The sequence below is a fragment of the Rhinichthys klamathensis genome, unplaced genomic scaffold, assembly GCF_029890125.1.
Source record: "Rhinichthys klamathensis goyatoka isolate OS25496 unplaced genomic scaffold, OSU_Roscu_1.1 h1tg000368l_1, whole genome shotgun sequence".
NCBI classification, from domain to species: domain Eukaryota; kingdom Metazoa; phylum Chordata; class Actinopteri; order Cypriniformes; family Leuciscidae; genus Rhinichthys; species Rhinichthys klamathensis.
In genome coordinates, this window is record NW_026606876.1 from 91,886 (window position 1) to 148,458 (window position 56,573).

At 40.4% G+C, this 56,573-nt stretch overlaps 3 protein-coding genes across 3 annotated transcripts; all 3 read right to left on the reverse strand.

Annotated features, from left to right (window-relative positions):
- Positions 1 to 1,760: 1,760 nt before the first annotated feature.
- On the reverse strand, positions 1,761 to 4,111 carry LOC130069456 (zona pellucida sperm-binding protein 3-like). The gene is made up of 8 exons (XM_056233331.1): positions 3,545 to 4,111; positions 2,923 to 3,041; positions 2,752 to 2,855; positions 2,489 to 2,666; positions 2,240 to 2,357; positions 2,079 to 2,161; positions 1,917 to 2,008; positions 1,761 to 1,845 (listed from the first exon to the last, which is right to left on the reverse strand). Exons 1-8 carry the CDS (start codon positions 4,088 to 4,090, stop codon positions 1,775 to 1,777), a joined length of 1,311 nt encoding a protein of 436 aa, XP_056089306.1. The 5' UTR covers positions 4,091 to 4,111; the 3' UTR covers positions 1,761 to 1,774.
- Positions 4,112 to 17,419: 13,308 nt separating this feature from the next.
- Positions 17,420 to 31,313, reverse strand: srsf6a (serine and arginine rich splicing factor 6a). Its single transcript, XM_056233323.1, has 6 exons — positions 31,115 to 31,313; positions 27,998 to 28,248; positions 23,667 to 23,782; positions 21,159 to 21,361; positions 18,360 to 18,437; positions 17,420 to 18,279 (listed from the first exon to the last, which is right to left on the reverse strand). Exons 1-6 carry the CDS (start codon positions 31,219 to 31,221, stop codon positions 17,838 to 17,840), a joined length of 1,197 nt encoding a protein of 398 aa, XP_056089298.1. The 5' UTR covers positions 31,222 to 31,313; the 3' UTR covers positions 17,420 to 17,837.
- A 6,908-nt stretch (positions 31,314 to 38,221) lies between these two features.
- On the reverse strand, positions 38,222 to 52,292 carry arl6ip5b (ADP-ribosylation factor-like 6 interacting protein 5b). Its single transcript, XM_056233332.1, has 3 exons — positions 52,086 to 52,292; positions 41,238 to 41,455; positions 38,222 to 38,459 (listed from the first exon to the last, which is right to left on the reverse strand). Exons 1-3 carry the CDS (start codon positions 52,262 to 52,264, stop codon positions 38,284 to 38,286), a joined length of 573 nt encoding a protein of 190 aa, XP_056089307.1. The 5' UTR covers positions 52,265 to 52,292; the 3' UTR covers positions 38,222 to 38,283.
- Between the last annotated feature and the right edge of the window lie 4,281 nt (positions 52,293 to 56,573).

Sequence of the window (56,573 nt, forward strand, 5' to 3'; positions counted from 1 at the left end):
CGTCTCACCCGAAGGAGGGTGCTCTTAATTTGGCTAAAAAATCATTCCAAAAGAGCTCTGCAGGGAACACCTTGTCCCATGAAGCACTGTGGGTGATGTTATTGAGTCAGTCTTATAATATTCCTGTTCTCTTGTCTGTGCATATTTTGATACTTGTTTACATAATCAACTTCCACTGGAGTTTGATCACGTTGACTCGTACAAGACTAATTTGCTGGTTCATTTGCCATTTTCCTATGGGGTTTTTCAATTTGACATTTTGTTCTACACACCTATTAGCACAAATTGACGCAGCATGTTTATTTTAGAAAATGTATGTTTTTAATAAGAGAAAACAGTTTGTGGTGTGTGCAGTGTACGTTGTAGAACAGAACGGCAAAGTATTATGGGAAAATCCTGAAGGAAACAGCGGCGACTTGGTCTTCTGGGTTCTGGTGTCATACCTGCAACACTCTATAGACTGAACATATAATATATGCGTCATTTTTCACAAATTCACATTTTTGTTGTGTACAATAATGGTTTACTTTTCAAAAACTTGCACTTTGAAATTCATTTTCAAAAGTTTGCTTTTTTAGGCCCCAAAACACTTTTGTCATATAAAAGAACAATGCATAAGTTTTTAGTTGAAAATTGTTTAATGTAAATGCCCCCTCAATGTGTCAAAAGAGAGACAAAGTGCCTGTGCAAAAATCCACACTTGATGTCTTAACCACACATGCATGTGACAGGAAGTGCGCAAGACTGTCCCATGTCTTAAAAATGCCGAAGCTCAGTGCCCTTAACATACACTAAACCCACACCATCTTGAATACCGCTTCTGAGTGGTATTTGAGGCTAACCGTATCTCATCATGCATCGTGTTTGGGAACTCGCATGACTATAGACCCTTTGCACGTGACGTCACGCTCTACTCGCGCGAATTCTGAACGCAATGACACACAGCAGAAGAGTTATTCTGTAGACAGACGGCAAGCCAAACAAGCACGTGTTTGTTCTTGTAATAAAATGGTTATTTTGTGTTGTGCCATTGGCTGTGCTAATAGACAGGGTAAAGCCAATATATCTTTTTATTGAATACCATTTGATGGTGAGAGAAGGCAGCGATGGGTTGCTGCTATCAGCCGAAGTACTCCAGGATTTGTAGCAAGCATTTTTCACAAGGTAAGATTTATGGATGTCCTAGTTAGGTGTACTTCATTTGTGTAATACCATCATGCATATCCAGATGGAGACCCAGTCAAATATTAATTTGTAACCTAACCATGTAATGAGCAAGTATCAGCAAGCATGATAGGGCTCTGCAGTCTACCCATACAGATTTTGGTGCCACTTAAATGTCTATGCTTCTCTGATGGTCAAACTTACATTAGATGCAACGTAAACATTGCTGCACGTGAGGCTATTTAACACTACACTTGACAGCAGGTAACATTAGCTAGAAGCTGGATAAAAATGGTTATATTGTGCTTTAGTATTAAACACCGGGAAAAGTAGAGCATTTATCAAGGTCTCCCATTTAGTCAGTATTGTGTCTACATCACACGGTTTCACCAAAATTAAAGGTTCATCATTTAAAACTCCCTATGGAGAAAGAGAAGTTATTAACTTCTGGAAGCCAATGGTTGCATGCTATATGGGACTTGAAAGTACAGTAGGACTATCAGTTTCACCACATTGGCAGAATGAGGCACTTTTTCCGAGTCAAAAGCAGTTAAACCAGACATGGAGCAAAATGACAAGTCAGATACAATCGAGGATTGATTTGGCAGTTTTATTGAGAAGCTCTCTTTTGCCCTTGAACCATTACAGGACCAAGTGAGGCCTTGCCTTCCCACTGAATGCCTAGAGAGAAGAAAAGCCAAGTTAGAGCACTTGAATCAAAAGCAACCTTAGAAAGAGCAAAAGCTACCAACCTCCATAGGGAGAGGCAGCAAATTCACCATCAGGACCACATGTTGAGTCACAGCAACCACAAACTTGGTCATTACCATCAGCAGCAAACCACCTGCAATAAAACAAAGACATGGAACCTTCAACATGAGAAAAGTCAACTTAAAAATAAAATGCCCACGTACCCATTGGCAAAGGAACAGGATTTGTGCTGAGCGTCACTGGGTGCAGAAGCAATAGTTGCCTTCAGAATACAAGTTATGTAGATCTGCAAGGGGTGACAGACAAGTCACAAAACCAGGGCAGATGGGAAGAAAAGTCAACTCATGATATTCACAGTACATACAGAAGGACTGTTGCCCTCCTGGAACATAAATGCCTCCAGCTGGAACTGGATCTCGTCAACCTGGGACCGAGGCATGAAGCGGGAGCTGGAAGCTGTAGTTTTGGCATCCATAAAGCACCTGACGACGACACAATCACAAAGAGCAACTCATGAACGTCAACTGTAGAGCATCAAGCAACTAGACCTTACCCATGACGAGTTACAAAAAGCAACTAAACAGTCCTACCGCAACGGGGGCCATGACCTTACCCATGATTCTCAATGAAGGAATAACTTGGAAGAGAGTTCACATCAGGTACTTGAGTGGCCACACAGCTGTCCACAAACACACGCAGAGGCACATGATTGTACTGCTTCACAGATGCCTCGATGTTAATAACGCCACCCAGGAAATAGGAGTATGAAGGCCTCTGATAGGACCAATCATCTACACAAAATAAGAAACATTTTAGGCACAGCCACAATAGCAAGGGTAAAGGTTCATTTTATTGAAAGAAAAAACCTGTACCAACCCATCATGATCTTCAGGGAGAAAAGCAAGACTTCTTGTCCTGCCTCTGTGGAGGTATAAGGGACCCACGTTGGTCTCAAGGCATCACTGCTTACATTTTGGAGCCTGCGGTTCATGAAAGTACCATTAATTGGTCTCCTAGTTGCACGAGAAAGTGACCAAGATCACTTACCTTTGATAATGGCATTGAACACCAACAATTGCCCCATCAGCCCGGGTAATCGGAGTACCAGCAAGCGCCTCAGGGGTGTAGGTAAGAGAGAAGGTGTAGACAAGCTCATCCTCATTCAGCTGTAAAAAGATTGTGGTTACCAAGAGGGTCATCCCAAAGACATTACATACACCAAGACCATGCACTTATATTGCTATGAATGGGAGAAGGTGCACTGCAATGGTGTAATTCCTAAAGAGCAAGTCACCAATTAGTAAATTCTTCACATCACCACAGCTGCCCTCAGAAACTCTGGTGTTGCCAGAGATAGTCAATGTTTTGGAGACATGCATTTAGTATTGAACATGCACATTGGTAAAAACTAGCTTTAACACTATTAAGGCACAATATATATTGTTCTTGTTTCTTAAGCTCCCTTCATACCATTTATGGGATGGTTTACATCAGATGTTGGTTTGAAGGGTTACTAAAGGCAAGTAGCTTGAAAATTCAGGATTTAACCATTCAGACAGATAGAAAACTTGGTCTTAGCTGCCCTGGCATTGTAAAACCAAGTAAACTGATTTTCCTTGAAAGTTCCTCTGCCACAACAAATAACCCATTAAGATTTGTGAGTTCTTACCATCAGCACGCTGTTGCAGTCCTGTAATTCATACTCAAAGATGAGCACTCTTGACTCAGGATCCTGACCAACAACAGGACATCCACCTAAAGACAGTCCAGTTGGCTGGATCAACTGACCATTGCTGAAAAAGTCCTGCTGGACCTCTACGAGAACCCGGTTCTCACCACATTGAACCGCTACGCTGCTGGGAGTCACGGGTTGCCTCAATTGGAAGTCCACCGCCAACTCGCTCTGCACCTCGGGAACGATGGGATACCTCCAATCCAAAGGCTTCACTGGACCCTGCAACAGCTGCTTCTCCTGAAGGCCAAAAGGCTCTTGCGCAAGGCTTTTGGAGACGGGACCCAAAGGACTCTGAAACTGAGAAGCCACTTGCAAAGGGTTCCAGAGCCCTAGAGGAGAAAGGGCAGGACTTCTGGAAGCTGGATCTGATTTTGGCCCCATGCTTCTTGGACTATGACTGGACCTCAAACTTCCCAAGACATCAGGCAGATCAAATGCAACAATCACAACCACCACTAAGACAACTTTCAGGAACCCCATCCTAACAAACTTTGACACAAGCACCACAACACACACAAGTGCTTGGCTTTGCCATTTTGTACAGCTTTGAGTTAAGGTGGCTCCACCCCTTTTACCTTAATTGATTATCCTTGATTCCCCTCTGGACCTGTAGAGTGTATGCATCTTGGGGACGCACCACTCTGCACATTTTTTATGGGCCTGTCCAAATAACCACATTTGACGTCTTTGTACTTGACGACTTGTCTACTTACATGACCTACAGTATTTCCGGTCTTTAATCCAAGTGTTCAAGTGGGCTTGAACACTTAAAAAATGCAAGTTTACATAGCTTTATTTACACATTTTGCTTTCAAGTATTTTGCATTTTAAAATAAACTTATAAATGTCTGTAACAGAAGACACAATTAAAAAATGGTGATGCTTGTATTAAGTGATGAAATGCAGTTGCAAATGTTGTACAAAATATACTCTCACATCTTTGCACCAATAACATGTACAACACTTAGTTTTTACTACCAAATAATGTGTAATTTCTTATTCATTCAACTTAGAGTGGAATGTTTTCAGTTTCACTTTTAGTTTTATGGTCCCTTTAACATATTCTGTTGACTATATGTAACGTTGCATCTACATGTCTACTAACTATCATTAGAGTGTACCGTAAAACTTCAAATAATAGCTCAGGCTTTTATTTTCACAAATCGCCGAACTGCACCGGCTTGTATTTGAGACACGCGTCTATATGAGAAAGGCCTTTAATTTAGTGTTGAGATGTTGTTCATTGAGTGTAGGCCTATGATAACGATCCAAATAACATAGGCTGATAGACGGAAAGTCAAGTCATCTTCATTTATATAGCGCTTTTAACAATGTAGATTGTTTCAAAGCAGCTTTACAGAGATAAACATACAATTTACGGTAACAGAGATTGTTTTGGCTTTATAGCGATTTTTGAATAATGTTCCAGCTAAAGTTAGTTTTGATTGATTCTCTTCCAGCAAAATTATCATTTGGTATCAAATTAGGGGCCACTAATACGACGGCGTTCTCTCTAAACAGACTTTAAACGCGAACCTGTGACCTGATGGCGTTCACATGCGCATTAAGAATTGATTCTATAGCCCAGTTATATTCGTTTGAATATATATGCGCAGGTTTGTAATTTCCCTACAAACCATGCCTAAACAAACTACTTGTCTTGCCTATACATTAGATAAAGAATTTTATTTTATTTTATCAGTTCGGGGTTCGCGAACTGGATTTTCAACAACGCTTTATCTGTAGAGTGGGAAAGAGATCCTCCATAGGGAGAGGATAGTTGACACTTCAGCACTGCATTGTCATCGGGTCCAGGCGAAGCTCCTTCGTCAGATCTGGATACCACCTGGATCCGGCAGGCTGCGGGAAAACCTCGGGATAAACAAAGACACTAATATTAGCGTAGATGCCATTCTTCTTATGATGTAACGAGTACATCAAGATTTAAGGGAAGTGTTCCCAGTTCCGGCTGACCAAATCTATGCAGCCTAACATTGAATTATATAAGTCTATAATGTATTATGTGTATGCTAGGTCAAAGAGATGTGTTTTTAGTCTAGCTTTGAACTGACAGAGTGTGTCTGCTTCCCGGACAATGGTAGGAAGACTGTTCCAAAGTTTTGGTGCTAAATAGGAAAAGGATCTACCGCCTGCAGTCGATTTTGATATTCTAGGTATTATCAACTGGCCGGAATTTTGAGATCGCAATAGACATGAAGGACTATAATGCGTTAAGAGCTTGCTCAAGTACTGGGGAGCTAAACCATTTAGTGCTTTGTAAGTAATTAGCAATATTAAAAATGTATACAATGTTTAATAGGGAGCCAATGCAGTGTTGACAGAACTGGGCTAATATGGTCATACTTCCTGGTTCTGGTAAGAACTCGAGCTGCTGCGTTTTGGACCAGCTGTAATTTCTTTAAGCGTGCAGGGCAACCACCCAGTAGAGCATTACAATAATCTAGCCTTGATGTCATGAACGCACATATGACAGAATTTGGATATATTTTTAAGATGGAAAAATGCGGTTTTACAGATACTAGACACGTGATTTTCAAATGAAAGGTTGGTATCAAAGGGCACACCCAGGTTCCTAACCGACGACGAAGACTTGACAGAGCAGCCATCAAGTGTTAGACAGTATTCTAGGTTATTACGTGAGGATGTTTTTTGTCCAATAATTAGAATCTATTTTTTCAGAATTAAGTAGTAGGAAATTACTAGTCATCCAGTTTTTTATATCAGCTATGCATTCCGTTAATTTTGTGAATTGGTAAGTTTCGTCAGGGCGTGAAGAAATATAGAGCTGAGTATCATCGGCATAACAGTGAAAACTAATGCCATGCTTCCTAATGATATCTCCTAAGGGTAGCATGTACAGAGTGAACAGCAACGGTACTGAGCTTTGTGGTACGCCATACTGAACTTGTGATTGATAAGACATCTCTTCATTTACTGCTACAAACTGATAGCACGGTTTAAATCATACTCATGCAAGTCCACTAATACCATGCAATTCCACTAATGCAATTAATGCAATTCCACTAATACCAACATAATTTTTGAGTCTATTTAAAAGAATGTTGTGGTCGATAGTATCAAATGCAGCACTAAGATCGAGTAACACTAATAGCGAGATACAACCACGATCTGATGATAAGAGCAAATCATTTGTGACTCTGATGAGAGCTGTCTCAGTACTATGGTACGATCTGAATCCTGACTGAAAATCCTCGCAGATATCATTTCTTTCTAAAAAGGAACATACACTCACCTAAAGGATTATTAGGAACACCAAACTAATACTCTTTCGCCTTCAGAACTGCCTTAATTCTACGTGGCATTGATTCAACAAGGTGCTGAAAGCATTCTTTGGAAATGTTGGCCCATATTGATAGGATAGCATCTTGCAGTTGATGGAGATTTGTGGGATGCACATCTAGGACACGAAGCTCCCGTTCCACCTCATCCCAAAGATGCTCTATTGGGTTGAGATCTGGTGACTGTGGGGGCCATTTTAGTACAGTGAACTGATTGTCATGTTCAAGAAACCAATTTGAAATGGTTCAAGCTTTGTGACATGGTGCATTATCCTGCTGGAAGTAGCCATCAGAGGATGGGTACATGGTGGCCATAAAGGGATGGATATGGTCAGAAACAATACTCAGGTAGGCCGTGGCATTTAAACGATGCCCAATTGGCACTAAGGGGCCCAAAGTGTTCCAAGAAAACATCCCCCACACCATTACACCACCACCACCAGCCTGCACAGTGGTAACAAGGCATGATGGATCCATGTTCTCATTCTGTTTACGCCAAATTCTGACTCTACCATCTGAATGTCTCAACAGAAATCGAGACTCATCAGACCAGGCAACATTTTTCCAGTCTTCAAATGTCCAATTTTGGTGAGCTCTTGCAAATTGTAGCCTCTTTTTCCTATTTGTATTGGAGATGAGTGGTACCCGGTGGGGTCTTCTGCTGTTGTTGCCCATCCGCCTCAAGGTTGTGCGTGTTGTGGCTTCACAAATGCTTTGCTGCATACCTCGGTTGTAACGAGTGGTTATTTCAGTCAAAGTTGCTCTTCTATCAGCTTGAATCAGTCGGCCCATTCTCCTCTGACCTCTAGCATCAACAAGGCATTTTCGCCCACAGGACTGCCGCATACTGGATGTTTTTCCCTTTTCACATCATCCTTTGTAAAACCTAGAAATGGTTGTGCGTGAAAATCCCAGTAACTGAGCAGATTGTGAAATACTCAGACTAGCCCGTCTGGCACCAACAACCATGCCACGCTCAAAATTGCTTAAATCACCTTTCTTTCCCATTCTGACATTCAGTTTGGAGTTCAGGAGATTGTCTTGACCAGGACCACACCCCTAAATGCATTGAAGCAACTGCCATGTGATTGGTTGATTAGATAATTGCATTAATGAGAAATTGAACATGTGTTCCTAATAATCCTTTAGGTGAGTGTAATTGTGGAGATAGTGCCTTTTCTAGTATCTTTGACAGAAAAGGTAGATTCGAGATCGGCCTGTAATTGACCAATTCTGTACGATCAAGTTGCGATTTTTTAACAAGTGGTTTAATCATAGCCAGCTTAAAAGTTTTTGGTTCGTATCCTACTGACAAAGATGAATTAATGATATTGAGGAGAGGATCTATGACCTCTGGAAGCATCCCTTTCAATAGCTTAGTCGCAATAAGGTCTAACATACATGTTGTCGATTTAGATGATTTAAAGGGGTCATATAATGCCATTTTTGTACAAGCTAATATAATTCTTTAGAGTCTAAATTAAAACTTTGTAATATACCTTAATTAAAAATTCTCATTAGTATTGTAAGAAAACACTTATTTTACCTGGTCAAAAACAGCTCTGTTTTCAGCACGCCGTTTCAGTGCATATGACTTTAAATGATAATGAGCTTTGCTCACCCCGCCTCTCTGTTCTGTGCTACACCGTTTGTAACACAATAACCATAACGCGTTGTTCATTATAGAAGTGGGATTATGAATTATATTGAGAACGTCGTACATAGAAAACATGCCGTAATGTACCCTGAGTGTAAACCTTAGACGCATTCATTGTGAAGCGTGCAGCTAGCGATTTGCAAAGATTAATATAAATATTAAAGGTTAATAAAACGTTACACTCACTTCAGTTATTTTGGAGGTTTAGCAGGAACACGAATAGTTGTTACCGGTCCAGGAGCAGCTTCTTAGCAAAACCAGCTTTTTTTATTTTTTATTTTTATTAACAAAAATATCAACATACAAACTCTTGCAGGGAAAAGAGAATATACATGGGTATATACAAATGTTGTCAATATACAAAAGTATTAACCAAGCAGAAACAAAACCAGCTTTATACTGACCCTCCTCGTTTATAAGCAGTCTGGTGTGTGAAATAATTCGCGCAAATATGAAAGCATTGACGTTGCTCGTGGGGAATATTCCCTTCGAAAACAAACTCAGCCACTGCGTCTTCAGCGGTTCGGATTTAGGAACATTAAAATGACTGCTGTGTTCGTTATTACACCCAAGAACAGAACACCACAATCGCTTAGACCATTCTGCTCATAGACAGTGCTCCAGCATATCAACAATGACCGCGCCGATCCGCGCGGACTATGATTGACAGCTGGCTCATGAGCGAGGGCGGGTCTGTGTTGAAACGCGGCTGTCATTCAACAATCGTGGGAGGGGCGTGCGAGCTTGTGACGTCACAGGCTCGAACGGCTCGATTTGAGGCAGGGGAAAACATATAAGGAGATTAAAACAAAAACACTGGATGGATTTTTATCATTTTATGATGTTTGTGTACAGGCACTGCCAACACACATTTCAGTACAATCAACTTGTAAAAGTGCATGTACCATTTGGGACCCCTTTAACGAGTTTAGAAAATTCTTCTTCTTCTATAGCAATGAATTAATCAAATTTTTCCTTGGGGAGACTACAATGCACTCCCTGAGGCGATGCTATAGTAGATGGTTGCATAGTTATAATTTTGTCCCTGATATTATCAATCTTATAAGTGAAGAAGGTCATAAAGTCATTACTGTTGTGCTGCTTGGAAACTTCTGGGCTTGAAGCTTTATTTTTCATTAGTTTAGCAACTGTTTCAAATAAATACCTAGGGTTTTGTTTATTTTCTTCTAATAGGGTTGAAAAATAAGCAGATCTAGCAGCTTTTAAGGCCTCTCTGTAAGCAATCGAGCTCTCCTTCCATGAAATGCGAAATCCCTCTAGTTTAGTTTTCTTCCAGTTTTGCTCCATTTTTCCGGCTGCTCTCTTTAGGGCCTGAGTGTGTTCGTTGTACCACGGCGTTGGGACTGTTTTCTTTAATCTTCTTTAAGCGCAACGGAGCAACTGTGTCTAAAGTGCTGGAAAAAAGAGATAAGTTTCTGTCGCAATATCAAGTTCTTCTAAGCTATCTAGGATGCTGAGATGATGAAACTGATCAGGAAGATTATTGATAAAGCAATCTTTAGTGGCAGAAGTGATAGGTCTAACATATTTGTAACACGGAGTCGGCTTTGAAGCCTTGGCTAAATGAAGTTTACACGAAACTAGATAATGATCTGAGATGTCATCGCTCTGCTGAAGAATTTCAATAGCATCAACATTGATTCCATGTGATAATATTAGATCTAGAGTATGATTACAACAACGAGTATGTCCTGACACATGTTGTCTAACTCCAATAGAGTTAAAAATATCTTTAAATGCCAATCCCAATGCATCTTTTTCATTATCTACATGTATATTAAAATATTTGTATATTTATGACTTTATCTGCAGCGAGTACTAACTCTGATAGAAAGTCAGCAAATTCTTTGATAAAGTCTGTATGGTGCCCTGGTGGCCTGTATACAGTAGCCAGCACAAATCTCAAACGTGATTCATCATTTACACTATATATTGTTACATTAAGCACCAACACTTCAAAAGAATTATATTTGAAACTAGACTTCTTAGTAATTTTGAAAATATGACTATAAATTACAGCAACACCTCCCCCTTTGCCTTTCAGACAAGGCTCATGTTTATAACAGTAATCTTGGGGGGTGGACTCATTTAAAGTAATGTAATCGTTTGGTTTTAGCCAGGTTTCTGTCAAACACAGCACATCTAGGTTATAGTCTGTAATCATATTATTAACAATAAGTTATTTTGAAATAAGGGATTGAATATTCAGCAACCCAAGCTTTATCATTTGTTCATTTGTATTAAATCTTTTTTTTATTTGTTGAACATCAATTAAATTTTTAACCTTAGATCTAACCACTGATGGAGGAAAAAATAGAGGGTGGAAAGGATCGGGAGATTAAAAAATATGTAGGAATTTGGCAAAATCCTGTGCTTTCCATTCTGTGACAGTTGAGCTAAAAAATAAAGATGGCGTCTGAAGTTGCATTAGATGGTCAGTTTGTGTGTAAATGTGCACTTTTGACCAAAAACATAAAGCTCTCTCTATTTTGCTGTAGATCATTAAACCGTTACGCTGCCTCAGAAGCGTGTCTGAAATCAGTTTCGACCTGTAAAGTCATTGCCTATAGTGCAGCGAGGGGACGGGTCAATGCGCAGCCAACGTGCTGTTCTAGAGATCCTACAAGACAGGTTTCCATCCATCACTATTTGGCCCTTGTCACTCAGATCTTTTCGCTTGCCCATTTTTCCTGCTTCTAACACATAAAATTCAAGAACTGATTGTTCACTTGCTGCCTAATACAGGTCCTTCTCAAAAAATTAGCATATTGTGATAAAGTTCATTATTTTCCATAATGTAATGATAAAAATTAAACTTTCATATATTTTAGATTCATTGCACACCAACTGAAATATTTCAGGTCTTTTATTGTTTTAATACTGATGATTTTGGGATACAGCTCATGAAAACCCAAAATTCCTGTCTCAAAAAATTAGCATATCATGAAAAGGGTCTCTAAACGAGCTATTAACCTAATCATCTGAATCAACTAATTAACTCTAAACACCTGCAAAAGATTCCTGAGGCTTTTAAAAACTCCCAGCCGGTTTCATTACTCAAAACCGCAATCATGGGTAAGACTGCCGACCTGACTGCTGTCCAGAAGGCCATCATTGACACCCTCAAGCAAGAGGGTAAGACAGAAAGAAATTTCTGAACAAATAGGCTGTTCCCAGAGCGCTGTATCAAGGCACCTCAGTGGGAAGTCTGTGGGAAGGAAAAAGTGTGGCAAAAAACGCTGCACAACGAGAAGAGGTGACCGGACCCTGAGGAAGATTGTGGAGAAGGACCGATTCCAGACCTTGGGGGACCTGCGGAAGCAGTGGACTGAGTCTGGAGTAGAAACATCCAGAGCCACCGTGCACAGGCGTGAGCAGGAAATGGGCTACAGGTGCCGCATTCCCCTGGTCAAGCCACTTTTGAACCAGAAACAGCAGCAGAAGCGCCTGACCTGGGCTACAGAGAAGCAGCACTGGACTGTTGCTCAGTTTTGCATGTCATTCGGAAATCAAGGTGCCAGAGTCTGGAGGAAGACTGGGGAGAAGGAAATGCCAAAATGCCTGAAGTCCAGTGTCAAGTACCCACAGTCAGTGATGGTCTGGGGTGCCATGTCAGATGCTGGTGTTGGTGCACTGTGTTTTATCAAGGGCAGGGTCAATGCAGCTAGCTATCAGGAGATTTTGGAGCACTTCATGCTTCCATCTGCTGAAAAGCTTTATGGAGATGAATATTTAATTTTTCAGCACGACCTGGAACCTGCTCACAGTGCCAAAACCACTGGTAAATGGTTTACTGACCATGGTATTACTGTGCTCAATTGGCCTGCCAGCTCTCCTGACCTGAACCCCATAGAGAATCTGTGGGATATTGTGAAGAGAAAGTTGAGAGACGCAAGACCCAACACTCTGGATGAGCTTAAGGCCGCTATCGAAGCATCCTGGGCCTCCATAACACCTCAGCAGTGCCACAGGCTGATTGCCTCCATGCCACGCCGCATTGAAGCAGTCATTTCTGCAAAAGGATTCCTGACCAAGTATTGACTATTGAGTGCATAACTGAACATAATTATTTGAAGGTTGACTTTTTTTTATTGTATTAAAAACACTTCTTTTATTGGTCGGATGAAATATGCTAATTTTTTGATACAGGAATTTTGGGTTTTCATGAGCTGTATGCCAAAATCATCAGTATTAAAACAATAAAAGACCTGAAATATTTCAGTTGGTGTACAATGAATCTAAAATATATGAAAGTTTAATTTTTATCATTACATTATGGAAAATAATGAACTTTATCACAATATGCTAATTTTTTTAGAAGGACCTGTATATATCCAACCCCTTGACAGGTGCCATTGTACCGATATATAATCAATGTTATTCGCTTCATCTGTCAGTGGTTTTAATGTTGTGGCTTAGCAGTGTTTATTAAATATTTTCATATATATATATATATATATATATATATATATATATATATATATATAATATCCAGCTAATTTCCTCTTTTCAGGGAAATGCAAGGTCTCCTAAAGCTAAATGTTTGTAAATTCTTCATATTATTCATAATGGTCTGTTTTATTTTTATCAAACGGTCTCAAATCATTCTCAAATCAGGCCTAAACGGTCAAATACACACAAAAAATGCCTGGCTGGGTGAGTGTTCACTTAAATTATGTCTTTACCCTCATGTTGTGTTCGAGCCATTTTGACCCGGAGGGGATTTTCTTTTCCCCGAAAATGCTAGTTAACATTATCCCATTGGACTAAAACACCCGACTTTACTCACCCAGGGTATAACTACTTCCCCAAAATTGGAGAATGTTTAAAATTTTCCCCCCAACTTGTGGTGTTACTCGTCACAAATGACAAGCCTACAAAAAACTGCGAATAAATCTCTCATTACTCTATATTATCACCAAATATTGGATACAATATTTTTGCCAACTTGTTTTCTTTCAATTAGCACAGGTTTTGTATTTCTATTTGGATCTGATTGATCATAGGCCTCACTGATCTGAGCTAATTCATCTCAGTTTTTGAGTGAAAAAAGCATTATTTGTGGATAAATCTGTCAATATACAACAAAAAGTGCACTGTTTATCACACTAGTGTGCTTTAATGTTTAACCAGGAAGGTTGTTTTGAAATGCTTTGATCTTTTACAAAATGGAACAGTCACACTTTTGGTTCCCAGTCAAAAATGACCGGCCTACAAAAACAAGCCTATAAATCTCTCGTTACGGTATTACCACCAAATATCGCATGTAATCTTTTTGCCAACTTGTTCTTTTTCAATTAGGTTGTGTATTTATTTTTTAAACTGACTGATTGATCTGAGCTTACATTGCTCAAAAATGACCATCCATTGAAAATGAATCGGGGAGATCGAAAACAAGAGAAACATTTAATGTTCAGGAGCATGTTCATCATGTTCACATACAGTATGTACACATGTGCTTGCAAAGATAAAGGCCTCGGACGTGTGCATGTGTGGACACACATTCATGTACACAAACTATTTTGAGTATTACAGGCTTTCTTTTTCACAGAGATGAACTTTATACTTTGATCATATTGATCGTAGGCCTCATTGATTTGATCCGAGTTTTTGAACATGTTAAGGGTCCTAAAAGCCCCTGAAACCTTGAACAAAAAAACTAATCCTTAGAAAAACATCAGGCCTTCTCACCTTCCAGGGCTTGGGCCCTAAATATGAGAAACAAGTTTGCAATAACACGCAGCATTACGGACTGTTGTACAGCTAAAATAAGCGGATGAGACCAGAAGTCTCGACACAAGGTACTAATGGCCTCTTACATTAAAAATAAGGTGAAAAGACTTGAAAATCTTAAAGCACTTTTTATTTTATTGTTTCAGCTTTTTTTTTTTATTGTATTAACTTATCTTAGTGCTGGATTTGACACCATTGACCACAACATTCTTTTAAATAGACTCGAAAATGAGGTTGTCATTAATGGAATTGCATTAGCATGGTTTAAATCATACTTATCTGACCGTTATCAGTTTGTAGCAGTAAACGAAGAGATGTCTTATCGATCACAAGTTCAGTATGGCGTACCACAAGGCTCAGTACTAGGACCACTGCTGTTCACTCTGTACATGCTACCCTTAGGAGATATCATTAGGAAACATGGAGTTAGCTTTCACTGTTATGCTGATGATACTCAGCTCTATATTTCTTCACGCCCTGACGAAACTTACCAATTCAAAAACTTAAAAATACCAATCTTTCATTTGAAAGTCACGTGTCTAGTATCTGTAAAACCGCATTTTTCCATCTTAAAAAAATATATCTAAATTATGTCATATGCTCTCATTAACAAATGCGGAACAGCTAGTTCATGCGTTCATGACCTCAAGGCTAGATTATTGTAATGCTCTACTGGGTGGTTGCCCTGCACGCTTAATAAACAAACTACAGCTAGTTCAAAACGCAGCAGCTCGAGTTCTTACCAGAACCAGGAAGTATGACCAAATTAGCCCGGTTCTGTCAGCACTGCATTGGCTCCCTATTAAACATCATATACATTTTTAAATATTGCTGACTACTTACAAAGCACTAAATAGTTTAGCTTCGCAGTACTTGAGCGAGCTCTTAACGCAATATAGTCCTTCACGTCTATTGCGATCTCAAAACTCTTGCCAGTTGATAATACCTAGAATATCAAAATCGACTGCTGGCGGTAGATCCTTTTCCTATTTATCACCAAAACTCAGGAACAGTCTTCCTAACATTGTCCGGGAAGCAGACACACTCTGTCAGTTCAAAGATAGACTATAAACACATCTCTTTGACCTAGCATACACAACACATTATAGACTTCTATAATTCAATGTTAGGCTGCATAGATTAGGTTAGCCAGAACCGGGAATACTTCCCATAAATCCTGATGTACTCGTTACATCATAAGAAGAATGGCATCTACGCTAATATAAGTTTCTCTGTTTATCCCGAGGTTTACCGCAGTCCGCCGGATCCAGGCCGTATCCAGATCTGATGAAGGACCTGCCTCTGGATGCGACGACAACGCAGTCCTGAAGTGTCACTAGTCCCTCCCTGTGAAGGCCTCCTTCCCGTTACCTCTGTACAGATAATCGTTGTCGGGATAGATCCGGTTCGCGTGGAGACGCCAAAGCGATAAAATTCTGCATTATAAATTTTAAGGCCAGACAAGTAGTTTGTTGAGGGTTGGTTTTTTTAGAGAAGGACTACACGCCTGTGCACATATATTCAAACGCGTATACCTATAGAATGAACTGTTAATAACACATTTGCACACTATCAGCGTTTTCACAGGTTCGCATTTTTAAAGTTTGCGTAAAGAGAACTTAAAGCTGCCGTCGGCAACATTTTTTGGATCATATTCAGTGAAATCAACACTATAATCCGACAGAACAACAAAGTGGTTTTAGAAAAAAAACCAAGCTTCTAACTCCACCTGGAGCGTGTTATTTGTTTTGCAAAAATCCACAGCTCCCGGTTCATCGGGTCCAATCAGCGAAGGGGGGGTGTGAGATCTGACTGTCAATCACAGATCGGGCACACGCCACCCCTCGCGCACGTTACAATCACATACAGACGCCTGAAGTTTGCTCAGGAACGAAGAGTGATGGCAGATCTATCTCGCTTTCAAAACACTAACAAATCAAGTAAGCTCATTTAGAGTATAAATGACATTAGCAATTGCAATCTATCGGTAGATTAGCCAGGGCAGCATACCTCCAAATACTCCATGGTGTTGATGGATGCTGATGAGACGGGCGCGTCACAGATAACCTGGTGCACACACACTCGAGCACGAACTCGGTGGGAGGGTATCCGTTGATAGTGGAGGAGGGCCATGAGTTTTGTAAACATTCAAAATTTTGCCTAAGTCCACTCAATCTGCCAGACTTGCCGACTGCAGCTTTAAGAGTTTTCTGTTAGAACGGTGTCGTGTTAGCGGCCCCTAAGTTAATAACTAATGATCGTTGCGACGGAAGTGAATCAATTAAAACTAACTTTAGCTGGACAATAACTTTATTCTAGAGCTGTCATAAAGCCAAAACAATCTGTTACTTTAATTTCCTATTTATCACTGTAAAGCAGCTTTGGAACAATCTACATTGTTAAAAGCACTATATAAATGAAAGAAATTGACTTGTCTTCAATAAATAAACGACTTTTTTTTTTTTTTTTTACTTAATTTAGTCAGCCATTCTGTTGTGGTATCGAAGTTGGTATTGAGAATTGTGAAATTTTGCTGATATATAATATTTTGATAGCAACCGTTTTTGTTCTCATGCACTGGTTCTTGAGGCTGAACAGCCAATCAGATCGACTGGGTTCTATGATTAGGGACCGACTAGTGCCAACAGTGCAACACAAACTAGGCAGACAGATCCGGTTCAGCAGTGAAGAGGGTCACCAGCTGCCATGATCTACTCTAAACCTGAGCTAACGGTGATCAAGTCTTCACGGAGGAGGCACTTTATTGCAGACGATAGAACTGTAAACACCCGAGGGCCGTTCACAACAAGAATTATAACTATAACTACATTAGATTCCACACCAATGCAAACCTTCGGTCTCTTATTAGTGACAGTTGTGTCATCTTTTGCTTAAAAGACTTCAGTTCTGGATGCTGGATTCTGATTGGTTGTTAATGTTTTTATCACTCATTAGCTGAATTCTTTTTGCATTATCTTTGAAGTGCTGCTTTTATCTGCTAATGAAAAAATAAAAATATAGCCCTTCACAATGAGTTTTGGTAAAAACGGCATACAAAAAAAAACACCAACAGTGAAATAGATTGTAAATTTTAATAAAACAAAATCAGACAGTTTTCAATTAATTAAATGAAGAAAAGGAAACCTTGATTACTCAGATAACAGTTAGCATTTCCTAAGCCACAGGACGCAGTGGCCAGTCGTTTCACTGCCGAGAGAGAGGCCTTTCCCAGCCACAGCACAGAGGATCATAGTTTATAAAAAGATTGACATGTAGCACACTAAATTAAATCAATTAATTATTCTCATGCCATTGGTACGTATATAAAATATCGAAGCTATGATTCACTCTGTTGAAGATGGGCAAGTTAAAACTAATGCAATAACTTGGACCTGGATCCCATCATTACCATTAGAAAACTATCCTGGACAACTGGACTCCTAAAGAGGTGGGAGGGGAAGAAAAAAACAAAAACAATTTCAGACGGCACTTAAAACTAGTCTTGGGACTTGGATCTGGAGCGGGATCGGGACTTGGAGCGCGAGCCAGACTTTGAGCGGGAGCGTGAATGCCTGTCTGGAGACTTCCCAGCCTGAGGTGTTGGAGAGCGGGAAGCAGACTTGGACTTGGGACGCCCCCCATCGCCATTCTCCACAGGAGAAGCAGATCTGCTCCGGGACTTCTTGCTGACGGACCTCTCCTGGGACCGCCCGCGATCAGACTTCACTTTAGAAGTGCTCTTAGACCGGGACTTGCGCTCGTCTGAGCGGGAGCGAGACTTGCGACTGGTTGACCGACTGCGGGATTTGTGTGTGCGGGACCGAGAACGAGATTTACGGTTGCGCGAGCGAGGCTTGCTCGACGGAGACTTGGAGCGAGACTTGTGTCCTGACTTGGAGCGTGACCTGGAGCGGGAGCGGCGTCGGCGAGAGCGAGACCTACAAAAGACAATCAGAAGCTGAAGGGAAAGGAAAAACAAGCATTCAAATTCAAATCAATTTTCATTATTTATTCCTACCTTGAGCGAGATCTTGAGTTGCTCCGAGAATGGCTGCTACGCCGACTCCTACTACGAGAACGACGCCGGCTACGAGACCTGGGGGAAAAAGAAAAGTATAGTTTGTTAACATACTCCCATCCCAGCATTATATGCAGAGTCAACTGTAAGTGTAAATACTGGGGCTCTTATCTTAGCAGCATTCAGTATGAGCCAGGACTGTTTGTCCAGTGAAGATAAGATGGGAGAGAAAAAAGCCATTAAAAAAGAAAGTCGTCGTATGTGTATATTAGACCTGTGTATTAAAGTGAGAGCGGCCTAATATACATTATGTTGTTAATGTGAATTAAACAAAAGATAAACAGATGATCACTCACTGCTCTTGACCATAAATGTACTTGAATGCTCTGGCGAGGAGTTAAACACGGCGGACTGTGTGCAGCTCATTCAGGGGTGGAGCTATGCTAATATGGTCAATGTGGGCGGGGCCTGTTCAACTGTGACATCACAATGCTTGCATTCCTGAATGTCTCATTTAGAGACACTTTCTGATTTATGGGGAACATTACAAACGGAGTGAATGGATTTTGATCATTATAGGGTGGTTGTGTACACAATGCGGATACAATTATGTCCAACATTACATTTGTAAAAAGTGAACTTTGCATAATAGGTCAACTTTAAAGTAATAACCAGCAATAAATTATGGCCCAAGCTAGAACCTTGTGGTACACCTGAGGTGAAAAGTGCCCAGTAGGGGTGTAACAATATATCGTGTCACAATATATGGCAATACAAAAATGCAACAATATGTATCATGGATAGTGACAATATGTATTGTGTATAGTTCACCCAAAATAAAAATTACTGTGAGAGAAAAAAAAAAATTCACGTTTTCAGAGTTTTAGTGTCAGTACTAGGGGGTGTCACGGTACATGTATTCGTATTGAACTTTTTCGGTACGAGGCTTCCGCTTCGGTACACATACAAACCGAACGATTCCTTGGACCATTTTTCCGGCCAACAAAATCCGCGCTGGCGCGATCACCACACCGTTGCGCAACATCAAATGGCAAACGTAATGAAAGCGGAACGAAACTGCGCTACTCATTATATTGTGCTTCACGGATCGTTTATCAGTTCGGACCAGCAACATCTGTGCAGCGCGAGCCGATCTTGGTCATGCGACACTGTTACAACACAGCGCTAAGATCCAGTAAAGACATTTGAATTTGCCACTGAAGTAATACCATCGCTGCGAGATCTAGTGAGAAACATTCACATTTCTCCGTTATTAACCGTAGATCTCTATTAGATCAAACAGCGCTGACGTGGAAACCAGGAGAAACATTGTGCCGTGAATGATCTAGTTATAGACTTTAAGTCCACAGATCAGTAACATTCACCATGGATTTAATATACCGTAATTCCTCAAATAAAGACCGGTATTCAAATAAACGCCGGGCCTCTGATAGTGGCCGGGGGCGTGGTCAACGCGGACAAATAAAGGCCGGTCTCAAATTAAGGCCGGGGAAAAAATAGTGTGAATAGGTACACTTTAAATGAATGTACACTCAAAGACGGACGCGCTCAGCGCTTGTCATATATCACAACTATTAAGTGTTTTTAACCACATGTTTATTTTAGGTTTCAGACATTTAAATAGATATGATTTATAGAAAACAATAAATTTATAGTTTGTAAAATACACAATGGTGTCTATGGAAGCAGCAATAACAATCCATTCAAATATATTTGGCGACGTGTTTTATTCATATCAGATACACAGTGTAAGTAACTATAAAGTTTACTCTATTCTTCTCCCAGTTCACCGGCCACTTACTTTCATGTATTTCGGGAGAAACTGAAGAATTCACGCGCTGTAACTTAACAAATACAACAGGAATCTCGGAACTGCGGTGCCCATCTCACGTTACAGATCAAGATCATTTATAAAGGGTTTTAAACGACAAAACAAACTCACTTACACGGATTTGAGAGTCAGAATAGAAGATAGTTGATGACATGGTAAGCAAGTTTGTTAATATTCAGAAATAAAAGCGCTACATCTGTCATATAGCGCTATTTTGGCTGTGGTGAACACGTGCCAAGCATGACGCGTCACCATGGAAACTTGGCTGGCGGGCGGGCGGGGATCGCGAATTAGAAATAAAGGCCTGCCTCTAATAAAAGCCTGCTTCAAATAAAAGCCGGCTACCATCTGCAGTTCAGGTAAATAAAGGCCCCGGTCTTTATTTGAGGAATTACGGTAGTAGCCTAACACCAACTGTAACCATGGAAGTTTGGCTGAAATAGTGAAATGCTTTCAAGTACTTCACACATCTTTTTCCAGCACTTCAAAACTCAAATATTAGATATATAAATATAGGCCTATATTTAAATGTTATTTTTAATGTGATGACCAAAACATTATTTGTTCATCCTTCAAAGATTACCCCCATTTATAAACCTGAACGTTTCAAGATTTATTTAAAAATATTTTTTCTTTTAATAAATAGGAAATTTCTCTGCTGGCATTTCTTTATTTTTGCTGTATCGAAAAAGTACCGAACCGTGACACCACTGTATCGTATCGAACCGTGAATTTTGTGAACCGTTACACTCCTAGTCAGTACTACATTAAACTGACCGCAATGATCGCAATATGGTATTGTGAGTTCAGTATCGTATCGTGAGATGAGGGGATCGTTACACCCCTAGTGCCCAGCAAGATGATTTCCCAATCCTAGCAAAGCTTTAAAGTGTCTTGATTATTAAAATCAAATAATTGGTGGTTAAACTTGATAAGTAAGCGCTCACCGAGAGCGGCTGCCAGAGTATGAGCGCCGACGCCGCGGCTTGTCTTCGACCAGACGAATCTTCCTGCCGTTGATGTCGGTTCCATCCAGTTTGTCCAGCGCTCTCTGCATGTCGGAGATGGAGCGAAACTCGATGACTCCCTCGTTGGCGCGCTCCTTGTGTGCGTCTGCATAGGTCACCTCACCCGCCTGGCGCATGAAGTCCTGCAAAGGCAACACAACCTTCACCTCTGTGCACAACATAGTCGAGTATGTGCTTTGCAGTCACAAGCTATGTATATCATTAGAGAGGAATATTTTGTTGTATTTTTCCCATAAACAGTAAAAAAAATTATGGACGTAGTGTCTGTGACGTAGGGTTTCTGAAGAGCATTTTTGAAGCCCAAAGTGGGCGGAGCCGGCCGTCGCCATCTTGGCAGCGTCACTTCCGGATAAACGAAAATGTGCAGCGAGGCGGATTAGCTGAGGTGACGCTAACAGACAGCAGACAAACGGCTAATAGTGACATCAGCGGCAATCCACCTGTCAATCGAGTGGCCACGCCCTTAATTATGCAGAACTTTAAGGCTTAATATAATTTAAACGGATGAGTTATAAATAAAAAGTCACCCAGTTGTCAAAGGGCAAAATTAGGTATATAGACCAAAACCACGTTTTGTACCAGGCTGTACATTTTTTTTTAACATGGGGGTCTATGGGATTAACTCTTGAAGCCTGTCTCGAGAGGCCAGTCGATGAATTGCAGTTTAAGTCACTTCTGTGTTGGCTTCAAAAGAGAGACTGGAAGGTTGCCGCTTTATTTTTACCCAAAATAGGGCGATGTCAGCATTTGAGCGTTAACTCTCACATGTAACTCCTGTTTCATTCATACTCGACACCGGAGGGCACCCTTGCGCAGAAGCGTCACAGGAATAATAAAACTTGACATTCCAGGGAAATCCCTAATATGGACAAAGACGGAATAAAACGCAGATAGAGACATTTTAACGTATTAAAAATGAAGATAATTAAACACCATTGCGACAGAACACGGTTTATCTGCTTTCTTCAATCGATGCCGGGTATTGTCATAAGGATAATGTATATTTATAATGCAATGCCAATCGACATAGCCATTACCACAGTATAGAATACATTTGTTTCTGCCTCATTCTGTAATATGATGCCACATCAGTTCACAGAAGGAGGTTATTTCAAACTGGTTGCCATTAAAGGGATACTCCACCAGTTTTTCTTATTAAACTATGTTATTCCCTTAACTAAGACGAGTTGATACATACCTCTCTCGTCTCAGTGCTTGCACTATATCGCTCTGTATTGCCGCAAAACTATGTTAGCACTTAGCTTAGCCCAGTGCATTAAATATGGGCCAAGCAGAGAAGCGACCAAACACTTCCTCGTTTTCCCTATGTAAACACAGTTACTCGAGTAGTGTAACTTGACCTGGGCTGGTGACACAAAATAAACCGTTGCGCTTTTCTAAGCGTTTAAAATTGATGACTATATTGTATGGCGGAATACCATAACAAGTGCTTTTGAGCAGTTCGACTTGGCGCAATAATATCTTCACTAGTGAAAAGTCCTCTTACCGGCTCCCGCTTCCTCTCCCCCTCCCTCTGACATTTCCGTCAATACAACCAACGTGGCTTTTACTACCTGTGCTATTAGCAAACTGCAGATCATTTGCAATGGCGGACTTTGTAGATGATTATGACTTCTTTGTAGAAGACCCAGAGCCTATCTGTTTGAACCCGAGTACACGGAGGAGGAATTAGCTCTTATGGACCGTGAGAGGAAAGAAAGATATGATCCAGAACAGACCGGAGCTGGCGAAAGACCACGGGCAAACAGCAATTGGTGGTGCAAGTGTGACTGTTGCGAACAGATGCCGACCGAAATTGAGAGCCTGTGCTGTTTAGAATGCTAACTAGCTTCCAACAACCTGTTACTTCGTCAACTCCGCTCGAACTACTACTACCGGCGCATGTCACGTTGGTTGTATTGACGGAAATGTCAGAGGGAGGGGGAGAGGAAGCGGGAGCCGGTAAGAGGACTTTTCACTAGTGAAGATATTATTGCGCCAAGTCGAACTGCTCAAAAGCACTTGTTATGGTATTCCGCCATACAATATAGTCATCAATTTTAAACGCTTAGAAAAGCGCAACGGTTTATTTTGTGTCACCAGCCTAGGTCGAGTTACACTACTCGAGTAACTGTGTTTACATAGGGAAAACGTGGAAGTGTTTGGTCGCTTCTCTGCTTGGCCCATATTTAATGCATGGGCTAAGCTAAGTGCTAACATAGTTTTGCGGCAATACAGAGCGATATAGTGCAAGCACTGAGACGAGAGAGGTATGTATCAACTCGTCTTAGTTAAGGGAATAACATAGTTTAATAAGAAAAACTGGTGGAGTATCCCTTTAAGTGTAATTGATCCCTTTGTATGTAATGGTGTGAGAATTGAAAATATGCAAACAGGAACGCGTGTACATCACATCACCAGCGTTACCTTAAGGTCCTGCCAACTGCAGCGGCTGGAGAGATTCTCCACAATGAGCCGGTGCTCGGTGCGAACAGGAGGACCATACTTGTCCCTACCGGTGCGGCTTCTGCTGCTGTAACCACCTTCAGAAGAACAGGGAAGAGGACAAAGAAATCCTGTTATGACAGAAATCAAGGAAAGATGGACGCCACTGAATTAACATTAGAACCTACGAGAGGATACAAGTCATATTTGCCCTCTGTTGCTTATTGCCAACCTGTTCAGACTCGAGAGCAGTTTGTTGCCTCCCAGAAAAGGCTTTACTATGTGGATAAGAGAGAAGCTGATAAGACTGACAACAAGACAATCGTTCCCAGGTCGTCAGGGCAAAAATTATATTTTGATAGGCAGCATTACATTCAAATGTCTAATATTTAGGCTCACAAATCCTCGCAAGAACATCTTGCCCGTACAATGTCTCCATTTCAGGTATTTCTATTACATTTTGGCTAGAGGCTTTCCATATGGACAACATAGCAATAACTAATGGCATTCCTCACCATCACCCCTGGTCTATTGGCAAAAGGCTGCTGTCATCTTGGCTTCCGGTTAGGTCAGCCAAAGCATCAAGGGGCAAAGGTCACACACACATTGTAAGGTGAAGAGGCCAAGGCCAAACCGGTCAGGTAGTCATCTTAGCCACAACGACACTTGGACTCAGCCTCAGCCCCCACTGGACTCTTTCAAATTGAAACATCAAGGACTTTGTTATTGTGGAAATCAAATTGGAAATCAAATTAAACTTTAACATGGACGTTGATGGTTACTTTCCACTGGGCTAGAACACAAGCTTAAAAGGCAAGAAGAAAGAATAAATGGTATATGGGGGAAAAAAACACCATTGTATGAAGCAGTGCTTCTCAAGCCTGTCCCACAGCATATTTAGGATGCGTCCCTGACCGAACACACCCGACTCCAGTCCCCAGCTCATCAGTAGAGGCCGCCAGGCTTGACCCGGGTGCGTACGGGGAGGGAGGCGTGCGAAACGTGCCGTGGAGACGAGGCTTGAGAAGCACTGCTGTAAAACACCCTCTAACAAAATAAAAAGTGTAACATGTTTCATATAACAAGTCTGAACTAGGGGTGTAACGATACCGCCATGTCACGATACGATATTATTGCAATACTACATTTGGTTTTTGGGTGTGTAAACTAATAGGCTTGGACTTGGTGGCTATTTGAGATGAATATGCTCGCACTCTTTCACTGGCTAGACATTTAAAATAATGTAGTACTAACAGAAGATATTTGGCATTATCAGGACCCACAGATATTCCCCCATTGCATTATTATACATTATATTCAACATTATATACAGTAGTTTAATGTAGTACTGACACTAAAACTCTGAAAGCTTTAATTTCTCACACAGATTTTTATTTTGGGTGAACTATTCACAATACATATTGTCACTATCCACGATACATGTTGCATTTTCGTATTGCGATATATTGTGAGACGGTATATTGTTACACCCCTAATTTGAATAATTCAATCAAAGTACAGTCTTTGAGAAAGTACTGGCAATGACTTGCCCAGATGTGAAAGGGCTAAAGGCTTAATGTTCACAGATGACATTTCATTAACATTACATCAACATCATAATAAGAACATAAGGAATCCAGAAAGCTGTGTGAAGCTGGTTTGGGTTTCTTTACTAAACATTAGGGCTGGGTGGTATATCGAGTTTGTACCATATTTCAATATATTTTTTTATAAACGATATAGGATGAGGTTTATATTGATATACAGTAGAAAAAAGGACACAGAGTGAGCAGCTGCTGCGGGGAAAGGGAATCATCAGATTTGTCCGAGACATGTTTTATATCAAAGGTTTCAAAATATCTTGTAATATATAGTTAAAGGAGAACTCCGGCGCAAAATGAACCTTTGGTCTAATTACACATTGTTACCTAGTCAACCGTTATCTGAGATTTGTTTTCATGATTATCGAATGTAAATAGTTTTATCTCTAAAAACAGTTTAGCCTATAAAGCTAGTATAACGCTAGTATATTGGGCATAGTGTACTGACAAATAAAAATCGCTTGTTAATACCACTAACAAGGCTCAAAATAGCCCCACACTAACACGGTAGCATAATGAGGGTCCCTACCTTCAAACCGAAGCATTGAGAACTTTGTCAGTGTCCAGACAGTTTAATAAGAAGATATTTTAAACATACAGTCAACTTCGCGTATACAGGCAGAAGCCATCTTTGAAAAACAGACTCTCCCAGTCGATCTACGAACTCCGATCCAAGCCTGCTGTTCGCGCTCACTTTATCACAACTTATAGCTCGTTCACATCTCACCAGCGCACTTGGATCGGCGTTCGTAGATCAACTGGGAGAGTCTGTTTTTCAAAGATGGCTTCTGCCTGTATACGCGAAGTTGACTGTATGTTTAAAATATCTTCTTATTAAACTGTCTGGACACTGACAAAGTCCTCAATGCTTCGGTTTGAAGGTAGGGACCCTCATTATGCTACCGTGATAGTGCGGGGCTATTTTGAGCCTTGTTAGTGGTATTAACCAGCGATTTTTATTTGTCATTACACTATGCCCAATATACTAGCGTTATACTAGCGTTATAGGCTAAACTGTTTTTAGAGATAAAACTCTTTACATTCGATAATCATGAAAACAAATCTCAGATAACGGTTGACTAGGTAACAATGTGTAATTAGACCAAAGGTTCATTTTGCGCTGGAGTTCTCCTTTAACGTGTGTATAGTTGAACACTGCTTGCCCCGTCAGACGCTCTGCGAGTCGTCGCTATTCACCAGCCTTTAGTGATGAGCGCCGCCACACAGACTAATTATGACTAGGGATGTCAAGATACCACACACAGTAGTCGATACCACCAAGACTACACGATACCACGGTAAAACAAAACACAAAAAACTAAAAAAAACTAACACTTAAACCATCTTAATTAATAAGACTTGAAATATTGGTCTGAGTTGAAATATTTTATTAGGCCTTTAAACGCAAATCTTCCACGGAGAGCAGTTGCAGCGCGGGAAGCTCAAACTAGACGGACATTTAAGAGTTACGGTATACAGTCATACCACTTATTACACAGCATTTCGCCACAAATTATTATGTGGATAAGATGCATTGATTTCAGATTTAACTGTTTTAAAATCATACCTGTTTGCATCTCATAATCCAACAGTGTACAAAACAATAGTCACAAAATGGCGGCAGCTGCGTTTGTATGAAACAAGAGCGAGCCCACGATACTGGATGGCATAGTTAAATAACTGCACAAAATATTGATTTGACTGAGTTAATACTTCATTAGCTCACCAAACACAAAACTTCCACGAAGAGAAGCCGTTCCTAGCGAGCGTATAGCGCTGCCGACTTCAGTGACCCGGATGAGCCTGTGTTTCTGTTCTCAGCGGCTGTCATCTGGGAATAATGGTGAGTTCACGTGCTATGGAAAACATGATATTTTCCACTTGTGAACTGGTATTTACCAGTGTGTTGCGTTCAAGTGCTTTTGTTGTCGTAATGTGGTAAAAAGATGGAGATCCAGACCTGTTATTTAGCTAAAACTGTTTTAGATTGCTTAAGTCATCTGCTACAGCAAGATGTTTCTTGTGTAGAGCCTGTGTTTCTGTTATCTGGGAATAACTCACGGCTGGATGGAGCGATTGACCAATCAGAATCGAGTATTCCACAGAGCCGTGTAATAATTACCAGTTAGTCTGTGCTTTGTTTTTATTTAGGGTCATTTTTAATTTAGTGATTCTAACTTCTGCTTTAAAACACTTTTTGTTGTAATGTTACAATAGAATGTAACGTGATTTTAGCCCTTTTTTTGCACATTTAGCATAGCCTAGATAGTTACATTCACTATACTTGTTTTCATAGCCTTCAATGTGAACATTGTTTGTAGGGCAACATTGGGCAGGATGTGACATAACATGAAATAATGTGAAATATGATTTTTTTGGCCATTTCGCCCAGCCCCCTACTAAAAAAGTAAAGAAAGGAGGGGAAAGAAAACACTTAGCTTAATAATAGCATTTTCAGCAGCACAAGTTAATATTGACAGCATGATGTTTGATATAAATGCTAATACAGAAATTAAGAATTGCTTGTTAAATTAACCGCAAGAAAGAAAAAGAATTACGTGCCAGCAGTATAAAACTGGGTAGCAAGTTTTCTGATATATTTTTGCTTAATGCTAACACTTAAACTCCTCTTAGAAGCATCTGGTTTCCAGACATTTAAAACCAAGTACTCTCTGCAATAAGACACAACAAAACTGATGTTATTGCACTTACTGCTGCGTCCTCCTCCTCCTCCACCACCACCTCCTCCACCACTGCCGCCACCGCCACCATAATAACCCCCGCCGCCGCCTCCTCCTCGTCCACCTCCTCCGCCGCCGCCGTCGCCTCCGTAGCTGTCGCGGTCTCGGCGAGGACCTCTGGCGTGCTCCACCATGACCCGCTCTCCACACAGCTCTTTACCGTTCAGCTCGTAGACGGCATCATCGGCATCACGGGTGTCCTCAAACTCAACAAAGCCATACCTATGAAGACACATCTGATTAGGCTAAAAAGCAATGTAGGTTACAGTGGTTAAACCTGTGGCTTTTCACACTGTGCGCAACCCAGAGTTATTGTTGTTCTAAACTCCGCTTTTAACCCAGGGGTAAAGGAAAGTCTCACTATTGTAATTTACCTGGGGTTATGAATAGCACCGCTTTACCCCGCATTATCGACAGGCGACAGCCAATCACGTGCCTCATTCACGGAAACGCAGCCCATTGTATAAACAGCAGTTTCAGGGGAAAATGTCAAATGGTGACAGAAAATGTGCGACAATTGGAGAGAAGAGACCATTTCATTCTTACCTTTATAGTCTGAAAAGTCAGTTCAGTATAAGCTTTATAGTACAACCTGTTGTCAAAAGTTTTGTTTTGAAATTTAAAAATATGTAATGATACCAGCATTTCCCTCTAGCATTTTGAGCGCTGTTCAACAGATTCTTATAAACACCTCTGATTGGCTATTGTGTTCACGTAGTCAAATTATATGTTTGGTGGAGGGGGGATTATGGTGTGGGGTTGTTTTAGGGCTTGACCCATTAACTCCAGTCAAAGGAACTCTAAATGCTTCAGCATACCAAGACATTTTAGACAATATCATGCTCCCAACTTTGTGGGAACAGTTTGGTGATGTTCCTGTTCCAACATGACTGCGCACCAGTGCACAAAGCAGGTCCATAGAGACATGGATGAGCGAGTTTGGTGTGGAGGAACTTGACTGGCCTACACCCCAATGGACCTGATAGAACAGCTTTGGGATGAATTAGAGCGGAGACTTGGAGCCAGGCTTTCTCGTCCAACATCAGAGCCTGACCTCACAAATGCGCTTCTAGAAGAATGGTCAAATTCCCATAAACACTTCTAAACCTTGTGGAAAGCCTTCCCAGAAGAGTTGAACATTGGGATGTCATTACAATTAATGTTCATGTAAAGGCAGGCGCCCTAATACTTTTGGCAATATAGTGCATATGTCTGTGATTGGCCATTGCGTTCACACGCTCATCATTCAAGTGCAGAATTATTAGGCACGTTGATTTTCTGATCATATTTTTTTCCAGGCACATTTTACCAATTCCAAACCACATTAATCTTAACTACTATTAATTTTGTATATTTAATCATTTATAAGTGATATATAATTGTTCATGAAGGCTGAAAATGAAAAAAGCCTTATATCCAGGTGTGCATAATTATTAGGCACAAAATGCATAGTTAAGATTAATGTGGTTTGGATTTGGTAAAATGTGCCTAGAAAAAAAATGTATCAGAAAATCAACTCACCAAATAATTCTGCAGCACTGTACATGTCTGTGATTGGCCATTGCGTTCACATGCTCAACATGCCTGTGATTGGCCATTGTTATCACGCGCTTAAGATATGTCTGTGATTGGCCACTGCATTCACGGAGTGTTCATCCAATCATCACACTGCAAATATGCAGACAAGGACATTATCCAAGGGTTTAGGAATGCATAGTGTGAAACGCCAGCTAATGAATACACGCTAAGTAAATTACGAGCAGTGTGAAACATGAAGCAGGATTGTTAACCCAGGGTTTACAATGACCCAGGGTTAACCATTTCAAGTGTGAAAAGCCCTTCTGAATGCTGTTGAACCCAATGGAAAGCAATCCCCATCTTGATCAAGTCTAATACATTAACCCCTGTATTCACAGAAAGCTTAAGCCTAGTCGCCGGCTAAAATACATGTTTGAGCTGTTTTAACTGAAAATAACTTGTAGTGGCATATCTTAAAATATGTCAGTCCTATGGTTTTGTCTCAAGATGCACAGCAGTCAGGTTTTTTTTAAAGGCACGTTTATAAAAGCTACTTAAAAGCCCTAATTGAACTAAGGCCTAATCCTGACTTAATCTAGGCCTAAACCTAATTTGTGAAACCGGGCCATTAATTTACTAAATTAACACTGACATACAAATTTAGTGCAAGAACCTACTTTATTGCACAATCAATGTGTTTGACTAATTACAACCAGACCAACTACACAAAAAAAGAAGGTCAAAACAAGTTTGATGTTGGCTTGAGAAAGCCTGACCAGAAAGTTTGAAGTAATTTATAAAGCAGAAATAAAGGGTATCAGTTCAAAGTAGTTTTTATAAGTTAACGTTACAAGTTTAAGGCCATGTAATCTATCAGAAAGACAGACTTTGCAGGTTTTCTGGATGGTAAGTTAGTTAGGATGTTATAAAATAGCTAGCATGTCCAAAATTAGTTGGTAGGCATTGCTAGAAAGATGGACAGTCAGAAAGCGCTAGGCTATATGATAAAATAGTAAAATAAAAAAATGACCCAAAAGTCAGATAACAATATACTGGCTCTCTCAAGAAACAAGACGTGCGTGTTTGTGTGTGTATGAGTGAGAATTTCACACGCGGTGATAATGAGAAACCCCAAACACAGCGGACCGTTTCATGCCTGCATCTATGGCGCTCATTTCACTTCTGTTTCTAGGCCGAGAAAATGGAGGCGCTTGAAGCGTGTAAACGTGGCGAGACTATCAGCCGAATAGTTCTGCGACAAAACATGTAACTTACAGCCAAAACGAATATTGGTTTGTTTATTTGCAGTCACTGATTATGCTATATCGCATAATCAACGACTACAAATAAACAAACTCATATCGGTTAACGTTACATCAAGTGGCCCTTCAGTTGAGCGCTCCTGTTATATGCAACAACTCATCGTTTAGACCTTGAACTTAATACTAACCTAATAGTTGCAGCTGAAAACCAAGCAGACAATTTGAATTATGGATTTATGTTATATCACTGTCTCCACGCTGGTTCTACCGTTACCTCCCTCGTGCCGCGTGCAGATGAATGAACTCACCCGTTTTTCAGATCCACCTCCAGCAGCTTCCCATAACCACCGAAAAACCTCTGGATATCTTTTTCGCGGACATGATAACTCAACCTGCCGATATAAACTCGAGGCATGTTGATTTTTTTTGTTAAGCTCAGCAGCCGAAACACCGATTGCCTCCAACAAATGAAACCAACCACAACAGACTTTTGTCGTGATGTAAACCGGAAGCTCTTCGACCTGGAGCGCACCTTCTAAAATAAGAGCGTTTTCAACTTAAAAGTCCTTTGTCAAAAAGGCGTCTTTTTCATGAGGCACGAAGTCAAATCAAAAGTTATATAGTGTCCGGTGATGAACCGGTAATATTTTCTTCACATTTAAAAGCCGTAATCTGTACCTAGTTCAGGACAAGACCGATAGATGCGATAGAACAATGGGATTAAAAAATAAATAAATAATAATAACTAATAAAATAAATATGTATATTGAGCTAAAAACAAAACAACCTCTAAACATAATTAACATCAATGAAACTCTTATGTCAAGTTTGGTTTTTAAGGAACTACTCCCATACCCATAGGTGCTCAAAAAGCCCACCAAGGTAATATCATAGACTGTAAAGGGCAATATTAGCCTATGCCATCATATAAAAAAAACATTTTGTGCACAAAAACAAATTCATTGTGCACATACTTTTAATTAATAAACTTTACACACTCACGTTATTTTCATTGTGAGGACTCAAATCAGCATGCTGTGAAATAAATATACAGAGGAACAATAAGGACTTAATAAATATCACAACAAATTTTTGTTCTAAGAATGTTTTCCAAACATTCTGTTTTGGTTATGGAAACGTTCAAATGTCCAGTTTTATTCATGTTAAAGGAACGTTTAAAAAAAAAAAAAAAGGTTACTATGATGTTCCAGAAACATTCTTTCAACTTAATTTTTATCAAAACTAAAGAATGTCCGGCATACTATCAATCCTGGCAAAAATATTAAAATTGTTTTATTTGCCACAACGTTTCGGTCCAATGACCTTCATCAGGCATACAACAAACAATTCAAAGCACAATCATATATAAAATTAACTCACTGCGAAGATCCATCAATTATCAATCACAATCAGTGACTTATTGCATCATATAGTGTCCTTATCATCATCATAGGGTACATCGGGAATACAAGGTAAACTTAATTTTTATAAAAAAAAAAAAAAAAACACATTCTAGGAAGATTGATTTGTGACATTTCAAGAACATAGAAATGTCCAGTTTCTTTAATGTCAATAGAACGAAATTTAAAGGTTAGTATAATGTTCCTGAAACATCACCTGCTGTTAACAAGCAGAATCACTGACATTGTTTTAATCAAAAGTTTATCAAAAGAGGTTTAATTGTTGATAATGTTTTGAGAGTCACCATCATGGTGATCAGTATTTGCTTTAGTTGGTCTCTTGACTTTCTTAGTTTATTTCTCTTTCAGCAATTGCGGGTGTTTTCAGAAAATGATTCTGCAAAGAAAGAGATGGATAAAGAGGCAGCTCAACATGTCTGTTTAATAGCAGTCAAATGACGGCATTAATATGGTTTAAACGACTGCTTTTTCTGTACTTTAATGACTGACTTCAAAAATCTTTGAGTCGAAGCATTAATGAAGGAAAACGTAGTAAACAAATTCAGCCTTTGACACAACCTCTTTAATAGTTGAGACACATATAGACATCAACACTCATCAAACACACCTCATCAATGGTGACAATTAAAAAAATATTCAAATACAAATAGTAAAAGAATTAAGCTGCATATTTAATGCATGCTGGGAGCCATGAAGCAGTTTTGTGCTGGCATTTGCTGGAGAGCCATACCTTCTGTCCGGGTTGATAGGATAGTGTCTGGGTTTGCCGGACATCAGCATGGCTCTACTGGTGACAAATGGCTCCTGTGAGTGAGGTGAGGAGCTGAGTCCCAGACCCTCTCGCTTCCCTGGAACCAGTAATCTACAGACGGAGCGTCAGAGGGTTACCCAGACCACAGGAACAAGGGTGGTTGATATACGAGTACACACTGAAAAGGAGTCAGGCTGGCACTTAAGAGTTCAAGTGGTTATGACAGAAGGTTCGGAGGAATCGTCCGATGTTCTCCATCTACCCGTTTGATTGGGGATGGTAGCCCGATGATAGACTTACGGTGACATCTAGGAGTCCAAACCCTTGAAATGAACTGGGTCACAGTCTGTGTCAATGTCCTTGAATTACAACTCATCCCTTTCCATGGCCGTGGTTAATCTTTTGTGTTGAATCAACCGACAGGATTTGGAAATGCGATCTACCACAAGGATACAGGTATTTCCATTGGAAATTGGCAAATCAGTCATGAAATCCACCCCTAGATGTGCATGGGGCGATTGGGCATGGGCAGCGGAAAGAGTTTGCCTGAAGGTGGCTGGCCAGGGGACTTGGATATGTCGCAATCCGTACACCTTTTCACAAACCTTATGACATCTCCGGGCATACTGGGCCACCAGAAGCGATCTTGTTACAGCGAGAGGGTTTGATTACCCCCTGGGTGGCCAGTGTCAACAGAAGAATGTGCAGAGTGAATGAAACTGTAGCGTTGATTTCTGGGGATGACCCCCCAGCGGAGGATTTTTGGAGACACTGGCTTGATTTTCAACTTGGGACTTAGAATGTGTTCAGGAGTTTCAGGAACGTTCTCAGGAGCAGGATTTTGGGATAAAGCACTGGTATTGCCATTCTTGTCACCAGGACGATAGGAGATCTGGAAGTCGAAATTAGTGAAAAAGAGGATAGTGGGGATCGACCAGTTGTGGATAGTGTCAACCTTCCTCTCGTCCATGGAGACACCATCTTGACTAATGTTGTAATCAAGGAACTGTATTTCAGACTGATGGAACTGGCATTTCTCAGCTTTCAGAATCAGGTTGAACTCTCGTAGCTTCTTGAGGACCTCTGCAACTTGCCAGCGGTGTTCAGGTATGCTGCAGGAGTAGACAAGGATGTCGGTCGATATAGACTAACACAGACTGGTGGAGATAATCCCAGAGCACCTCATGCATAAAATCTTGGAAGACTGAGAGGGCATTGACCAGGCCATACAGCATAACGCAGTACTTAAAGTAGCCTGAAGGGGTCACACAAGCTGTTGTCCATTCGTCTCCTTCGCAAATCCTGATTAGATTATAACCGCTATGGAGGTCCAACTTAGTGAAGATGGTAGCGCCACAGAGGTGTTCAAGGGAGGAAATTTTGCCAGGATGAGAGGACGATATCGGAATTTTATGGTGATGTTGTTGTGGGAGCGATAATCAATACAGGGCCACAAGCCTCCATCTTTTTTTGCCACAAAAAAAGCTAGAGGCAGCAGGGGGGGTTGATGGACGAATGTAGCCTTGTTGGAATGCGTCCTGGATGTACTCCTCCATGGCCTTCTGCTCGGGAACGGAGAGTGGATAAATTCTTGCTCTGGGCACTGGCTCACCTGAAGTGAGATCGATAGCACAGTCCCATGGCCTGTGCGGCAGAAGTTGGAAAGCTTTCTTGGGGCAGAACATGTCACTGAAGTAGGCATAACACTCTGGAATATCCACAGACTGCTTATCAAGAGGACTTTCAATAGATGTAGAATATACTGGAATAGGTTGGACTGGAACGGAGCATTTTCAATGGCAGTTCTGGGAAACAGGATGGATAACAGTCATCCCCATAGGCGTCGATTTCGGTGGGGACGGTGGGTACGCGTCCCCACCAGATTTCGTCATTAGTCATTTTGTACCCACCACTCTTGGAAACATTGAGGCACGGTCGGATGTACCTAATACAAATAAAACATCTCCAGTTAACTAGCAGAGCATTCATTTAGTTCGCTCTTAAATAAGAGATCTAGCTAAAATGTTTTGTTTTTTAACTCAAGCTGAGCGCTCGTGTCCGCTGCTATCAGTGTCGTGGATACAGTGTTCTCTGTGGCTCGCGCACAGTCTTCACTCGGACGCGCACTTCAATCTATCGCCGTTGCAGACAGACTCTGTATATATTCATTCCGGTGAAATTACAAAATGAAATGCACACAAACGTGTCCCTGGCTGCTTGATATAGACTGTAACCACTGATGAACATTATTCAGTTTTGAGAGAAAAAAAAACGATACCGAGGGCGGATTAGAACCCGTAACCTCTGACACGCTTGGCAAAAGATCTACCACCAGACCATTTAAGAACTCAAACAAAAATATTTGCGGATCGATGCATTTATTTACGGGTTAAACAGGCTGCAGAATTTGTACCCAGCACTTTTGAAAATGCACTTCCGAATGCGTCTCTGTCCCCACCACATTTCAAACCAAACTGACGCCCGTGGTCATCCCCCCGCTTTAGGACGTCCCCATTCCTCAACAACTACAGGGTGGTGTTGGATTAACCACAGTCCACCTAGGATGATGCCAGCGGTGTAATTATTAAGAACCAGAAGATGGATTTGTTCCCGTTGCAGATGGTCAATTTGTAACTGGATGGGAACCACTCGATTCTTAATGCTGCTACGATTCAGAGGTTTGCCAGTTATGGATTGGGCTTGGTAACTCCTCTCCTTGATGGTCTTTTGGAGGTGAGCTGACCCAGAGTCGATAACAGTGACTGAAATGGACACATTAGAGGCAGTAGTGGAACAAACACAAGTAGTTTGAACAAAACTCAGCAGAGGACACGGAGGACGAGTGGGGCACGAACTGATGGCATGCCCAGCTCCTCCGCAATATAAACATAACCCCCTGGGTCTGCAGTCGGCGTTGCTCAGCCATGGGAAGTTGAGTGGATTCGATTTGCATGGGTTCTGGTTCTGAGAGCTGGCTTGCTCTGGCTGGCGTTGCAAGCAGGAATGCTGACCCTCTGTGGTCTCCAGACAACCCAGCATACGACGGGAGACTTAAATGGCCAGTTGAAAGAACTTCTCCAGTCTGATGGTGTCATCGTACAGCGAGATGCAGCCGCAGTGTAGGTGCCAATCCTCGACGAAACCCTTCACGGAAGTGAGTAACAACACTTTTAAGGGAGTGCGTGACCGGCCCGGATTGCTGCAAATCGTCTCTGCCCACAGCAGCGCTCTTGCTGTTAACAGAGAAATTACAAATGCTGTTTTATCTCTCTCTGTGGGGAAGCGGTGAGGCTGCATCTCGAGGGTCAGTGAGCATTGTAACGGGAATCCTTTGCATTCCTCCGCCAAGCCAGAGTATGGCCCCGGGTTGGGACTCGAATTAAGAGACCAAATTTTGTGACCAAAGGTGTAAGCCAATGTGTGGTATCTGTCTGCAGTTGTAAAACAATTAAGCACACGAGATGACACACTTGTCTTCATCCATCCTATTTACTCTTTACTTCCCTTCTTCTCATTCATTACAAAACACTTCAAAATATTAGCCCACAACACAATATATTTCTTCTCATGAACAATACACAATGTAGTGGGAAAGATGAAGTTCTGCTAAAATAGTATGTTTTGGTTCCATCCAGTTACTACATCAATTATAAGGTGAATGTTAGTTTGTACTTGTATGGATTACAGTTAAGAAACTTAACCAGGAAAATCATCTTCAGCCCGTTACATTAATGCTACACAATAATACTAATAGTAATAGAAGTTGTTGAAATCATCCCAAGTTAGCATGCCCCCTTCACACAAGGACAGTTGTCTGTGTTGTAAAGCATGTAAGCTCTCATCCTGTGTGTAGTAGTATTCATTATGTAGAAACATTTCAGCTGAAAAAGGGAAGTCATTTCAGAGGTGGAGCAAGTTATATTTTGATGAAAGATTACTAAGTCAAACATTCTTTGGAAAAATGTGCATTGGTGTTTTTCCCACTTTAACCACTAACAAAGTTATGTATATAAACCTGAACACACACACACACACACCACAATTTGTTTTAAGCATAATAAATGATAAGAATATTTCTCTGTGAAAAATAAGCCTTTATTCAAAATTAGCACTAGGCTAAACATCTTAAATTGCTCTGCAGCTTGAGATTGCATGCTTATGTAGGAAACAAAACAAAAAACGAGTTTAGCAATTCACACTCCAGATATTATCTAAGCGACCAACGCTTGATCATGCATTATCTGCAAATATCAAATGAGCTTTGAAATCAAATATATGATCTAACTTAGAGGCCCTCTATAAGGTTTCACTGCACAATAGGAAGTGAAGGAATGTTGCCTGCACAAATATAACCTGCATAGACACCATAAAAGGGTAACATTGCCTTTGATACCCTCTGCCAAAATTGTGCAGAAGGGAAGAACTCTTTTAAGCACTTGAAATATCTGGATGTTAATGATGAGTAAAAATCCCAATCCCAAACATACTGTATCTGAATTCACCCATGCATTACTTTGAAAGAAAAGACTCTACTACCTGAAATTTGATTTCTGCAAAAGCGGTTGTTTACTTCATTACTGACTCGTATCATGCCCAAACTTTTCCACATTAATTAAATCCCCTCAAACCAGTGAGCTAACAGTAACTGTGCATTTATATGATATCAGAAGCATAAAGGTTTGTTCACTGCTGAGGTTGTTAGCCAAAAAAATAAACAAAACATGCAAAACTGTATTTTTCAGCAATAAATACACTCCTCCTTCAGATATCATAGCTCATGTGAAAACATTTCATTTTGATTATTAATGTGCAATGGATGATTGATGATCGCTTTCACCATAGGGGACACATAAGGTATAACCAAACCTATAATTTCTATGATGATACATATTTCAAAGTGCCTTCAGTGTCTGTCTATAGAAAGCTATTGAAGCTTTACAAATCATACACCTTTATGCAGATTCCTTTGGTATAAAAACAAAAACAGACTAGATGTCAATGGAAGCTGCATATGCAAAGGAAACGAGTTTAGGATATCTAGCTAAGACAATAGTTTGATAGACAGTCCTAGCAAGAACTATAAACATAATTTTAAATAGTTCCAATCATTCTTTTTGGTGATGTGACGTGACAAACATATTGTTTAGGAATTTTGTCATACTTTGGTATTTAAAAGATATTTCCATTTCTGTCATTTGGTTGTCAAACCAAGACCACAAAAAATAAACAAACAATCAAACAAACAAAAAAAAAAGACCTTGAGAAGAAACTGGCTGAATATGGTTGACACTGATGTGTTTCATGCTCAATCTTTCAGCTTGCTCTCCAAGAAATCTTGAATTTTGTTGATTTTTTCTTCTTGCTGATCGAGGAGATCCAGTATGACTCCCATGGGCGTCTTCTTAAGGCCAACACCCTCAATCTTGTTCTCCAACTTGTTCTTTATGCTGCGGAGCCTCAGAGAAGCGTGGATAAGGATCACTGCAGGGGCGAAACAAGACTTCTACTGAATCTTGAGCAACAATACCTCTATTGATGAACAGAAACTGGACACATGGTAATATATGACATGCTATGAGGCCGTACACTCAAAGCTAGCAGAGAAACCGAGAAACACGACTACTCTGTACTTCCTGCTGTTTCTCCCTGTAGTCTTCAGTAGTTCCCAGTGTATAGTATAGGGCCAGTATAGTATTATTATTATAATTTTACTTTATTAAAATTTCCTTTTAAATAAATGTACAATACATACATAGTGATAAATTGGAGGCTGCTTAAAGGGTTAGTTCACCCAAAATTGAAACTTCTGTCAGTAATTACTCTCCCTCGTGTCGTTCCAAACTCGTAACACTTTCGTTCATCTTCAGGACACAAATGAAGATGTTTTAATGAAATCTGAGAGCTTTCTGTCCCTCCATTGACAGCTACGCAACTACCGAATCCATATGTATTGATTGGTTTAGTCCAAATTTTCTGAAGAGACTCAATCGTTTTATATGATAAACAGATTTAATTTAGGCTTTTACTCACATATACACATTGATCAGCAAACATAAAGAGAAGCTCGACTGAACATGCACGCTTGAGCGTCCTCAAGAACCGACGCGGCTCATTCTCGTGGGTCAAGCATGTTCGGTTGAGCTTCCTTTTATGTTTGCTGATTAATGTCTATATGTGAGTAAAAGCCTGAATTAAATCTGTTAGTGCGATCGTTCAAAAACTCTCCGATTTCATCAGAAAGATCTTCGTTTGTGTTCAAAGATGAATGAAAGTGTTAAGGGTTTGGAACGACATGAGGGTGAGTAATTACTGACAGAACTTTTAATGTTTGGGTGAACTATCCCTTTAATTTAATGTTCAGACATTTGGTTATTTTTTTGTCTTTAGTTTGTAGTTATTTCTGGGCAGCCTGCTGTAAAAGGCTCCTGTAGTGGCGTTAGGCAGGGATGTTGCACATAATCTGATCTGCTATTGTCAGCAAGTGCTAAAATGTAATATACTGTAACTAGGTAATAGTGTTTTGTGTTGCCATAGCTACATGCAAAACACTACTAAACCTCTTCCTGTTTTCCACAGTGACACACAACAGCGACAACACTCATGCAGCACGAGTCTATCCTGAGTAAATATGTTAGGTCTGTATTGTGAATGTCCCTCACTGATATAAAGTCGTAGCTCAGGTCCTCCAACATTAAAGGGAGAGTTGACACAAAAATGGCACTTCTGTCATCATTTACTCACCCTCCTAGATCACATCAACGAACTCCTCCCGAACTTTGTTAATGAAACATAATTTAGTGTTCACACCAGCCGACGATATCGTTCTGTGTATTCGCGGCGCGCTGCAGTTTTGTCGTCTGCCGCTTTAAATGCTCGAGCTTTCTGAAGGGATTCTGATTGGCTGTCAATGTTTTTATCGTTTATCAGCTGGAAAAACTCGTTCTGAAAGCGATTCCAAAGATATTGTTTCTCAGTGCCGTTACTGTTATAGTTGAGGTGTGAACACTGCTATTCCTCTATATATATAATGATTTTAAGAACTATATCTTTATCGTTATCATTACAGTTATCGTCCTTGGTGTGAACGGCCCTTCAGGAATGACACGAGTGAGTAAATGATGACAGAAATGTTTAGTTTTGGGTGAAAAACTGAAACCATAGAGGAAGCCTTTTTCTGTTTTTCATAGCAAATTTGATAGTAAAATGAGTTATTTTTGTCAAACATGATGAGATGGCAACAGTCTCCAACACTTTTGCAAAATAAACAAAATAAAGGTGCTTTATTGGTGTTGATTGGTGGTGGTTGAGGAGATTCCCCCCTCTATGGAAAGCACTTTGAGTGCTGAGAAAAGCGCTATATAAATGTAATGAATTTTTATTATTATCATTATTGATGGTTCAATGAAGAACCTTTCCATTGCACAAAAGGCTCTTTATAAGGATAAAGCGTAACACTTTACTTGAAGGGGTGTGCATAAGACTGACATGACACCTTCATAATCATGACATGACACAGGGTTTTATGCATGTTTATGACAACTGTCATTAAGTGTCACACACCTTGACATAAACCAATACATCATAACCTCTTGACCTCTTGTGTCTTGGTAATGACAACTTGACATTACTAAGACAACACAACCTGTCATAAACATGACATAGCAGATGAATTGTCAAACTTAAGAAAGCACTTAGCTTTATGGGTTAACATTACATTAATCTGTCAGGTGGTTGGTTTTGACATTGGCTGTCATGAGGACATTATTACATTTTAATGACAAATTCAATTTGTACCACTGTAGTTGAGGTCAAGAAAAATATTCATGACACAGTTATAATGGCCTCATGACAGCCAATGTCAAAACCAACCAACCTGACAGTTTAATGTAATGTTAACCCATAAAGCTAAGTGGTTTCTTAAGTTTGATAATTAAAGGTTGTCTTGATAATGTCAAGTTGTCAATGTCATGTGTCATGTCATGATTATGAAGGTGTCATGTCAGTCTTATGCACACCTCTTCAAGTAAAGTGTTACCGGATAAAGTTTTTACACTAAGAAAGAAAACGGTTGTGTTAGGATCTGAAAGGTTCTCTGTGGAACTTCAGTGGCATCGCTTGGTTCTCTTTTGGAACCTTTATTTTTAGAGTGGGTGACAAATACGTAAAGTATTCCTGACCCTGACATAAACAACACATAAACAGAAATGGCGTGATAGTGCACTTGTAATAAGGCAGTGCAGATCTAATGCTAGTACTCACAGAGCATTGGGAATGTGATGCCGAAGAGGAACACCATCACTCCTCCACACAAGGACAGCAGGAAGTAGCTGATTCCCATCACACCCACCACGAACAGGGTGGGGTTCTTCATCTTGAAGTTCTTGATCACGGCTTTATTCTCTCCAGCCCACACAGAGCCGGTGAACACCAGAGCCACAACGGCCCCGCCAAGAAACATGCCCAACGGGTTCAGGAAACTGGAAAATACACATTTAATGCACAGCAATGACATGAATTCATCAATATTATTGCTGTTATTACATTGTGTTAAAGGTGCTGTATGTAATTATTTTCTACATTTTGCCGGCTGCTTGTTTTCTAGCCTCATCCATCCTGAAATCTCATTGGGCCGATGTACCTCATGTATATTCATCCGCAAGTATTGACAACGAGAGACTGACTGTGGAATTCACATGTGGTGTGGACCGACAACTCGTTACCCTTATGAAAATATAATTGAATGATCAATATATCAAACGGTTTAACAGTATATTTCAAAATATACAGAATAATATATTGAATAATAAGGAATTGACTTTTTTTTTTTTGCGGCTTAATTTTAACATTTGCTCTTCTTTAACAGTCAAAAGCAAAGCATGCTGGGAACTAAATCTTTTGTAACTCATTCCGTGAATGTGTGTGTGTGTATATGGTGGGTGAACATACATTCACATTTATATGGGAACATGTATGTGCAATATTTACAGTATGTACACACAATAAAAGAAAAAACTTTGTGAATATTACATGTAATGGTATTTTTGTCTTCATTTATAAATATTCTATATATAATAATATATAGCCATACATGGTCAATGAATACATTGCAGTATATTGAAAAATATAAGCACTAGTTTCCCATATATGGAAATGTATTATGTACTATATCCCATTATATTTTGCAGTATATTCCCATATATTTTTGTTCTTTAAGAGTAGGATACTGTGTTAAGGGCTGTTCACACCAAGGACGATAACGTTTTAATAATCATTATATTTCTATGAGACTAGTGAAGGCTACACCCAAGCCATACCAATAACAACACAGAGGAACGATCTAATTTGAAACACCTTAAGAACAATTTGTATTTAAAGCGACAGACGTCAAAACTGCAGCACATCTGTTTTAACACAAAGTAAGAAATGTGGCTGTTAAATAATAAACAGTAACAGCTCAGACCCCAAACAGATGTAGGGTAGGTGACAAATAATGCACATTTACATTTTTGCTGGTTACATATGATTGTGCCAAATTTTCACTGCAAATGTACACTCAGGTGGCATGAAGCGCTTCTGACGTGGCAATCAGTGTCTGCACACACAGAGCGTTTAATGAGGCTCCGAGGATGAAGCCGGCATTTACACCGCAACTCAGCAGCACAGAGCAGTCTTGCCTTACCAGGAAGTGTTTTACATGATGTGGGTGATCACCATTTATTTTAGGTTTTCAGATATTTAAATTACCTTTTATAGGTCAATTCAACTCTAAATTTACATACACTGCCAGTGCCCAGCCCCAAAAAATGTACTTTAAATTACCTAGTTGTGATTATTTCACCACCCGGTGTCAGTGTGCTCGTCTTAACTAGTTACAGCAAAGCTGGTGTGTGAGACCTGACGAATAAGATCAGAATGAACAGATTTATTTATTTGTATTAAATATTTTTGATAATTTAAAATACTAATTTTAATAACATAAAAAACTAATGTATGCAAACATTCTTAATTGTTAATACCATATTCTAACGCTGTCCAGGAGTTACTGTTTAAGATAAATTAAATGTTAAACATTGTTAAATTTCTTTAAGGCAGTTACCGCGCACATTCATTCAAATATTCTAATACTGCTTTTACGAAAATTAACCCTGGTTTACTACAAATAAAACCAAAAAACCCTGGTTATTGTAGTTAAATCATGGTAACCACAAATCAACCATTGTTTAATCATGGTATTTGCAGTAAAACTGTATTATAAATGGTGATAAATTCGCGAAAAAACATGGTTACAACATTTTTACTATAATAAAACCATGGTTAATTTTCATAAGGGTGTTTATCAGTCAAATTCATTTAAAAATGTAAATTTAACAGAAATATGATCACTAAAAGAAAGCGTCTCGGGTTCCTCGTGTAACCATGGTTCCCAGAGAGTGTGGAACGAGACATTGCGTCGAACCTGATGCGATGGGGAACATATACAATCCCCTGATCAGCTATTGCTTCAATGCAAATGAACAAGCGCGCCGTTATTTGTTGCGTAGTGACGGGCGTGTTCAAGTAAGCCAGATATGAGCAGATATCACAATGACTCACAAGTTGAGTATGACTTACTTTGGCTTACACAAACTTCCCCATCAAATTGAGTAAACATAATAAGTAACCCGGTAAAATTGGCCAGTGATTTGACAGTGTTGCCATCAACAGCTGATTTTTACCCACAAATGCGTGTGTTAATTTCAAAGCATGATTATTAGCCAAGCGAGACGAGTGTTGGTTTTGGTTAGCACATAGGAGCAGCAGAAAGCCCGCTCGTGCCCTATATGAAACGCAAGTGTCGACGCTCATCACACAATCTTTTATTATACGGCCTTGTCGAAACTACTCGCCAAGGAGGGGCGTGGCGACGAGTCTCTCAGTCATCCAATAGCAGGTCATTAAACTCCCGTTGCACAGACGCAGTGCACAAGAAGGAATTTCAAAATTATTATAAAACTTATCGAAAGTATTCTGTAAAGACCATCCAGCTGCTAAGCAAGTGTCCTGAATAGGCATTCCTCTTGCCCAAGCCCAAGATGAAGCCAAACTCCTAGTGGAGTGGGCGCACACACACCAACAGGGCATTCAGTCTCCTGAGAAACACGAGCTAAGCGGATGGCTTCCACTATCCAGTGCGAAAGCCTCTGCTTTGACACCGGATAGCCTTTCTTAATACTCCAATACCAGACAAAAAGCTGTTGAAGTGTTACAACCTGTGGTCTGAACAGAGTTAAAGGGATACTCCACCGGTTTTTCATATTAAACTATGTTATTCCCTTAACTAAGACGAGTTGATACATACCTCTCTCGTCTCAGTGCTTGCACTATATCGCTCTGTATTGCCGCAAAACTATGTTAGCACTTAGCTTAGCCCAGCGCATTAAATATGGGCCAAAAAGAGAAGCGACCAAACACTTCCTCGTTTTCCCTATTTAAACACAGTTACTCGAGTAGTGTAACTCGACCTAGGCTGGTGACACAAAATAAACCGTTGTGTTTTTCTAAGCGTTTAAAATTGATGACTATATTGTATGGCGGAATACCATAACAAGTGCTTTTGAGCACTTCGACTTGGCGCAATAATATCATCACTCGTGAAAAGTCCTCTTACCGGCTCCCGCTTCCTCTCCCCCTCCCTCTCATTTCCGTCAATACAACCAACGTGACACTTACTACCTGTGCTATTAGCAAACTGCAGATCATTTGCAATGGCGGACTTTGTAGATGATTATGACTTCTTTGTAGCAGACCCAGAGCCTATCTGTTTGAACCCGAGTACACGGAGGAGGAATTAGCTCTTATGGACCGTGAGAGGAAAGAAAAATTTTACGACTGCCGGGTGAATCATCGCTGCAAACGCGCCGCTTGCCGCGACACATGCGATTTGTCCAGGGTCTTCTGGATCTACACTGACCCCCACCTTCGATGGCAATACCTGGTCCCATTCTAAACAGCACAGGCTCTCAATTTCGGTCGGCATCTGTTCGCCACAGTCACACTTGCACCACCAATTGCTGTTTGCCCGTGGTCTTTCGCCGGCTCCGGTCTGTTCTGGATCATATCTATTTTCCCTCTCACGGTCCATAAGAGCTAATTCCTCCTCCGTGTACTCGGGTTCAAACAGATATGGGTCTGGGTCTGCTACAAAGAAGTCATAATCATCTACAAAGTCCGCCATTGCAAATGATCTGCAGTTTGCTAATAGCACAGGTAGTAAGTGTCACGTTGGTTGTATTGAGAATGAGGACATGCGTCACGGTAGCTTGCCGTCACGTGACGAATTGAGGCCGCCCACCATTTTGGGAGGACACGCTATTGGTTGCCAGGGGCAACAGTGTAAGAGCGATACAGAGACGGATACAAATTGAAACGGATATACGGATAGAAATTACGAGAAATTATATAAATAATATATATATATATATATATTATATAATATATACATATATAAATAAATATATATAATATAGAAATTAAGAAGAAATGGAGAAGAATGCGGCAAAAGAAAAGGGTCCTTACAGGGAGAAACTTACTATCAATGCCAAACAGAGGTATTTGGAGAAATTGGCTGATATTAAAAACGTCGACCCATACGAGCTGCCTGCAGCTGAATGGAACAGAGACCTAGACTCTTTACCACCTTGTACGTATATGGAAATAGTTAATTACTTGGTTTTTGGCATCAGTTATTACACTATGCTAGAATTCAAAAGCCTGAAATCCTTGGAAAGTTACGAGACATTCTGCTGCGGCTGGGTGCGCGACTTGGTCATCTACAAGCCCCCAAACTGTGAAAACACCGTTGTACTGGCAAAGGTAAGTTGCTTCACTTTTTGTCAAGTCACTTTTATTTATATAGTGCTTTTTACAATCCAGATTGCATCAAAGCAGCTTAATAATAGGAAAATAACAAAGTTTGTTTCTGCTGTACAGGAGCTCTGAATCAAACAGTGATGAAATTCAGTTCAAAGGAAGTAGTGTCAATTGGGGCTGTAACAATATTGTGTCACAATATATCGCAATACAAAAATGCAACAATATATCGTGGATAGTGACAGTAGTGTGTATAGTTCACCCAAAATTAAAATTACTGTGTAAAAAAAAAAGAACAAAAGTTTACAGTTTTAGTGTCAGTGCTACATTAAACTTCTATAAACTCTCATCGAGTCGGAGATGCGGTCGAAAGTAATGTCCTTTCTTCTAACAGCTGCAACCCAAGAAATCCGACGTCTCTTTGTCACATCGGAGACATGCTCTCCTTCATGCTTTTTCCATTTAGGCAAACGAAAAAAATGTAACAAATGGTTGCTACAGTTCCCACGACGATCGTGTGAGACACTGGAGCAGTTTTTTACACAGCAGTGTTTTCCAGGCATTCTAACACTGCGACAACCTCCTCTACTACCAATATAAACAATAAGCGTTGCTAGCGGGTGTCCTCCCAAAATGGCGGAAAGCTGTCTCCGGGGGGCGGGGCGCTGTGTCGTGACGACATCTCCTCATTCTCAATTGACGGAAATGAGAGGGAGGGGGAGAGGAAGCGGGAGCCGGTAAGAGGACTTTTGACGAGTGATGATATTATTGCGCCAAGTCGAAGTGCTCAAAAGCACTTGTTATGGTATTCCGCCATACAATATAGTCATCAATTTTAAACGCTTAGAAAAACACAACGTTTTATTTTGTGTCACCAGCCTAGGTCGAGTTACACTACTCGAGTAACTGTGTTTAAATAGGGAAAACGAGGAAGTGTTTGGTCGCTTCTCTTTTTGGCCCATATTTAATGCGCTGGGCTAAGCTAAGTGCTAACATAGTTTTGCGGCAATACAGAGCGATATAGTGCAAGCACTGAGACGAGAGAGGTATGTATCAACTCGTCTTAGTTAAGGGAATAACATAGTTTAATATGAAAAACCGGTGGAGTATCCCTTTAAGAGTGTATAACCTTGTCTAGGTGTCAGCCAGTCATCCGCCCCAAACTGCATACAAGCACCATTAACAGAGAGAGCTTGCAAATCTCCTACTCGCTTCCCACACGCTAGCGCCAGTGGTGCTGTCTTAAATGAGAGCACTTCCAGCTCGAACGCATGATGCGGTTCGAAAGGAGGGCTGTTCATCGCTCTAAGCACCAAAGACAGGTCCCAGACGGGCATTTAACAGGGGCGGGGAGCAGGGCTGGACTGGCCATCGGGCATACCGGGCATTTTCCCGGTGGGTCGACGTGCTTTGTGGGCCGATACATCTCGTACTTTAATTATTATTATTTTATTTTTTGTCTGAACGGCCCATAAAACTCGTACATCGGCGGCCCATTGCGTTTAGTTTTGTTTAATTGGCGGCTCTGGGATCTTTGTGCCGGTGTATTGCATTGGATAAAAAAGTCAGCGTAGGTTTTTCTTTTTCTCACAGACCGGCGCATGATGAAACGCGGAGATCAGCGGCCCATTGGTTATTTTCTTGATTGAAACTGGGCTGGTCCAATCACATCTTTAAATAGCTTTGAGTGAGCGAGCAGTGTCAGTGTGTATCTGTCAAAAATAGTCAGAGCGATGGAGAAGAAACGCAAGGAATGTGCAGAGAAATAGCGTGAAAAAAGAAACTTCAAAGGCCCTTCAAGTGTCTGATGAGGATAGTGAGGAGGATCAGGAGAGAGATGAGTGAGTGCAGAGAACTGTGGTAAGCAGAACTAGGCTACTGTCACAACACTTAGGCTATGTAGGAACCCACTACCCAGTTACGCATTATTTCCACATCTGCATATTTGATGAATACGCATTTTATTAGAATTGTAATGAGACGAGTTTGTAAACCATGTTTTTCGCCAAAATAAAAGCTTGATGCCGTTTCCGTCAAAATAAAAGATCATGTGTTTATCTCTTTCAAGTATAGAAATTAGTTCGAAACTAATTATGAAAGTTGCTTTTATTTTTCAGTGCATTTGTTTTAGAACACATGGCTATTACTGCCATGGGATTAATATTATAACTATTAATATGTAGTAGTGTAATGTAGACAGACACTATATCACAACTAAAAGAGTTTTGAGTTTTTCTTTGTTCAATTTGCACACTGAATATGGGATGGAGCTCTTTATTTTGAACTCTCAAAGTGTACCAGATTGATGAATTTAACATTAAAAAGCACAACATTTTCTTACGGGGGAGCATGCCCCTGAACCCCCCTAGAGGGACAGAGGTCCTAGCGGACGCACGCTGCGCTGACCTGCCCCACATGCTAATCCCACCGCTCCGGCCTGGGATGCAGACGCTGTCCCTCGCCTGGGATAGGAGGTGCTTTGTCAGCCGATTGGGCCACAAGCTCCGGAAACCATGACTGGTTGGGCCATGCCGGCTCTACCAGTAACAGGGTCTCCCTTTCCTCCCTGATTTTCTGCAGCACTAGCTTCAATATATTTACTGGAGGGAAAGCATACTTCTGTTTCGCGGGCCAGCTGCTCTCCATCCAGGGGTGTCCGACAGAGAAGAGAGGGCGGTGAGTATCCTACTCCGTGGCGAAGAGGTCGACCTCGGCTTCGGCAAAGTCCTCATCAGGCGCCCGTCTGAGGGTGTAGCCTTTATTCTCCGTGCACCACACCCTCTCTGGATGGTTCAACCTGCCCGGTGTGTCAACTGCCCTTATCCAATGCAGCCTCTGGTCTGTCCTCAATAGTAAAGGTCCTTGCACACTGAGTCCGAAATTGTCGTATGCGTTTTTTCGTATTCGTCATTCGGTGGCTCTGACTTGTCAAAACACCATTCAAAATGCTCCGAAAAACGCAGAAAATCGAATCCGATCTGAATTTTTTTATGACGGACGAAAGTTTCGAAAGCAGTGTGTAAAAGTGATTGACTAAACATGAGGTCGTATTTATTTTTTAACGGGCGTGAATTTCGGACTCAGTGTGCAAGGACCTTAATGCTCCTCCAGCCTGTGATCGATGAATGCCGCCACCACCGCTGCGTTGTCCGGTCGAATGCTCTCACAAACAGCAGAATTCCTGCAGGGCTGAATGAACAGCCTTCATTTCCAGGCGGTTTATATGCCACTGACTCTGGGCATCCGATCGAACCCGACCGGTCTGCCATCACACAGGGCCGCTCAGCGATGCATCTGTTGTGACTGACCACCCTCTGTCACGGGACGGGGGCTGCAGCTGCCATCAATCCCATCAGTCTCTGGAGAGACTTCAGAGCCATGGCTTGTTCTAACCCACCCGAAATGCAGCATTGAAACCGGTCTGAACTGGTTCCGGTGACAGCCGCGCGACCATCGACCGAAAGTCTAAAATCATTGCCAGGAATGTGATGGACTGAGAGGGCTGAAGCTTGCTCTTTAGGGCATGTTCCCTGACAGAACTCTGCGTTTGTGTTCCTCCAGCACCTGCTGTGAATGGGAGATGATACGCCAATCGTCCCGGTAGTTCAACATGCGCATCCCACTGAGTCTCAAGGGGGAAAGCGCTGCACTTTTATGCATGTTGTAAATGTCCAGGGTGCCAAAGCCATTTCCCAAACGGCAGAACTTTGACCTGATGGGGGACCGCCTCGAACACGAACCTCAGAAAACGCCTGAGATGAGGAGCTATGAAGGGGAAAGTACACGTCTTTCCAACCCATCGCTATAAACCAGTCCCCGGGGGAAAAGTGGGATGTCTGCGCACGAACTGAAGCGTGCAACCGTTTCTTATGGTTCTTATGGTACATGAAGCGACTGCTTTTGGACTTCCGTAAATTTCTTGTTTTTCCAAATAAAATCAAAAAGCATTTTATCCACCTTATTCCTGACAACCTTACTGCGTTTTGAATTATGGGTGGCACTTCCGGTTTGGGGAACTTCCATTCAAAAAGGCTGAAACGAATAATTTCAAATCATAAGGTTGCCCTTCAAGTAAAGCTGATCCGTCAGTTTGACTGGATGAGCTGTCAATTTTCCTTCATGATTTATTTTCAGACATCAAGAGAATAACGTTATACTTGGTATTTTAACGTGACATGTTATAACAAGAATATCTATGGCAAGAGCTCTTTTCAGTCGCTGCTTTCTTTTCCTCATGATGATTTTTATTTTTTCCTTTGCAATCCGCTGTAAAAGTATGAAAAGGTACAACATATACGGCACATTTGTGGTCTGTTCTCCCGAATTTAATTTACGATAATAATTCACTGGAATGCACGAAGAATCTCTCGTTATTCTCCTCAAATCCTCACGTTTCTTTCCAGGTTTGTTTTCACAGGTAAATGCAATTTATAATCTGTCAAAATGACGGAAATCACTTTGATATAGTGTCACGTAATGCTGAAGTTAATGAACATTTTTGATTAAGGCTTGTTATACAATAGGTATATTTGCCTACTACAGTGATATTTAACCAAAGACTCGCGCGTTTGGGGCTATTTTTGGTCTGTTGACCTTGTTGATTATTTTAAACTTTTAAATTTCATTTTAATGTGTCGATGGTTGAAGGGTGAGTCGATTAATGTCATCTCATTGTGACACTTTTTTTTAACATATTGCGTTCATAGAGCGAGCCTTTCACTGATTGTTTACAGCTTAACGGAAGTTACACCCATAATTCGCGCAACGCCTCATGGGGCGTAGGAATAAGGTGGACACAATTGTCTGGTAACTTAAGGGGATATTTCCAATGATAACGACACATAGACTGATCTGGAGATTCCTTCAGCTTTTGACAAAAGTACCCGCCCCTGAATTGACAGATTCCTTTGTAACCACATATTAAACCTCTTACTAGTTTTGTTAATAATTGGATTGAAGTTTGAATTATTACGCAGGTATTCATCTTTACATATAACTACCAGATATATAACAACTCCTTGATTTGCAATTGGAATATTACAGAAGTTAGTTAAACAACATTCTTCAAGAGGAAACAGAACTGATTTACTTATATTCATTCTTAGCCCTGATACATCTGAGAAATCTTTTATGCATTTCACGCTTTAATAATGTTTTTATTCCTATCTTTCAAAAATAAGGCAGTGTCATCTGCAAACTGACATAACTTAAATGTTTTCCCTAATGCTGTAATTTACTAAAATTTACTTTTTTTTTTTTAATGTGAAGAGCAATTATTTGTGTTGCTAACACAAACAAAAACTATTTCAAATCTGCCAGAAGTCCCCCTTGCTAATTTTATAGAACGGCTACATCCTTTGTATAAGGTTTTGATAGTTTTTTTTGAAAATAACTGCAAAACCCCTCAAATTGTATTGTTTTAAGTTAAGTCACATTTATTTATATAGCACTTTTTAAAATACAGATTATTTCAAAGCAGCTTTACAATGATAACAGGAAAATGATGCAACAAAGTTTGTTTCTACAAACAAATAGCGTCACAGTCCAGCTTAAGTAAGTTCAATGATGGTTCATTTTTGTTGTAAAAAAGTTATTTAGTAATTTAGTTAATTTATAGCCGCTCTGGAGAAAACGGTGATGTCATCGTCCAGCTCAGTTCTCATATAATGTGTCAATGCAGGCAGATCAATAATATTGTTGAATATTAAGAGTTCAACTAAGCAAGCCAAAAGCCAACTTAAAAAAAAAAGTTGAGTTCTATCAATAAATAAGATAAAACTATAACCTTAACCATATTCATTGTAGTCTACCATATATCTGTAGTGTCAATCTAATATTATTACTACTACTACTACTAATAAATCCAGTCTGTTCCTCGTGTATAATATTTTCTCATCCTTTTTTTCAGCCACAGAAAGTGACTCACCGATTCCAGAAAGCTGGAAAACAAAAGGCCTGCGCGAGGCTGGCATGACCGAGGGTGGGTCCCTGTCAAACACATTCCGCACACGCACATGACATATTTCACACGTCTCGGTGATAACAATACGGTGTTCTTCTGATTTACTATTTTAAATCCTATCTTTAACGTTCTGAAGTGAAATAATGGTGCATTAAATGGAGGATCTTGCTCTAGTCGAGCTGGCTCAGTGGCTGCGCCATTTATGCAAGCTTCTGAAATTATGTAACTTACAGATTAAATGATGCATTCACTAATAAATATAAATAATGAATTATACATTGAATATATTTACTTACCCGACAATCAGCATTACGACGATGGCGACAGCAAAGTAATTCGTCTGGAAATAAAGCAGGTTGCTGATGACTCTGTTGTTCCATTTGCTTAAATCTTTCACATCGGGTTTGGAGAATCGGTCAAGGCCAGGGTAAAAATCATCCCACGGTCTCAGCGGTGCGACCTCCATCCCTGCCATGATGATGATCTGATCACTGACAGCTCGGATGCCAACGGGACCGAGCGATGACGTCACGTGTGTGGGAAGAACGCATTGATCCGGGGAACACAAGTGGGCGGAGTTACCGGGCCGAGAGATGTCTGTGATTGGTCAAGTACAATGGATCAAAATAATAATAATTATCCTGGTCCCATATTGCGGATTTCCAATTCAGTAGCTGTTAGCGTTTCTCTGTGTCATTATTCACAATTAATTTATTAATTATTACACAGTTCAGCAGTTTGGATGTCACATGGTATGAGTTACTTTTCTTCGTGCTGTCAAGAGTCAAGATGGACCAATCACAAAATGCTGGCCGTCCAATCCTAGCGTCACATCCGGTCTTTAAACTGCGCGTCACAGTTCTTGAGCTAAAGTAAATAAATATGGCATCAAGATATCTAAAAATAAGTACATTAGGACTGAGTTAAACTTCACTATGATCCAGTCATTTGAAAAGAAACTGAATTCTCCTTAACTGGACGTGTGTTGTTAGTTAAAGCTCAATCAATTTGTGTGTAGTATTTAGGAAAACATCTTTCGCATGTTACTTTGAGACAACAGTAGTGCTACACTTTATATACCGCTATATTTAGCTGACTTTTCCAAAACTTCATGTTGTCATCTGGAGATTTTAAGCTGTATTTTTAATAGCCTCGACAGTACAACAGAAAGACATGGGGTCAAAATGATCAAAACTAGTGTTAAGCAAAAGGTTTAATCAAAGAACAAACATACAAAAAGCATCACACAGACTTGCATAAATACATATATATATATTAATAACATTTTATATGTATAAAAAAACGTATATCTCAACATACAGGAAAGCATTAGAAAAGTAACAGCGTAAATGTTGGAAATTAACTTAGCCTCTGTGTATCTGATATTTCAGAAGGCTTTGGTGCATCTTTTAATTTGACGGATATCAGAATAATTGTGGTGATGATGATGAATGATCACTGCAAATATTGTAAAAACTGATTTTGTGAATTAGATTTTTTGTCCATTTACATTTTATACACAAAATGAAAACAATTAAGTCACATCAAAAACGGCACAGTTCTCCATTAGAGTGACAGATCAATGAGAGCGTGAGTGTTTATCCACCAGAATCCCATTACTCAAACAGAACACAAAATGAAGACTTATCATACAGATTACAGACTCTTAATAACTTTTTATTCCCCAAATTAAAAACAGTGACAAATCAGGGAATGCGGCAGTAACGCATGAATCTTTTCACAATATCTATAGTCACTAGAAGTATTTATCATTTTGCAGTCCCACTGAAATGGTAGAAAGCTTCTCCCACACAGTATAAAAATAATAAACCCATAAAGCAGTAAAATATTGATATGCTCTAAATACATGTTCATCTCTCAACATTTCAAACGTTATAAAAATAGTTTACAAATCTGACAATTATTCAGTAGTGAATGACTTTATTTAATAATTTTCTTTTTGTCTTTAGTTTGCCAAGCATCAGTCAGCAAAAAAAAAAAAAAAAAAGATTTGTAAACTAAAAAAAATAAAAAGTTTCCTCTGAAAAATCCTGAACCAAAGGTTGGATGTGGGGGTGAGTTGGAGGTTTGGGACAAAAACCAAAACCTTCTGTGTAATCATGGGAGATTTTATTATGTTATCAAACCTCATGCCCTCAAACACAACATGTGTTAGACAAGAACCAGCACCAACTTGAATGTCAGGACTCAGCTTTGCATTACAAACAAAATGTGTGAGGCGTATCCGTACAGGTGTGTTATTTCAAAACATCACTAACAGATCGCAGTTTAAACCCTGAATCGAGAACGACCTCTGAGCATTACCAAGGTCACCATTAACGTTTCTGTGTGATCTCTGCTCAAGAAACTGTCTGCTTTGAGTCTGCTTTTCACATATGTGCTGAGCTAAAGCCAAACCAAGCATGATTTCTAATGTGAACAGACAAAATCATTGGAGAAAGTCCCTTATAATCAATTTGGCAACTAATATACACCACAGTGTGTGTGTGTGTGTGTGTGAATCTGTGTAATAAATAGCATGCGTGTGTGTGTGTGTGAAGGCAGGGTTCACACAATAAATTAAGTGAACTGGCAGCTTGTGTCTTGCTTACATGCTTGATTATACAAAAATAAAAGAAAAAGAACTTTAACAGAAAAGCCTATGGTTTTATTTCTGCTATTAGGCATTAAACGCTCTCAACGAGGCAAATCTTTCACAGATCGCAACATGCACACGTTCACGGCATTTCAACAAGGATAAAGATGATCAAAATCTCTCATCACACTAATAAACACATAACAAAGACGCAGAAAGAACTCAACAGAGCTTAAACCGAGAAAGACTTCTACTGTTGTTAGCTTAAGGACACTTAGAGAATCGCATGGTTTCATATGAGCTTCACACCGCAGCTGACAGACACACGAGAGACACACACACACACACACACAGAAGGGAAAAGGCCACAGTGTTGGAAAGGAGGCTCCTCGTAGAAGAACAGGTGTGGCTCACAGAAACTCTCCACATGCACATTGCAACATTTTGCACCCAAAACCTCTTCCCATTTTTTTATAATTTGAAACCTTTCCCACAAGACTGGCTTTCACTGCGTTAAAGACCAAATCCACACTTGCACAGTCATATTAAAGTCTTTAAGCCAGCCACACATCAAGAGACTTTAGGGCGATTTCTCCCCTTGCGACGATCCTCGGTTAAGTCCTGATTATCTAGATGGCTCTTCAGATCATCTTGCCAGATCCTCCTGTGGTGTGAGGTGTGGTAAGTGCGGAAGCTTGTTTACGCCACAGACTAACACATTTTAAAAGATAATTGCGACTTTTTGTCTCACAATTGCGAGTTTACATCTCGAAATTCTGACTTTATTTCTCACAATTGCATGATATAAAGTCATAATTGCGAGATTAAAGTCATTATTGCGAGATATAGTCACAATTACGAGATATAAAGTCAGAATTGCGAGATGTAAAGTCAGAATTGCGAGATGTAAAGTCATAATTGCGAGATATAGTCATAATTACGAGATATAAAGTCAGAATTGCGAGATATAGTCAGAATTACGAGATATAAAGTCAGAATTGCGAGATATAGTCAGAATTACGAGATATAAAATCAGAATTGCGAGATGTAAAGTCAATTGTGAGTCCAATTCTAAGGAAAATTACTTTTTTCCTCAGAATTGCATGTTTTTTCCCCCATAATTCTGGACTTTATAACACGCAATTGTAAGTTTATGTTTCACAATTCTGACTTCAACATGTTGTTTGTTAGTTGACAGAAGATTTATCACGTGAAACGAAGCGATACCCAATCAGAAAGCGAGCTGACAGAAGATTCACCTCCAGCTCGCACTGTAAAAGCTGTTCACACCGACTCTACGACTTCATCTGAACCGATTTCAAAAGTGCTCTCATTCACTTCTCTCAGTCCTAAATATCAAACATTTTTGATTAAAATCGTCTCGGCCCCGATGTGTCCACGACCAGGGTCCACGATGTGTCCACGACCAGTTTCCCGAAAGCATCGTTCCAACGAACATTCGCAAACAGCATCGCAGAGTTGTGTGTGTGAGCGACAGATCTCGAGCTGTGGTGAGAAGCAGAGTTTCTTGTTTGCATGACATGTGAATACGATTTATTTATCGGATTTATTATTTGCATGACAATAAATCAGAATCTTGAGCCAAATAAGCAATCTGACATTCAGAGCAACCTGTGTCTTTTATTTAGAATAAAATGTCATTTACATCTTTGAGTTTGTCAAGAGATTTAAAGCGTCGTTTTTAAAGACTGCGCATGTGTGAACGAGCTCTAGAGCGTAAGGAGGAGTCTATAGCCCCTTTCACACAGCGCTTTGAACCCGGCAAATTGCCAGAGTGCCTTCTGTGTGAACGCAAACACGACCCGGGACTGATGCCGGGATTGATGCCGGGGTGGGGACCTAGTAACATTGCCGTGTTCAGGCCCGGAACGCGCGCTGTGTGAACAAAAGCCGTAACCAATGCCGTGTCGTAATGATGACGCTGAAGTGAAGTGAAAGCAGGCTAGTGAAACGGTACGTAATGCGCTAGTTTATGATCGAATCAGAGAAAAAAATGCACAAGCGTGGTTTCTCCAGAGAGAAATCGCAGCTCATAAGCAAACTATACACGTTGCTGAGACATTACATGTCACATCGATGTCACGCGTCTTTCCGGAACATACACGGGTTGTGTGTGAACGCGCTCTCTGATTCCGGCAAATCACTGGCAGTGTGAATGAAGCAAAAT

Coding starts and splice junctions, on each gene's coding strand:
- LOC130069456 (XM_056233331.1), bottom strand. CDS start 4,090: ATGGGGTTCCTGAAAGTTGTCTTAGTGGTGGTTGTGATTGTTGCATTT. Junction 2,358..2,488: donor TCCTTCATTGAGAATCATGG/GTAAGGTCATGG, acceptor TGTCGTCGTCAG/GTGCTTTATGGATGCCAAAA. Junction 1,846..1,916: donor TGCTGCCTCTCCCTATGGAG/GTTGGTAGCTTT, acceptor TCTTCTCTCTAG/GCATTCAGTGGGAAGGCAAG.
- srsf6a (XM_056233323.1), bottom strand. CDS start 31,221: ATGCCTCGAGTTTATATCGGCAGGTTGAGTTATCATGTCCGCGAAAAA. Junction 28,249..31,114: donor GAGGTGGATCTGAAAAACGG/GTGAGTTCATTC, acceptor GTGTCTTCATAG/GTATGGCTTTGTTGAGTTTG. Junction 18,438..21,158: donor TACTCTGGCAGCCGCTCTCG/GTGAGCGCTTAC, acceptor TTTTTCCCCCAG/GTCTCGTAGCCGGCGTCGTT.
- arl6ip5b (XM_056233332.1), bottom strand. CDS start 52,264: ATGGCAGGGATGGAGGTCGCACCGCTGAGACCGTGGGATGATTTTTAC. Junction 41,456..52,085: donor GTCGTAATGCTGATTGTCGG/GTAAGTAAATAT, acceptor TGTATTTTCCAG/TTTCCTGAACCCGTTGGGCA. Junction 38,460..41,237: donor CATCACATTCCCAATGCTCT/GTGAGTACTAGC, acceptor TCGCCCCTGCAG/TGATCCTTATCCACGCTTCT.